Source organism: Ixodes scapularis, unplaced genomic scaffold (assembly GCF_016920785.2).
Source record: "Ixodes scapularis isolate PalLabHiFi unplaced genomic scaffold, ASM1692078v2 PGA_scaffold6__148_contigs__length_123643588, whole genome shotgun sequence".
Classification (NCBI taxonomy): Eukaryota; Metazoa; Arthropoda; class Arachnida; order Ixodida; family Ixodidae; genus Ixodes; species Ixodes scapularis.
The window spans coordinates 26213307-26285395 of NW_024609881.1; the positions used below are offsets into that span (position 1 = coordinate 26213307).

At 47.7% G+C, this 72089-nt stretch overlaps 1 protein-coding gene and 1 long non-coding RNA gene across 3 annotated transcripts in view; one reads left to right on the forward strand and one right to left on the reverse strand.

Moving 5' to 3' along the window:
- Positions 1-17118: 17118 nt before the first annotated feature.
- Positions 17119-45029, forward strand: LOC120838951. The gene is made up of 3 exons (XM_040209105.3): positions 17119-17185; positions 23624-25293; positions 44967-45029. Exons 1-3 carry the CDS (start codon positions 17119-17121, stop codon positions 45027-45029), a joined length of 1800 nt encoding a protein of 599 aa, XP_040065039.3.
- Positions 45030-70444: 25415 nt separating this feature from the next.
- Positions 70445-72089, reverse strand: part of LOC120838948 — a 9493-nt gene continuing 7848 nt past the window's right edge. For both annotated transcript variants that reach the window (XR_005798125.2, XR_005715205.3), the window contains one exon: positions 70445-71339. This is a non-coding gene — a long non-coding RNA (uncharacterized LOC120838948). The remainder of the gene's footprint in view (positions 71340-72089) is intronic.

Sequence of the window (72089 nt, forward strand, 5' to 3'; positions counted from 1 at the left end):
GGTGGTAAAAAAGGACCGTCGAGCTTGATCGTAGTGAGAACATTTTAAGAGGACGTGGTCAAGGTCCTCTGGGACATTGCATTTGGCACAGCTGGGTGTGCTAGACCTGGAGATCTTGTGAAGTGTCGTTAATGTGTAGGCGCAGTTTGCACGAAGGCGATGGAGTAGCGTGGAATCTGATCTGGTTAGTTTTGACTCGGGGAGCGATGGAGGAGGATTCCCGCTTCCTGCGCAGCAGGGTCTCCCAGGATTCTTTAGAAGCGATATTTAGCGCCCTCCCAGGAGAATTTGAACATTCCCAGATTATATGGTCGAGGGACCCTCTCAACCCGCAGTGTGTACACTCGTCTGATCTTATATCCGGGAACATATGGTTCACCAGGATTGGGTGTGGGTACGTGTATGTTTGGAGTCGTCGCCATGCGACTGCCTGCGTATTATTTAATGAAGGGTCTGGTGGGGGTACCAGCCTACGTTCCAATCTGTAATGTTGAGTGATTTCCCCATATTTTACCATGCGTTCACCGCTCCCTTGCCAGAAAGGGTCCTCACTAGCCCGGTGGTATAAACCTCGAGCTAGCTCGTGAGCCGCCTCGTTGCCGGGGACGGAGGCATGTGCCGGTGTCCAGATCAACGTAATTTTCCTCGCAATTTGTCGCTGATCGAGAATCTTCGCCGCCGCAGGCGAGATTCTGCCTGCACTAAAATTTTGGATGGCAGTTTTACTGTCGCTTATGATGAAATTTGCTTCCGTGCCGACGCAAGCCAATGCTACCGCAACTTCCCCCGCCACTGCAGCAGAGCGCGTCCTTAAGGAGACTGCCGTAACGGCATTTCGGCGGCCATCGACTACCGCGGCTACCGCTCGTCCGTCGTGGCCACAAGCGGCGTCCACATACGCTACCTGCTCCGAGGGCAGCTACCTATACCGGAGACTAATGGCCTCTGCTCTCTTCTCTCTTCTGATCTTATTATGCTCGGGATGCATATTCTTAGGTAAAGGGTGGATGGTTAGCCAGCTTCTGATTCCCTCCTTAATTTCTGCCTTCAGGATTGGGCCCCTGTGCGGATTGATTCCTACTTTAGCCAGGATAGTCCTGCCCGTTTTTGTGGCGCACAATTTCTCAATCTGAGATGTGCGCACCGCTTCCGCCAGTTCCACCCACGTGTTGTGCATCCCGAGCGCCAAAAGTCGCTCCGTGGATGTGCACGTGGGCAGGCCCAGCGCGCGCTTGACGGATCTACGTATTAATCCGTCAATTTTCATCTTTTCTGCCGACTTTAAGTCGGGATAAGGCGTAGAGTAGCTAACTCTGCTGAATATGAAAGCTTGTACCAGCCTCATTAAATTCTTTTCTTTTAATCCTCGCCCTTTGCTCGCAACCCGCCTGATGAGGCTCAGTGTCTGCATCACGTGACTCTCCAGTCGCTTTAGAATCTCTCCGTTGTGGCCGTGAGACTGGAGAACTAGGCCGAGAATTCGTATCTGTTCTACTTTTGGGACCTCTGCTCCCGCTACCTGAATTAGAATATCCGACGGTGCCTTACACCGCAGATGCCTAGGGTTGTAGACGAATAGTTCCGATTTTTGTGGCGAACAAGCCAATCCTCGCTCGGCCGCGTACCTCACGATTGTGTCGGTCGCCGCTTGGAGCCTTTGTTCAATTTCCAAGTCACTACCCTGGTTGACCCATAAGGTAATGTCATCTGCGTAGAGGCTGAATTGTAGCCCCTCGATGCGTTCCAACTGCCGGGGAGCGCGCACATGGCCACGTTAAAGTGGAGGGGGGACAACACCGAGCCCTGGGGCGTGCCCCTGCTGCCCAGGTCAAGAATGGAAGATTCGAAAGATTGGAATTTTACGCAGGCCGTCCTGCCGGAAAGGAAGTTTCGCACGTAATTGAAAGTTTTAGTGCCCACATTTAGATTGCTAAGTCCGGTAAGTATCGCCTCGTGCTTTACGTTGTCGAAGGCTTTCGTCAGGTTTAGCCCTAGGATCACCTTCGCATCCTTAGACCGCGAGTCGACAATGTCGTGTTTAATCTGAAGCGTGATATCCTGCGTGCACAGATGAGGGCGGAACCCGATCATTGTGTGCGGCAAGAGGTCCTGCTTTTCCAGGTATTCGATTAATCTCGTCTGGATGACGTGCTCCATTAGCTTTCCTATGCACGAGGTAAGCGATATGGGCCTGAGATTCCCGAGCTGCGGAGGCTTGCCCGGCTTGGGTATTAAGATGACGTTTGCCGATTTCCATTGCTGCGGCAGCTCGCCTTTGTCCCAGCATTCTTGCATGTACTCCGTTAGGTAACCTATCGAGGTATCATCTAAGTTCCTGAGCATTTTATTTGTAATCCCGTCAGGACCCGGGGCAGACTTTGTGCGGTGCCTAACTAATTCCGCTCTAACTTCCGCTTCAGTGATGGGGGCATCAAGCGCCTCGTTGTGCGCACCATCATAGTCTGGAAGGGGAGTTTGATGGGTCTCACCTACGTAGTTTTCTATTAGTTTCTGCATGAAATCGTCGTCGCCGCCATCAAAAGCCTGTCGAGCTTTGGCGAGTCTGATTCCCGATTAGGTTTTCGAATTTTCCGGCTCGAGCAAATGGCCAAGCATACCCCAAGTTCTAGCGAGGTTCATCTCGCCTTCCATCTGGTCGCATTTGTTGCCCCAATTTTGTTCACATAATTTAAAGGAGTAATCCTCAATTTCCTTGTTGTGTCGCGCTAACCTTCTCCGGAGGGTGCGGTTCCATTTTTGTGTCCTTAGACGTCTTTCCATGCTTTGCTTAGCCTCCCACATATGCCGGAGGCGGCTATCGGCAATCTCGGGGGCGTCTTCACCTTCTAAGGTTTTGGTAACCTCCCCGACGTTCGATTTTAGCTGTTCCGCCCATTCCCCGATGTCGCAAATGGGCTTCCCTTCCTGGTTGGATCTGATTGTTCTAAACTGGTCCCATTCGACGGTGGCTGGCGCGCGTGCCCTGCGCGTTTTAAGGCCTTTTTTGAGGAGGGATACCAGTATGTAGTGGTCGCTCCCAAAATTTAGCTCTGAATTGTGCCATTCGAGGCCGCGGACGTTCTTGGAGAGGGTGAGATCTGGAGACGTATCCACACTAACGCTGTTGCCCACTCGTGTGGGGCTATCAGGGTCAGTGTGTAACGAAAGCCCCTGGTCTTGCATGTCCTCCCACAATTGTCTACCTTTTGGGCACTGATGAGAGTACCCCCAGGCCTGATGATGCGCGTTGAAATCCCCCACAACCACTAGAGGCCGGTTTCCGCTAATCTTGAGAGTTTTGCGGAGCAGGGCTCTGAACCTAACCTTTCTTTGTTTAGGCGAGCTGTATATATTCAACAAAAAGAGGTTGGGTTCCGTTTTTTTGCCCGTTAAAATTTCGACGAAGACGTTCTCGATCTCCCGCAAATCGAGCTCGTGTTCTATCACCGCAATGTTTCGTTACACCAGTGTCGTGACCGTCGATTTCTCGCCCCGGTCGCTATGAAACGCCTGATATCCTGACATTTTCGCGGGTCCCCCCGTCTCCTGAAGCGCAATCGCGAGTGGCGTGATGGTCAGTAGCGGAAGATATCGCTGCAGAATCTGCCGCTTACGGCGGAAGCCACGACAGTCCCACTGCCGAATTTGGTTCTCAGCACGACTGGCTATTTTGCAATTTTGAAACAACGTGCTCGATATTTTGCTGCCAAATATTATTGGCAACCAACTCGGTACGCAATGTCTGAGACTCTTCAGCTTGTTTCTGAATAGCCTCTGCCAGCCTCTAGATAGCGCCCAGAATGGCCTGAACTTGGGTATTCATGTTAATAATGAACTCGTCTAATGTGTTTTCCAGTTTCATCATTCTACCTTCCAACGTCGGACCAGGGTCCGCGTCCTTAAATTTGCGCTTCAGCGGGGGTGGGAGGGTCGCCTCGGTAACCATTTTGTCCTCGCTTGACGGCGGCTCCGGGGCCACGGGCCGTGGCTGAGGCGGGGGAGGGGTCGGTGGCTGTAGTGATCTGTGATAAGTGATTTTGCCACCAGATGGCGCAACGTGTGTTCTGTTTAGTATGCTTTGATGGTGAGTTTATCGGGTTGTCTTATCTTGTTGTTATGTGTGTTTATGCATCTATGATGTCACGTGACATATGTTAATAAAAGAGCCGCCGTCCGTCAGCGACGTCAGAGAACTACGGGACACCCAGCAGGCAACATGTCTTTGTCTCATTCTTCGTAAGCCCCGAACGCGCGGGGCCGCGGCTTCCTACCCGGCCACATCATGTAAGTGCTGTTAGCGTCCTCTCCTTTCGTACCGCCGTGTAGAGGAGATTACTACAAATTTTGGCGACGAGGTGGTTAACCGTAGTTCTTTCCGCGTCTCGGTGCACTGGCCGTGAGAGCCGACGCGATTTTTTTTTTCTTCTTCGATCCATTTCGTTTCACTTGGAACACGTTCCATGGCTAGTCAGAATGGGCCCTGACAGCTGCTTCCCTTCAGCATGCGTCTCGTGACAACGTAAGATGTGAGTTTGCACTGTTTTTGCATCGTTTCCTACAACCTTCTACAACATATATATAATGGATAATGGAACACAGCCTCCTGTAGCTGCCGGCACGTCAGCGCTCGCGCCGGTTCCATCACCGCCCGACTTCTTGCCAGTTCCGGACAAGCCCGAGCGTGCATGGCCGGCGTGGAAACGTGCTTTCTTGATGTTCCTTGAGGCGTCCGGCTTGGACAGTGTTGCGCCTAGTCGAAAGAAGGCGATCTTGTTTTCCATGCTTGGGGCTGAGGGCCAGAGAATTGTTGACGCTTTTCAGCTCGATGAGACTCCCGCTTCCGAGGAAGGCGATGTTTTTGAAGTCTTTTTGAGTACTATCCAGAAGCACTTTGAGTTTTCTGGGTGTATCGCGCTGGAACGCCAAAAGCTTCGCGCTCGCGTCCAACGCCCGGGAGAAACCGTCTCGGAGTACTTGACCGCTCTGCGACGCCAAGGGTCTTTTTGTTCTTATGGACACGCTTTGGAAGAGAGGCTTGCTGAGGTCTTTTTGGAGGGGTTGGACTCCAAGCGGGTCCAAGACCGCTTGGACCCGCTTGGAGTCCGGGTTAAAGTGGGGGTACCCACTTTAACCCGTGTCGTTCAGCTCGCGCTGCAGTACGAGCAACTTGCGCGCACCACAGAAAGCTTCCACCTGCGAGCTCCCAGTGCTAGCGGTGCGGCGCCGGCAGCCGTTGAGCGCGTCTTTGCGCACGTGCCCATTGGAACGCCGGACGTCCAAGATGGAGGTCCATGGCCGGCTCCTTCCCGAAGTCGGTGGCAAGATGGCCGGTCCGGCGTCACTTCCAGTCACGTGCCCCGGACTTTACAACACCACCCACCCCAGCGTCTGCGCTACCCTCCTCCTTCAAGGCACGGAGATGAAGGAGTCGGTGTTCCCTGCAACTTCTGTGGTCGACGCGGCCACAACCGCAACGAGTGTCCAGCGTCTGGTGTGGCATGTTTTTTGTGTGGAAAGACGGGCCACTTTGCGGTGGTTTGTCGGAGTCGCCGCCCACCGTCGGCGGCCTTCGTCAGTGACCCGCGGCGAACGTCGTTTCCAAGCTGTGGCCAGGGCTCCGGCCGTTACTTCGCTGCCCGACCGTTTTCACGGAATGTGCCGTCAGGAGGTAACGATCCTGTGAACATTGTTGGGCCATCCCTGGTGCCGGAGATGCTGCCGAGCGTCCCCCTTGAGTCGGCCGAGCAAGCAGCAAGAGGTGTTTATCGTCGGGATGCCTTCATGGCCGACATCAAGGTAAATACAACCCCTCTTCGTCTCCTTGTCGACACTGGCTCTTTTGTGTCCATTCTGAATGAACGAGAGTTTAATGAAGTACAACGGAGTTCCGACATTCGACTATGTCCGCCCTCGAAAACTCTTGTTCACTACATGCAAGACACTATCCCTGTGCTTGGATGCTTCACCGCTCAAGTTGTTTTTAAGGATCGTTATGCACCGTTGGAGTTTTTTGTCACCCGGACTGGACGATCGCTACTTGGCGTCGACGCCGTCCGAGCGTTGCGCATGAGATTATCAGGAGATGAAAATGATTATGTTTGTTCGCATGTTGATGCAGCTCAGGGAGGAGGAGTTTCACGGCACTATGTGAAGTCGGCGGCCCCCCTGCAGCGACGGCCGTTCACCATCACGTCCTGCCAAAACCGCCAACCGGCCGGATCCAGAGATGCAAGGTCCCGGTCATCTTCTTTTGTACCTTCGGGTGCCAACGTGTCTACATCGTCATCGGTCTCGGAAGAGACCACTCCGAAAGTTCCCGCGGACTTTGACCACGATTCGTCGACAGCCGCGATTCCGCGACGCCATCCTGAGAGCCATGGGCTCCATCAACCACATATTCCTGAAAACACAAGTCCTGAGAATACAAGCCATGAAATCACAGCACAACTGCTACACCATGAAAATACAAAAGCATCTCAAGTTTCAAGTCCTTTTCTTCCAGATCAGTCCAAGTTTCCCAAAGGCTTCGAAGAATTTGAACATCTCTTTAGTCCAGGTTTGGGTTTGGTCAAGAATTCCACCCATACTATCAAGCAGCGTTGCAACGTGCCACCGGTACAGTCCAAGCTGCGCCGTCTTCCGATGACCCTGAGGGATGCTGTCTCGGAAGAGATTTTCAGACTGGAGAGAGAAGGTGTGATCGAGAGAGTGGATGCCTCCGAGTGGGTTTCACCTATCGTCGTCGTTCGGCGGACTGACGGACGTATCCGGATGTGTGTTGACCTCCGTGCGCCAAATCAAGCGGTAGTCATCGATTCTTTCCCGCTACCCCACATTGATGAACTACTGGGTTCCTTGCGTGGTGCCAGTTGCTTCTCCAAGCTGGACCTGGCGTCCGCTTACCACCAAGTTCGTCTCGACCCGGTGAGTCGTGATCTCACTGCTTTTATCACGCATGAGGGACTGTTCAGATTCAAGCGCGTTCGTTTCGGGTTGGCTTCGGCACCTGCAGCGTTTCAAAACATCATGTCAAAAATCCTGAAGGATTGCAAAGGAGTCCAGTTTTACCTTGATGATATAATAGTCTACGGTGCTACGCAGGCAGAACACGACGAGAATCTGCGTCAGGTCCTCTCTTGTATCTCCCGAGCCGGGATGAAGCTAAATCGTAAAGGTGTTTTTCGAGTTACAGAACTTTCGTTTCTGGGACACCATCTTTTTTCGGCGGAAGGACTAGCACCCCTTTGCGCTAAGGTAGATGCAGTCCTGAATTTTGAAACCCCTACCGAACCAGCAAAGCTGAAAGCATTTCTGGGACTTGTTGAATATTACAGTAAATTTATCCCTCATTGCTCAACTGTCGTAGAGCCCATGCGTCGTCTTCTCCGTAAAGGAGTTCGCTTTCACTGGTCCCCGGAAGCCGAGGCCAGTTTCCAAAATGTAAAGGCTTCCATAAAAAGTGCTCCGATTTTGTCGATGTTTGATCCAACACTTCCTATCGTTTTGGCTACGGATGCATCTAACTATGGTCTTGGGGCTGTGTTACAACAACGGTACGGAAGTCAACTGCGTCCTGTCGCTTTCGCTTCGCGCTCGTTGACTGATGCCGAGCGGAGGTATTTAACAGGTGAATAGGAGGCGCTGGCCTGTTTGTGGGCCTGTGAGAGGTGGCATGTGTATCTGTGGGGTCGGTCCTTTGTAGACCACCAAGCTCTAGTCGCCCTGCTTTCTAGCAAGGGGTCTGGGATCCGCCCTTTGAGGATCGCCCGGTGGACAACCAGACTGCTTAATTATAATTTCACTATTGAATACCAGAAGGGATCTGCGAACCTGGTTGCCGATGCTTTTTCACGGCTACCCGTTAACGACACGGAGAATGGTATGGAATTTACCGAGGAGGTCGTTTCTCTTATCACAGTCCCCATGTCCAAACTCGCATTTCAACAGGCTACGGCTAATGACACTATCCTTCCATCTGTAATCCGGTACACTACCACGTCCTGGCCGGAGGGTAATGACATCCACACCGACTTGCGACCGTTCTTTCAAGTGCGTGAGCAACTTTCACTGTATGAAGGTATCTTGTATCGTGGAGAAAGGCTCGTGCCGCCATCAACACTCCGTGACAACATCATCCATCTTGCACACGAGACACACCAAGGAATATCACGAACAACAAGCCTCATACGTGAACACTATTGGTGGCCCCGCATGAACCAGGAGATCAAAACAAAAGTGGAAATTTGTACGGTGTGTCATTCGACTGATAAACCTGTAAAGGCCGCACCCACTCCGTTGCAGCCCATAAAGTTCCCCGACCAGCCTTGGGAAAAACTTGCTGTCGATATCGTAGGCCCTATCGACAGGGCGCCACAGAGTCAACGGTTTTTCATTGTCTTGATAGATTATCATTCGAAGTGGCCTGAGGTGCAGTCTGCCGCAGCAGTAACGTCTTCAACTGTCATTTCCTTTTTGAGAAATGTTTTTGCTCATGAAGGACTTCCCTGTGAGCTCGTTACAGACAACGGGGTAAAGTTTATGTCCAAAGAATTTCAAGACTTCCTTCGTGAAAATGGCATAAAACATTTGAAAACGTCCTTGTATCATCCACAATGTAACGGTCAGGTGGAGAGATTTAACCGTGTTCTCAAGACATGCCTTCAGGCAGCTATAGTTCAAGGCCGTCCTCTTATAGACGCTGTTCGAGACCATCTCGAAGCGTACCGCCGCACGGTACATCCTGCGACGGGGTTTGCCCCTTCACTTTTATTGCATGGCTGGATCCACCGGTCTAAACTAAACCTCCAAGGGATGCCTACAAGGCAGGTTCCGGATTTCGTTTTACAACAACGTGCTCTTCTTCCCGAGAGGGTTCAAAGTTATCAACAAAACATGAAGTCATATTGGGATCACCGGAAGGCTGCCAAACGGCCACAGTTCTCCGCCGGTCAAGCCGTGCGCGTGTTCAAGCCCACACATCGTGGCAAACTTCAATCAAGGTATACACAGTCGAAAAGGGTTGAAGCCCAGCTGGGATCAGCCACGTACAGGCTCGATGATGGAAGGACCTGGAATGCCAGTAAATTGACGAAGGCGTCTGCACGGCCTCGTGAGGGAGATTCCGACATCTACTCGGACGAGGAAGATTTTCGTGAACTCTCCAATAGTATTCCTTCACTTCCACTTCCAAATGTCCTCGCACCATATATAGATCAAAATGATAGTATTCCACACAGTATACCTGAAAGTCATACAGTTCCTGATCCGGGGCCACTGCTCGTCCCCGGTGCTTTTGACCCTGGGCCTCCTCAATCTCCACTGGCTGGCGAGTCTGGGCCGACGCCTGGGCAACCTGGATGTTCCTGGTGGCCCGACACCGAGCCTCCGGCTGCGCTCGGAGATTCCGTGCAGCCTGCTTCCCTAGAGGAACCAAGTCCTGGCGAACCAAGTGGGGCTCCCCAGCAGGTGGAGGTACCCTGTGACCCAGTGGTTGTGCAGTGCGACCCTTCAAGCCGTGATTTTTTTTTTTCGTATCCCAGCCGTCAGTGACTTTGGCAACCCCATTGGCTTCTAGTACTCCCCTACGACCACAACGAAAGATACGTCTCCCAGCAAAGTTGAAAGACTATGTCATGTCTTTCATTTCTTCAGATGACTTAAATATGGAAAGTGAACAGAATTCATTTATCGACATTGTTTAACGCATAGTTGTTGTTTTGGAGACTTTGGAGTTCCCGTGTGGAGTGTAGTCTTCAGGTCCAAGAGCTAATTTTTGGAGATGTCTTTCCATGTGTTTCTTATATTCCTCCAAATGTCTTCAATGAGTCTTTGTTTTGCATCTTTACATAGCACTATGTCATAGCATGTAATAATGAAAATGCTTTAGGTATCCTTGGCCAAGGTAAAAAGATGTCCATGACAAACACCATGCAACTCTTGACAACACCTAACCACTAACAATTACTAACATACACTACACCTGTGTCGTGGACATCAAAACAGGAAAAAAAGGCAAACAAACTTCAGTCCAAATCTGTAGCAACTCGAAGTAGGCTATAGGGAATCGGAGACTGTGTTTGTATCTGATGTAGAAACTGTCTATGGTTTTTGTCATACTGTGGTGACATGGATGAAAAGAGCTACGGTACTGCTCAGCGTCGACCAGACGATCTGCCGTCTCATTGCCAGGAACGCCGCTGTGAGCCGATACCCGGTTCCATATGTTACAATTTTTTTAACAGACAAGGGGAGAGCGTTGTCTTTATTGTGGTGAAATTCGAATTGTGTTTTGTGCTTTGTTTCCCTCCGTTTCTTTTTAAAAATTTTAAGGAGGGAAGTGTGTAGTGATCTGTGATAAGTGATTTTGCCACCAGATGGCGCAACGTGTGTTCTGTTATGTATGCTTTGATGGTGAGTTTATGGGGTTGTCTTATCTTGTTGTTATGTGTGTTTATCAACGAGGTAGAGGGGCTTAGAGTGATAAACCGGAAGTTCCGAAGTGGCACCCCCTCGGTTGCCGCCATGTTTTACGCAAATGTGACCACTCGTCACGTGACCTCACAAGAGCCGTGACGTCAAAGGTAAGATGGCAGCGCCCATAGCTGGCGGATGCGAGTTTGTTCGGTGCGCGGTAGCCGTGATGTGCAGTTGCTTTCCGACGACTTCGGGCTTCTTCGTGCTGGCTGACGCAGGTATAATGTGAAAAATATGAAGGAATGAGACTTTATACCGTTTTTACGCAAGATCGCTCTGGATCATCTGGATATTAACGCCTGTGAGACAGCATCAGCTCTGCATCGCCGTACCGGTGCTCGGATTCCGGGATGTGTTCGAGGATCGATAGAACTTTTGAGTGTTTTTAACATGAAATTTTCGGATTCTCTTAGTTTTGTTTGAACGTTGAAATATCTGAGAATCTACGCGGAATGTATACGTCGCGTTAGGGCCTAGGAAGTTGTTTCAGCCCTCCGTCACCGAACAGCCATAGCAACTTTTAGGAAGGAGGCTCCTGCGATTTTTACCTTTTGTGCTAATCCACGATTTACACTCGATCGCTTTTCTTCTTTTTTTTTTTTTTTTGTGTGCGAGTGCGAAGTGCACTTATTTTCAGCTACGAGGATGACGTTTTATTGAGTTTGGGGAAGAATAAATCGTTGCAGGCACCTGCTTCAAAGCTATTCGACTTGCTGTAAGAACAACGGTTTTGGTGCATGCATAGATTAACTGCACACTTTTTCTCTTTCGTAGGATTTATTGCAGCAATACTCTTTTCCATCAAGAGTGCATTGTATTAGTCGGTCAATTATTTAATTGTTCTAATTACCTGGATAATATGATTCATTTTTGTGTTCACCCTTGCCTGGAGAGCAGTCTTGTTGAAAAATGTTAACTACCATTCCTTTCGGTCTCTTCAATAGACTCTTTTCAAAAGTGTGGGCTGCTTATTCTTCGTATCACCGTAACTTGGAAAAGGCCAACCGCCACAGCCCCCTCGAGCCAATCAGAGAGACGGAGCGAAGGCGTGTGACAAATCTGTGCAGACGAGCACTCTGATGACATGTTGTCATGTGCCTCTCTACAACGTGTCTATTGAGTCACCGAGACTGTTGCCTTTGCCATCTGCCAAATTCTTCTGAAACAAATTACAGTAGCTACTACTCTAATTACCCCAGGCTTTCATACTTTGGGCATTTGTTCGACAAGAATGTTATGTCCGCCATCCCTGTGAATTCGGCTCAGCACCTATGGACTCGAATGCTGCATTAGCGTTCGACGTCAACTGGGGCCAATTCGTGTGCTTTACGCCGAAAAAAATGGTGACAGTTGTGTTGCTTGATGGGGTTCTGCAAAGGGTCTATTGTGTCATACATATAGGAAGTGACATGCTATATACCAATGCATCAACACATACTACATACTATTAAACTATATGCTTAGAAGTGTGTTTCTTTTTCCAATTAACAAGTTACAGCAGTGTGCTTTAATGTTATTATCATGTGTGTAGTTTTAAGTATCCTCTCTGCATTGCCAGCGAAGGACCCTGGAGGGAATAAATTAATAAATAACATTTTCACATCACTGGAGTTGGTTTTCGGACGCACCATATGCTCAGGAAAGGTTGAACGAGTGCAACCCCATGCAATAAGTCTGCCAATCTGGTATGTCCCATTCATTAATATTGAAGGGTCAGAGATGCGAGTGTCCTCGTAAGGTCCAGAGCGTGCAGTGAACACAACTCTCGGTTTATAGACTCTCAAGGCGTCAAGGCAAGCGGAAATATGTTTATCTGGTTAGTGTATCAAATATGTTTATTTCCACTTGATTACATAATTATTAATTCTTAGTAAATGGTTCCATAACGAGTTCTTTCTGCGACAGTCTCGTGTCAGGCGTTCAGTCGTAGTACCTGTGGACCTTGTTGTCGGATGACGCTCCTGGCACATCAGTGTTCAGTTTGGTCAAGTGGCAACTTTGACCGACTGATGCTGCCTTGCAATCATACGTCATGTGCGGCCGCTGACGTCTGATGCACTGAAGCTGCAGGGCTGGCTTCTAATCCGAAAATTTTCCTGGTAGTTGTCTGCATCAATGCAGCAAGCTCGGGCATGTATTGCTTACGGGGCTGTGCCTTTTGCTGTACTGTTGACTTGATAGCTGGCAACAATGTTTGTTTGCTATCCAAGTCTGGTGATGCTTGCCGTTCACTTTTGAGAGCAACCAACCATTCTATTCCTTCAAGCCACACAGGGGCATTCTCCCTCAAAGTTAGAAATTGTGTGCTTCATGGAGTGGACACAGATAATTGGTGTCAGCAAATTTTTAGGTATTGTCCTTGGACGACAACGGACACCAAAAATCCACTGTCACTGCATTGCCGCTTACCTTCTTTGTCGTGCTTACATCTCGTTGAGGTCATGGACATCAGGAGCTTAGGGGTAATCAGGCATTCAGCATCTTCGATTCAGCACCTTCGGCATCAGGGACAAAGGTCGCCGAAGGTAATCCTTAATCTCCCGTGGTCGCTCCTTGAGACGTGATTGAGGGTCGTTGGGCACGAACCCTCGCAGACCAATCCATTGGTACGGGCTGCTTTGGTAGACATGGTCGGCTTCATGCAGTGGCAGCAAAGTGGTTTTCGGTCGGCCATTCGCATCACCTACGTTTTCCTCGGTGTACTTTGTTGAGCACAGACCTACACACGATGTCGGGAATGCTTCGGCGTTGGAGTGTCTCACTGAATTGCCACTGAATACTAAGGAACAGCCAGTGGCGGTCGTTGTGCCATTGTGGGGTAAGTTGCCCTTGGTTTGTCAGATGCCGCTTCGCTCGCAGAAGTCTCGGTTGAAATACCTGTCAAACTTGTTCCGAAACAATCTCGGCAATCAAAATAAAAGCCGGCCAACTGATGGCAGGAAATAGCTTCCTGGTCTCCTCCCAGACAACGTCGTGAATGATGTCATCGATGCCTGGGAGGCTGGCGTCGAAGTAGCAGCTGGACAACTCGAGTGTTGAGATGCCAAAAAGTTGTTCATAGTGACAGGCTCGGGCATGCAGTGCACATTCAATGTTGGAAGCCTCGGTGATATGAACACTTCGACTGTTGTTGGGGGGTTGCGGACAAGGCTGTCGAAGGTGTTGTCCCTCGCATAAGGGGCATGGGGTTCTTAGGTTCTTGTCTTCTGTAGCATCAAGGTCGGCGTGGGCGTCGGCACTCGATCAAGAACAGAACACCCTCCACGAGTGCGGTGGCGCTCTCGTTGGGGCAGTGTCCTGGACAGAATCAAGAATGCGGCTCTCTCTCTTTGATGTTGGCTGACAAATGTGCGCTTCAGCTCGATCTTGCAAACTTCCCATGACGTTAAGGAGGATCCATGGTTCTCAGACCAGCGCCGGCAGTTTCTTCCACGAGAAGTATAGGTTCTGCAGGAACTGGTTGTCTGTCCACCCAATGTGGCGGGCGACACTGTCATATTGTTCAATCCAGTCCTTGACGTCTTCATACACCTTGCGTGAAAAAGCGTCGGAGTGTGATTTGCAACGGTCATGCAAACAATGGTGGGAGGGGACGGGGTTTGCTGCTACAGGGTTGTCATTGTTGGCTTAGTCAGCTTCGAATTTTCTGGCAGGAGACCGATTTCCGGTTGTTTTTCCTGGTAGAAGCAACTGGCTCGGATTTCAGGTGCTTTGTGGTGTATTTCCGAGGTTACTCTTTGTGGTACTCGCTCGTCTTGCGGTTGTTCTGCCAGGCTCGGGTTAGGACTTTGCTTACGGCTCGCCGGGGGTATAAGACGGAGGATACTCAGCCACCCGTGTCTCATTATCGGGCAACTCGGCTGAGGAGCCGCCGGGTTCACACAGAGTGAAGGGCTATAGGTAAAGTACCCAGCACCTCCACCAGAACATACGATGACAGCTGAGCATGACCTGCAGTGTTCCAGAATAGTGAATATTGATATAAGATAGGACTGGAACAAGGATCCGTGACAATATAACAAAACTCGCAGAAGAGAGTCTATCCTGACCACTGAAGAAGCTGCATTGCTTTAGTGGCATTCTGTCCGAATAAATCCTCTCTTTGGGGTTTGGCGACTGCCGTGGACGAACTGAACTGACATGGATGTGGGACCACTTTTTTGGTAATGAGCCACTGCAGACTGTTGCCACACAGTGGCGTGAGCTGGGTAGGTAACACGCTCGATGAAATGTCCGTACAGCTTGCAATTTGCGTAACGAGTGTGGATGAAACGTTTGTGTTGACGAAACGTGCAACAAACCAGCGGGATCAATACCAACTGCAACACCTGTGCTCCGTGAAAGTGCACGTCTACGCCGGAACAATTTCGGAAGCAGCACAGCATCACCTAAAGCATGGCACAGGAACTACCAGCTTGAAGGCAGCTCTTCGGTGCGCCGCACACCTGTGCTCCGTGAAAGTGCACGTCTACGCCGGAACAATTTGGGAAGCAGCACAGCATCATTCAGCACGGCACGGGAACCACCAGCTTCAAGGCAGCCCTCCGGTGCGCCGCACAACCAAAGTGAGCCCTCGGTCATTTGACCGAAGCTGCACACGATTGCACACCGCCAAGCACGACTCACGCAATTTCCGTCGCTAAACTGTGTATCCAAATATATTGCACACGCTTCACTGCAAACCTCGAAGATTCCGATGGTCAACGAGAGCACAGAAACGTCACCTTAAATTTTATCCTAGCGGTATCCGAATCAATCCGAGGTCCGAGCAACGTAGGTCAGATTGTCTCTTCAGTGGCAATATCCCAGTCGATCACCAGCGAAATGAACACCGCTCCTCCGTATTTTCACGTTATACCTACGTCAAACACCACGCTGAACTCTGAACTCGCTTTCGACCGGCCTCATATGACGGCTTCCGCGTCTGAAATCAACTCGCCGAGACGAACGACAACCAACAAAGCATCCGACAAGCTCCGGCCCAGCTGGGGCCAGCCGCTGCATGGGCGCTGCCATCTTTCCTGTGACGTCTACGTATTTGGTTTGGTCATGTGACGAGTGGTCAACTTTGCGTACAATGGCAGCCGCCTTATGGGGGTCACTTTCGAGTGCAAACCGGAACCCCGGTTTATCACTCTAAGCCCCTCTACCTCGTTGGTGTTTATGCATCTATGACGTCACGTGACATATGTTAATAAAAGAGCCGCCGTCCGTCAGCGACGTCAGAGAACTACGGGACACCCAGCAGGCAACATGTCTTTGTCTCATTCTTCGTAAGCCCCGAACGCGCGGGGCCGCGGCTTCCTACCCGGCCACATCATGTGAGTGCTGTTAGCGTCCTCTCCTTTCGTACCGCCGTGTAGAGGAGATTACTACAGTGGCCCCTGGTTTTTTTTTTTTACATTTTGAATCTCTACCTTCTGAGATTCCACAATCCCGCTTAATTTTTCAACCATTTTCTTTAACTGATCAATCTCGTCAGCTCTTTTATCTTCCTTAGCCTGGGTGACCGCCTTTGCGAAGCTGACGCCCTTATGCTCCTGGCTCCAACCTCGTTTTCGTGGGTTGGCCAGGCCTCTGGAGCTGGAACGCCCCCTGGACTGGCTTCTTCCCCTGCAGTTGGCCCGGGAGCCGGATCGGCCTCTGGGTTCCACCGGATTCCTTGTATCCAATCTTGGGAAGGACTCGTCTCGGACCTTTTAGCCCTTCTCCGGCTTCGGCTCTCTCGGTCGGCTCTGGCGTTCCGATGAGTCGGTCTGACGTTGTTTTTGCTCCCACTGCTTCTTCTTGACGACGTAGGGTGTCCGGAAAATCTCCCGGCATTTCTTGTCGCCCAGTATATGCCCTTTGCCGCACAGTTGACACTTGGGCTCACAGCTGTGGTCCTTCGGTGGCCTTTCAAGACCGCACCCGCGGCACCTGACGTTCTTCAGGTCGGGGCAGACGTCGTCCCGATGGCCCAGGCGTCCGCAGGCGGTGCAGATCTCAAATTTCTTCTTATAAAGTTGGCATCTCAATGGGACGCCTCCAAAAAGGATCCATCTTGGTACCGTGTTCTCTTCGAACAGTAGCATCACGGCCTTCGACTCCTTGCCCAATCTTCTGACTCCCAGAATCTTAGGGTTGTCGCGGCGGTCGAGTCTGGTCTTGATGTCTTCTATCGTGTAGAAGAGTGGGATGTCGTATATCACCCCCTTGCCACAATCCTCCGGTGTGGCCACGTGGGCAGAAGTTTCGACACACTCCCGGTCGAGCATTATCTGCTTGATGCAGGCGTACTTAAGCTTTCGCTTCTCGCACGTGGTCCCGACGAGAATGGACTGTTGTTTCAAGTTCGGCGAGAATATATCGTCGCCCTCTTCCTTGGGATCGATCCCCGCTGCGGCTTTGATGACGTCGCCCAGGTGGGCCGTCCCATATTGGATCAGCTTCGTCAGGCCTCCGCGCGGCCTGAGCACGATCTTCGCCGCCTCCGTCGGTATGCGCATCTGCCTGCGCTCTATGGACTTCAGCGCCATCTTTCTACCCATTGCCTTCGTCGGGGCGCGGCTTTGGTCACTTTCCCGCGTAATACTTTCCAACGGGACAATCATCGATTTTCGGCTGGTAAACCATTGGTTTGGCACTTCCAGCTCCTCGGGTCGGATGAGCTCACCCTCAACAGTGACCTCCACGTTTAAATTCTTCGACGGCGAGCTCCGATTGACCCCGGGTAGGGCCGCCGCGGACTCAAGCCTGATTCACATGGTGCGATTTTCTCCTGCGAAATCGGTGAAGCGATGAACCGCACATCCGAAATTCCGCGTTTCCTTTCACATTGATTAAGAACATATGCGATTTTTCGCACTTGCGAAGCACATGGTTGGAACCCTTGAATTCGTTTGGCGATACTAATTTCGATATTTAACAAAATTATTAAATTTTCAGATTTATTTATTAGCTTCTGGTAAAAAGTACGCCGTATACTTATATTTAGGGCCGATTCAGACGTTTGAATCGACTGCATTCGCATCAACGAAAACGACGAAAACAACGAGTACGACGAACGCGACAAGGACACCGGGAGAGTCACAGCTCATAACTGCTTGAGCAAGCTAGTTGTTGCGTTGCTTGGCATGTCGCACAAGGCGAACAGTTGTCCCGGTGGCTTCGTCACGTGAACGATGTTCCATATTGAAAGATGGCAAGTAGCAGCGCGTCTTGACTTTCATAGAGCATAATGGCCGCTGATGACGACGAGTTCAGACTGCTCTGTAAAAAGGAATACCTACTTCTGCGGAAAAGAAACTCCTGCTCCTAGACGGCAGCCCGCGGTGATGGCGGGTCAGGCCGTGCTGGCAAAACAGAGCCAAAGAATCGGAGTTTTACTCATTGGTAAGTCGACTTGTGCTTTTCTGCGAGCAGGTTTCTGGAATACTTTTTCTCTGCAGACCCTTTTTATGCTGCACAGCGACCCGGAGCAGTTTCGAAGATATTACCGGATAATGCGGAACGCCTTTGAAAGACTCCACACTCGCCTGGAAACAAAGCTTACGAAGCAATATGTCGTCAGAGAGCCCATTCCGTCGCGGGTGCGGCTTGCTATCACTTTGAGGTAAAATGGTATTCTCTTTAAACTTCACTGTTTAGAGTAAATACGAGGTGCAATTAAACTGGTTTATATGGCGAACTCATTACTAGTTTCTCGGCTTCCAGACATTGCTGTACACAGCAATGTTTTGTTTTTATTCAGGTACCTGGCATCGGCAACGTCAATGCAGGATCTTGCACTGCAATTCAAGGTTGGAGTGTCAACAGGGGCATCCATCGTGCATGAGAGATGTCCGCATATATGGAAGGTTCTTCGCCCAAAACACATGAAGGTAAGCAAAGAAATCTGATTTCGTTTTTGGTAACTTGTGGAAAAGAGGACGGTTTCACATGGAGCGATTTTAGTTGCGATTTCGCAGTTGCGACGGCGCTGTTGCGGCAAACAGGCAGGTTCAATGCGATTATGAAATAATCGGAGCTGCGTCAATTGTCAAACATCTTTCGAGACGTCACCAGCGCCGCTGCGACGGTACGAAAAGACAGCCAATAAAAACGCGCCTCATCCAAAACCAACCGTATCCTTAGTGTCGCATGCATGCTGTGAAACAGTCGCTGGCGTCTCGTAATGAAAAAACACTTGAAAATGGAGGTGGTATTCCGGTCGTGTGGTATTCACTGGGGGCCATAGCTTGCGCCGGTTGCTGTTGAGAGCACGTGCTGTTAGTGAATTTGCACAACGCTTCTGCAACGTATATTTCACACCGTCAAGATTGCTTATCTTTGCCAGCCGTACGTAGCAGTTCTTTTTGAGCTCCAGCTGCGAACAATGCGCGCCAATACGGCGTCCACTAAATACCGCCTTTAAAGATGTAGATCATGACGAACAACAAGACTCACAGTGGTGGTCTTGGGAAATTGATGAATTCAAGTCCCCCCCCCCCCCCTGCCCCGGTGTACTCTGTCTACACACTACCAAACCACGTAATCATCCAGAATTCTAAATCAGGGGGTGTTGCAATTATTCGGGGGGGGGGGGGGGGGCTGTTGGGAGGGGGTGGCCTTAGGTCTAGATGCATTGGTCAAGAAATTCTGAGGGGTGTCGCCCCCAACCTGGAGATAAATAAGGGGGTGTTAGAAGGGGCTGGCTTTAGGTTTATATACATTGCTTAAGACATCCTCGGGGGGGGGGGGGGGGGGGGGGCGTCACACCCCACCTGGAGATAATTATGGGAGTCGGGTGTACAAATCACTGCAGCTAACTCGTCCTTTGCAGCTGCTCCTAACTATTCGCAGCCGAAATATCTAAATGAATCATGCTGAAAGCTGTACTGTCAAAAATGGTTTCTCAAAAAGTTTACACAACAGAGAGCCATTGATTTATGATTCTAGGGACGAACTTAGGAAGAGAGGCCTGCAGACCTGAGGATGTTGAGGGCCCCAATGCTATTACTGCGCCACCTTCGAAAGACGGGGTCACACATTACGCATCCTACGAATACAGTTTGCAGACAAATAGTAATTTGAGGCACCGCAGCATCCCTGCTTTTTTATGTCGCACGGCAACCAATGAAAGGAGCAGCCTGTCACGCGGCTTATGAAACACAGATGCGTCAGTGATTCGCGTTCGATCGATGTCTGCAGACTGTTTTTTGTCTTTTGTATAAGCAGTCTGACACCGGCCTGACTTGGGCATAATATGATAGCTTACAAAAGTTAGTGGTGTGTGCCTGGAGCTGGGCTAGTTGGCTAAACATGCTTCTGAAAGTTTCAGCTGAACGTAGAAAAAAAGGAGCGAGGGAGAAAAAAAGACAGACACACAGCTTTTCAGATCCAGTTACAAAATTATTCGCAATTGTTAAGCGTCAACAAGTATTTCTCATATTTGAGGATGCATTTATTACCAGTATTACTATAGGTAAAGATTACATGAACGGCTTTTAAATAACAACGTAAAACCATGTGTGAACTTTGTGCCGTACTTCTAGCTCCCATCAAGAATCACAGACCAAGGGAAATTGCCAAGGGCTTTGAGACAGGGCGGAATTTTCCTCATTGTGTGGGGAACGTTGACGGAAAACACGGACATATCGAAGCCCCTGCCGATTCTTGAAGCCTGTACTATATTTACAAGGTGCTGTATATGGGTCTACAAATTTACTTTAACATATATCACGTTTTGCATGAGCGCATGAAGTGACGTAACATTCGGCTTTTCAGTTTAACCTACTCTGTAGTGCTGATGGCCGTCGTGGACAGCAAGTCGAGGTTTATGGCCACAGACGCTGGAGCGTGTGGCCACCAAAGTGATGGTGGCGTCTTCAAGGCATCAAGGATAGGACAGTGCCTCAGTCAAGCTGCCTTGAATTGTCCACCACCAAATCTGCTGCCATCTTCCCATGTTATCGCCGCGTCCGTCTCCGTTGGAGACGAGGCATTTCAACTGAGGTCGGACTTTCTGAGGCCCTGTCCTGGCTGATACCTCAGCGATTATCTAAAAATATTCAACTATCGACTGTGTAGAGCGAGGTAACCTTTAGAATTGTTGCACTTGCATTATAATAACAAAAATCACAGTGTTGTCTTTGTCCCATTTCCAGAAGGTGCATCCAGAACGCATTCGAAATTTTGGCTACTAGATTTTGCATCTTCCGCAGGCCAATCGACCTCCTCCCAGACCACGCCACTGGAGTCGTCCACGCAGCTTGTGTACTGCACAACTACCTACAAGACGACAAGTTGCACATGCTAAATGCCAATGCTGATTGAAGTCGACCACTTCGGCAACATCGTTGATGGCCAGTGGCGCAAGGAGGTCTCTCAACAGACAAACGCGTTGCTCCACCTACCGAGGCTGAGATCGCGGCACGTCGACCAATCTGTCCGAAAATGCAACATAGTGGCCACCGCAGTGAGAGACCTGTACCGCAGGTACTTGGTAAAGGAAGCTGCAGTGTCATGGCAAAGGAACCGCGCTGGACTGAAATCCTAAGTAGTGTCAGCGGTATGGTGACAAATCACGAAGTTTTCAAGTTTTTGTGTGTGAGGATCTTCTGACCTATTTCCGGTGGAACTGAGGCCACCATTACAACAATATTCTGCCGCTGCGAGTTCGCAACTTTTGAACGGGCGCTCTGGTGAGAGACGGCTTCCGTGTGAGGCCCACTAGGACTTTGAACAGAGAAAGTGAAACATTTGTATTGTACCAAGACCGGTGCTACTGGAGGGGGATGAAATTAGGGACTCTACCTGTTCATGTACGCTATTAATGTGCTTAACTAGGGGTGGACGTAATTTATACTCTGCCGCCCGTGGAGGAGTGACACAGTCCTCTGAGATCCTTGGTTGGATAAGTGGGACGAGTATTTTCAGTGCACGTTCTGCAAGATCCTGAGCTGAGGCGCAGTCCTTAAAGGGAAGCCGGAACACTTCTTAAAAAAAAAATGAGATAGAGCTTGATTCTAGCGTAATTTTATACCGTGGATATGAATATCGCGTTCGTTTTCCCCGAAGATGTAACTTAACGCGAGAAAACACGAAAAACACCCGACCCGTCGTGGCGTCATAAGAGGGCCTTTCGGCCGCAAAGCTCGTGTCACTCGAGGGCCGCGCACGCAATCTCTAGCTTGTCGGGTGTATTCCCCCGTACTGGCACAAGTGTTGACATCTTTTTATGCCCTTCTTAAAAAAAAAAAAATAGCAAGAGTACGCGTGCATAGCTGTGGTGGACGCTGCTGGAAGGAAGATTCCGAGAACTCGTTTTATGGCGACACGCTCCTGGAAGGAGGGCCTTCGGTGGTACTCTGAAAATGATTTTCTGCAGCCTCCATGCCCCAAATTATAAAAGAAATAATTTCGATATTCGAGATCCTGGAGGTGAAATGAAGCCGACTTAAGTGTGTTTCCTCAAATACAAAACCGCTTCAGCTTCCTTTTAACTTGGTGTGTGAGAGTTATTTGAGTAGTCTCCGGAAGTATGTGCATTTAGGTGGTTCAGGTAAACCTGCAACGTGCTGGAGGTAGTGTAGTGTTGAGAGGGAGTGTGTTTGTACACGCCGAAGAAGCATAGCATCTGCCCTCTGTGCAGTGTGGGGTGGGCTGTAGAGGGTTATGTGGTTACGACGAAACTATAACAGAAGGCACGGCGAGTTTCCTTCTCGTCGTGCCTTGCGTTGTAGCTTCCGGGTCACGTAGGGGTCGATTTCGTCTGCCCATTGACAAGGGGTACTCGGATCGTCGGTGGCGTGCGTAGATGAGTGGGCGGCCTTTCAACACCGGCGCACAATGCAAATATTTGCCTTTTGGCGCCGGTGCACCCCATGACTCCAGCAACGTGTTATGTTCCTCTTTATTCATATTTGATGTCTGCCAAAAAGGTGAGCCTGTACTTGATTTTTTTTTCTTTTGTAATTGCATCTTTTTTGTCTTTTGTTAGTTGTTATCTTTCAACATTTAAAGCCAGCAATAAAAAATTGATTTCTGAATCACCCCTGCATCATGTCATCTCTCTAGTTCATTTCCACCCCGGACCTGTTGCCTGCAAATCAGTCAATTTTTTTGTAGAAAATTGGTTGTGGTCTTTGCCCCTTTTACGGACAAACTGGCGGACACTTTTTGTGGCAGGTATAGCCCAAAGTAGATCGACAGAGTACTGGCTGATTCCCCACAGGGTAAGGTGCCATTTTACTGTTTTCGTTGGACCTACGCTGCCCAATCGGGTCTTTACCAAACACAAAATTCGTTTTATCGGCCGACTTTTATGAAATGAACGACACGCTGGACGTGCAAAACACATTCTGTACTTCCTCAGTGTAGGTCAGCATGAACAAGCTAACGTAAATATTAAGCTTTTTTTTTAATTCAAAACAATATTAGCGATTGCGAACATGACAAAAACACTGACGATAAAGGAAACGACATAAATAAAAAAAACCACAGGTTTTCAGATGCAAAAAAAGGCCAAAACAATCATGTTGGTGAAATAATCGCAAACTATGCACAAAACCAAATTGTCACAAGATTTCTATGACAAATGTCACGCGTGGCACGTGTGACATTTGTGTAGGGGATTCATTGAATAGTAGAAAGACCCTTTCTTGAAATCTGTTTGGGGATCTGACACGAAGGTCTGTCCAGAAACAGAGAATCGCTGATCGGCACTGTTGTGTTCTGCTATTTCTCTTTACTTCTTCTTCTATGTATTGCCCTACCTATCTCACTTTAAGAATCCTATCCTCTTTCTCTTCTTCTTTTCTATGATATAAAAGCAGTTCATCACGAGGCACCGGACGAGATGGTCGTTCCTTCATAGCGGTACGCTTGCTGCTGAATTCTACATTATGGCGACGAGGATCTACGTGAGTTCTGCGCTGGACTGGGCTTCAGTGAGGACATGCGGGGAATGCTGATCGCCGAATGGGCAATTTCTTGCGTGTCCCGGCAAAACCTTCCCCAGAACTGATCCAGCAACAAGATGGCGACTACATCGAACGGCATCACCGAGTGCTGAGAAGTCATCTTGGAGCAGTCATGGCCTCGGGCGGCAAGCTACCCCCAGAGTTCTTAGTCAAGCTGGGACCTCCGCCCATTCCATGGGAGCGATGGATCAAGATGTTTGAGCGTTATTTGCTGGCAACTGGCGCTCAAGAGTTTGGTGCAGAACGCCGTCGGGCAATGCTGCTCAACTGTCTCGGAGAGGCCGGCCAGCAGATTTACGACGCTCTACCAACGCCTGAGCCTGCTGTTGAGGAAGCGCTAGCACCGCTGGCAGCAGCAGGTGGCGAACAAGTTGTGGGAGCTCCCCTTGATGTCTACGAGGAAACAGTTAAGTTACTGGAGGCTGAATTTACACAGCCAGTCAATGTGACGCTCCAGGAGCTCCAGTTTCATCTACGAAGACAGAAAGAAGGCGAATCCCTTCGCGATTTTCTGTCGGCTCTACGGACGTTAGCCGCCAACGCTAATTTTGGAAGCCGTACTCAAGACCGTATCCGGAAACAGTTAATGATTGGAGTGGCTTCAACTGAAATTCAGGAACGGATGGTCCTCGATGCAGCTCTCCCGTTCGACGTTGTTATGCATACCGTCATGAACCTGGAAAGATCACGTCGAGAGGTTCGAGAGTGGGCTGGCGTCACTGCTCCGAGCGAGCAGACCTGTCAAGTGACGCACTCATCAGACTCGTCAGCCTCGAGACAACCCAGGGAGAGACAGTCCGGGCGACGTGAAGGGCATGCTTCCAGAACGTCATTCAAGCAGCCTGCCCGTCAGCATAGTTCTTCACAACGGATATGCTATGAGACATCGCCGCCACCTCCACGGAGGTCATCATCCCAGAGGGTTGCGAGACAACGTCCTGCCTCGAGAGACGCGTGTGCGACCTGCGGGGGAAGCGGCCGAGATCCGTTCTCCAGCCATCAGCAACCACGACCTGGACAGTCGTCGGACCGCCGACAGGACCCCGCGGCACAGTCAATTCGCTCAAGGCCAGGCTGGCAAGGGCGGCAGCATTCAAGGCGACATGACAATTTTCGCCACACACGTACTTGTGCCAACTGCGGACATGGTCCTCATCGATGCCAGAGCTACGACACCTGCCCCGCAAGAAACCTTTATTGCTACAACTGTGGTCGCAGGGGTCACCTTGGCCGCGTATGCAGAAGCATACGTCGGGACTACCAGCGCTCGCGATACAAGCAAGTGGAGCAGGTGCTCTCAGATTATGATGACTACGACGACGACGATGATTCTGAGATCGTATGCCACATAACAGAATCATCAACTAAAAAAGTCTTGATTACCGCCAAAGTCTTTGGAACGCCGATACAGTTCCTGCTCGACACCGGGTCATCCGTCTCAATAATGGACAAAGCCACGTTCATGCAATGGTTTGCGCGAGATGCACTCGTCATACCACCACCGGTGACGCTACTGAATTATTCGCGCCAGCCCATTAATATCATGGGAGCCTTCAAGGCAATGGTGGTATTCAAGCAGCGTCGCTCGCAAGTACTATTCTACATTGCAGACCAAGGCACATCATTGTTAGGCATGGACGCCGTCGTGGCACTCGACATCAAAATGAGCGGAGCAACGCGGACTTGTTTCTATACTGCGACCAGTGACACCGGTGGGGCTTCTACAAGTGCGGCAGAACAACCGTCAACGTCGTCACAATTGCCTACATTGTCAGCCAAGTCGACGGTAGCAAATTCAGCCGCGACCTCTCAGCTGCACGATTCGTCAGCTGCACTGGAGGAACAGTGGACTGAACGTCTTCGGCCACCAGCAAAGGCAAGTCGGACTCTACCAACTGCCTTAGCGAAGCCTGTGTCTCCCATTCCTAGACTTCCATCATCTCTGACACACTTCGATCATCTTTTCACTCCAGGACTAGGCCGAGTCAAGGGAGTCACCTGTAAGATAAAGGTCCGTTCCTCTGTCACTCCTGTTAAACATCGTATGAGACGTATTCCTCAAGCTGCTCGACAACAAGTTTCTGACGAGATTAAACGTCTTGAGGAAGCTGGAGTAATCGAACGCATTAATGCCTCGGAATGGGTGTCACCGATAGTAGTCGTCCAGAAGAAGGACGGCAGTATCCGCATGTGTGTTGACCTTCGTGAAGCGAACAAAGCGGTCGTAATCGACAGCTACCCGCTTCCACACATTGAAGAGTTTCTCAACGCCCTACATGGAGCGCAGCGTTTTTCCAAATTAGATCTCGCTGCCGCATACCATCAAGTCCCGTTACACCCGGATAGTCGGGATTTGACAGCGTTTATTACGCATGAAGGACTGTTTCGCTTTAAGCGAGTGTGTTTTGGATTAGCCTCAGCGCCAGCCACATTTCAGCAGATGATGGCGAAGATATTACAGGGCTGCAAAGGAGTGCTTTTCTACCTCGATGATGTGGTTGTCTACGGTAAGAACCAGCAGGAGCACCTGGAACGCCTGAAAGAAGTGCTCGTGCGCATATCTGAGGCTGGTATGAAACTCAACAACAAATGCGTGTTTGACGTAGGAGAAATTTCGTTCTTGGGGCACAAAGTTAGTGCTGCGGGGATTTCACCCCTTCAAAACAAAGTCGACGCTATTCGTGCGGCACCCATTCCCACGGGCCTAAAGCAGTTGCGGTCATTCCTAGGAATGGTTGAATATTATTCACGCTTTATACCGCGCCTGGCTTCTGAAGTGGAACCGCTTCGAACGTACTTGAGGAAGGACACCCCGTTCATCTGGGACCAGGCAGCAGATCGAAGTTTCAATCGGGTGAAAACGCTGCTGTCCTCTGCAAGAACGTTAAAGATGTTTGACCCAGAGCTGCCTATCATCGTAGCTACGGATGCTTCAGCTTATGGAATTGGAGCAGTGTTGCAGCAGCTTCACGGACAAGACATTCACCCAATTGCTTTCGCATCACGAACGCTGACTGCCACAGAAAGGAAGTACTCTTCGGGTGAACGAGAGGCCCTTGCGTGTCTGTGGGCCTGTGAAAAATGGCACACATATCTCTGGGGTCGCCAATTCACTCTGCGCACAGACCATCAAGCTCTCGTCGCTCTTTTGGCCACAAGAGGGACCGGACATCGCCCACTCCGGATCACTCGGTGGTCGACCCGGTTGCTGAACTATAACTTTCAAGTACAGTACCAGCGTGGCGCAGAGAATCAAGTAGCTGACGCTCTCTCCAGACTTCCGGTACCGGAAGATGAGGGAGGGACAGCATTTGACGAGCAGATTGTGTCTTTCACCGCTCTGAACGACGAATGCATATCAAAAGCTCAACTCCAACAGGAAACGGCGGATGACCCCCAGCTGACTGTAGTGATGTCTTATGTCATGTCGGAATGGCCACCATTTAGGGCGTTGTCTTCCGACGAAGCCATCTTCCACGCCACTAAAGAGACACTCTCTGTACACGACGGTCTCCTGCTGCGCGGGGAACAGTTCGTCGTTCCTACCAGTATGAGAAATGCTCTCATCGGCCGAGCACACGAGGGCCACCCTGGCATCGTCAGGACGCAGACTCGCCTTCGCGAACTATATTGGTGGCCCCGCATGAATGCGGAGGTGAAAATGGCAGTCCAAGCCTGCGGTGTTTGTAGCTCGGCTGACAAGAGTGCAAAGACATCGCCAACACCTTTGCAACCCGTGCCCTTGCCAGAGCGACCATGGTCAAAGCTCGGCAGCGACATCGTTGGCCCATTTGAAGCTTCGCCACCAGCGTATCGGTACTGCATCACGCTCGTGGATTATTTTTCAAAGTGGCCTGAAGTCCATTTTTGCTCCAACGTCACGACAAGCACGGTGACCGGTTTCCTGAAGCTCGTCTTTTCTCGGGAAGGATACCCCGACACCATTGTGTCTGAAAATGGACCTCAATTTTCTTCTGCAGAATTCGAGAGCTTCCTGGCTAAGCGAGGTATTAACCATCACCTGGTCTCTGTGTATTATCCACAAGCGAACGGGCAAGTAGAACGATTTAATCGTACCTTCAAGTCGTTCTTACAGTGTGCTGCACTAGAGAAGCGTCCAATCCACTCTGCCGTTCTGGATTACTTGTGCGTGTATCGTTGTACGCCGCACGCAACGACAGAACTGTCTCCTGCGGTTCTGCTACATGGACGCAAGCCACGCAACCGGCTTCACATCATTGGCCTTTCTCCATCGCAGTTCTTGAAGAACCCATTTGAGGAGCTGCAGCGTCTGCGGTGCCGAGTGCAGCGGGGACAAGAGCACAGCAAGCGCTACACAGACAGACGGCGAGCTGCCAAAGTTCCGACATTCCAGGTCGGCGGATGGGTGCGCGTCAGGAAGCCAGGAAAGGTGAAGAAGGGAGACCAAGCTTTTGGTCCGGCAATGAAAATTGTGGAGCGTGTCGGTCGATGGACCTTCAAGCTTCAGGACGGTCGGATCTGGAACGCCTCCAAGCTTACAGCGGCAACGGCTCCACCTGGCCCAGATAACGTTGAGAAGTCGTCGCAAGCAACGACACAGTCTTTTGAGCGCCTTCGTACACAGGGAATTCTCAGAAAGACCTCTAGAAGCCAGCGTCCTCATCATGAGTGGCGGCCAAACAGATTAAAGCAGGCTACTCAGTGGCAGCAGCAGCAGCTAAGGCCACATACGCCTCCGCCTTTTCCACCTCCACGGGGACAAGATGAGGATGGAGACGAAGCGTGCCCAGGTAGTCCAACCGGTCTTTTTGACTCTCGACAGGGTACCGTGACGGTGCCACCAAGTACACACCAAAGAGTGAGGTTGCCACCGGAAATTCCCGTTCCCTCAGTGGATGCTACAATTCCCCCAGTGCCAGTTTCCGTTCCCCCAGTGGAGGAGCTTCGGCGATCGACCCGAACTCGCCGACCACCGGTTCGGTTTAGAGATCTGAGTCTCTGACCCGCGGTGACAGACGTGACAGTTGACTATATTTGTCTTGGGGCGAAGAGAAGTTTACATATTTCTTTAACGCTTATTATCCGAAGTGCAATTTATTGCTGGAATTCTGTAAATAACTTGCCGTAGTTTTGTAAATAAGTTGCTGGAATTCTGTAAATAACTTGCCGTAGTTTCGTAAATAACTTGCTGGAATTCTGTAAAAAGAAACTTTCTGACAGTGTTATTTGAGATATTGTGTACAAGAGTATGAGTGTTGAGTGCGAATGCTTTAAAAATAGCCTAGGCTAAGAGTCTGATAATGAATGCTTAACTTGAATTTCTTTTGAATTATGATTTGTGCATCTTTGCTTTGTATGTATAATATCTATGACTGGTTTTGTTATGTGCATTTTGTATAGTCGTTTTTTCTCCAAAAGGGGAGGGGGGAAAATGCTGTGTTCTGCTATTTCTCTTTCACTTCTTCTTCTATGTATTGCCCTACCTATCTCACTTTAAGAATCCTATCCTCTTTCTCTTCTTCTTTTCTAAGATATAAAAGCAGTTCATCACGAGGCACCGGACGAGATGGTCGTTCTTTCATAGCGGTACGCTTGCTGCTGAATTCTACAGGCACTTTGTAATTAAAGCCATTTTACACGCGTGTCGCTCGCGTAGCACGCGTCCAGCGCGTTTACATATCAATTAGCCATTTTCACTATACGTAAAAATGTGAAGCTCGATTTTTATCAAATGGCTTTAATAACAAGGTTCTGTTCAGCGTTTCTCAGTTTCTAGACAGACCTTCGCGTCATCTGCAAACAGATTTGAAGAAGGGATCTTTCTTCTATGCCACGAGTCCCTTACGCAAAGTGATCGAACAGAAGCGTCAATTGTTATCGCGTGCAATTTTACAAAGGAAGCAACCACAACCCTCTCGTGGTACGCAAACGCCAGTTCGTTTTAATGCCGTACTGAAGCTTACATCCCGCGGCGAAAAATATTCACTTGGAAGAAGCACATCCGCCGCCCCACCCCCGCAGCGAATTTTGAAGACGACGACGTAGGTGACGTATTCTTCGTATTTTTGATTCCCACGTTGCTATGACCACCGTGACGTCTTTCACGAGCCGCGTTTGATTGGCTGTCCGTCCCTTTCGCAAGAGCGGCCGTTCGCAAGGAAAGTTTGGCAAAATACGGAGTTGCGAATTAGTCGAATTCGCACCGCAACTGCGTTGTGCCGCAAGAACGGCATCGCAATTGCGAAATCGCAGGCAAATTCGCACCATGTGAATCAGGCATCAGTCGACTCAGTAGGCTTAGCGCGGTGAGGCGCCCGTTAGGCTTAGATGCTCCACATGCGTTGCGGATCTCGAAAAGCTGAAAAATGGCGAAGAAGTGGCCCACTTGCCCAATATTTTGTGCCTCCGTGGTCCTTGCGTACTCCACCGCTCGATTCACCGAAAATCTGGGGTGAAAACTTCGAAAAGCTACGGAAATCGACTAAAAATCGCAGAGCCCGTGTGAAATGCATCCACTCACTCGTACTTCGTCGTCGTCTCCAACAGTCTTGCAAGGATTAAGGTTGTGAAGCGCATCTAATGCCGCTGCTAGTGCAGCCAGCTCCGCTGTCGTTGACGTGGTTCCGAAGTTGAGGCGGTGTGATGCTTCGATTCCGGCATCGGGAATGACAAATGCCGCTGTAGATGTTGCAGTTGTGGGATTCGTTGACCCGTCAGTAAACAAGCGACCTTCCGACAGTGGCTGAGATAGAATTCTTCTTCGGGAAATAAGGAAGGCGTTTCTTCTACAATGTACGGCGGTTGGGCTATGAAAGGTGCCGGAGGAAAGTAATGGCTATTAGGAGGGCCAATTTGTAAATTAAATTCTTGTACACATCGACCTATCTGCGAATCAAAACGCTCTTCAATGTTAGACAGCAGTGATGTCGCAGATCGTGCTATATACATACGAGTGATATGATTCATTGCTCTTATTCTTATGTGCATAGCTACTGTTTGATCCTTGGCCTCTACGAGTGTCGCCGTATTGCCCGCGAAGCGTGGCAGTCCAAGGCACTGACGGAGGGCAACACGGTGAAAACGTTCGAGTGTGGTCATTTGATGAGCCCTGATTGTGATGAGAGGTAGGCTGTATAACATTCTTGAAAGGATAAGGCCACGATAGAGAATCAGAAGTCCCTGAGGAGGCAGTCCAGATTTCTGGCGATGGAAGTGATGGAGCAGAGTTAATAATTTAGTGCACTGCGTTAAAAGTCGTTTTATCCCGGGTCTCCATGTAACGTGGTCTATTTCCATCCCCAAGTATCGGTACGTTGAGACTCTCTGGATCGGTATTCCTTTGATGGCTGGCGTATTTGCAACTTTGCGGTTTGGATGTCGACCAGGGCGGTAACAGAGGAAGGCTGTTTTGCTTGTAGATAAAGTAAGTCTTAGTTCTTCTAGAGTAGAAGTCGTGCTGTCAAGAACTTTCTGAAGCCTTTTGCCGATGGTCCTTGACAGTCTGGATGGACCGACACACCAAATTGCCACATCATCGGCGTATATCGTCATGTGAACTGTTGTACTGGATGTTTCTGTGAAGTTTATGCATAGCGGAAGTTCTGCCATGGTAAGGTTAAACAGAAACGGGCTCAGTACACTTTCTTGGGGAACGCCTTGGGTCACCGACCGACGAGTGCTAAGACATTCGGCAGCTCTTACTGTTAGGGTGCGGCCAGTGAGGAACGCGGCGATATAGTCATATGTTCTTCCACCAATTCCGTACCGTGTAAGTTGACGCAGAATAGTATGGTGTGGCAGGGGATCGAAAGCTTTGCATATGTCCAAAAATATGCAGTAGACTGTTTGGTGAGTTGAACGTGCATTTTTAAGGCTCGAAACGAGATCAGCAATGGCGTCAAAGGTGTGCCTCCTTCGTCGGAATCCGCAGAGTTGATCTGGCAGTGCTCCTTTGTATTCAAGCAGCCACGTAAGTCTTGAAAGTACTAGTCTTTCCATTAGTTTCCCGACACAACTGGTCAGAGAAATTGGCCGGTAGGATTCAATCCGATCACCGGGTTTTCCTTGCTTTCTGATAGGAACCACTACAGAGGTGAGTCATGCTGCAGGGATTTTCGCCGTTCTCCATATGTTGTTGATAGACTCCAGTAAGGTCTCTCTATGTGGGAAAGGAAGATTTCTCATTGCTTGAAACGTTACGCCGTCCGGTCCCGGAGCGGTTCGACGGCGCGAGCGTCAGAGGGCAACATCACGTTCAGTGATGGTGAAGTCAGCGTCCATTTCTGAGCAAGGATTTGTTTTCAATGGAACTTGAGGCTTGTCCCTGTATCCCTGAGGTGGCGGAATCGGGGTGGCGGAATTGGGGCACCAGCTCTCGAGCGGCCTAGGGCTAGCGCTAATCCTGCAACGGGATGCTCGGGTTGCTTTTTATCTTTCAAGACTCTGACGATCCTCCATGCTTTCGAAATACCCGATGAGGAACCAAACGACTCACATAGTTGGTTCCACTGTAGGCGTTGGAGGCGCTTAGTATATCGGCGAAATTTGGCACCGATCTTGCGATGTTCATTTTAATCATCCAGATCATCTGTTTTTCGAGCTTGTCGCTGCGTGCGGCGTCGTGCAGCCCTTAGGTTTAGGTACATGAGGTCGGGAACAGGCCGGGTGTATGGTACTCTAATGGTCTTTGTTGACAGCTGAATGGCTCGTGCAATCATGGCTGTTGTATCTTCTGTCGTGCTGCCAGCTAGAGCAAAGTTCATGTGAGATCGGAATACATCCCAGTTGGTACCTCGAACCTCTCTGTAAGTTTTGTTTGTCTTTTTGGAAAACTTGCTGGTAATCATGATCGGTATATGATCACTGCCCAGGAATCGGCTAGCACATTCCAATTTGCCAATATATCCGGGGACAGGAACGTCAGGTCTAATACACTGTGGCCAACTCCAGGTCTGATGAACGTTTGCGCACCGTCATTAAGGGCCTCTAAATGAAATGAAGATGTTATACTGTCAAGATCAAATCCTCTTCTTGTATTTTTGCGCTCACTCCATATCTTGTTGTGGGCGTTGAAATCTCCACAGAGTATAAGATGGCCCCTGCTTCTCTGCTTTACATCGGAAAGCTCTCCGACATCCCATTTGCAATTTGGAGGGACATACACTGAAACGACTGTCAATTCCACGTTTTTGTATCTAACAGATACAGCAGCATATTCGGCACTACTCTTCGAAACTGAAGATAGGTCTACTGGCGATTGAGGAAGGCCGGCGCGAACAAAGACTGCAGAGCGTGGCTTGCAGTCCTTCCTTTTTGTAGAACTGTAATAGGCTACGTAGGGCGACAGGCGGCAGTTGGATGGATCGTTGTTAGGTTACTGAATCGCCAGTATGTCTATCCTAGTGGAGAGTAGATACCTCTGAAGATCTGAAAGGCGGGGATTTAGGCTGCAAGCGTTCCACTGTAGTATTCTTGGAATTTCGGGTTTATCGTTTGTGCGTCTCTTGAAGTTGTGACTTTGAGGAGAGGCCATCCGCTCCTAGCGGTGGAAGGGTCCTACGACGGTAGGATGCAGATGGGCGAGAGAACCCAGTGTCCCTGCTAAAACCCCTTGATAAAGGCGTCGTTTACTAGCACCGCCAACCATTGTTGTGGAAACGCGCAAAACACGTGCCACGAGCGGGTGCTCCGCCGCCATTCGCTTCCAAGGACCAGTCATTTTATCGCTGCGCCGCCATTTGCCACCAAGGGCCGCTCAAGACACGGGCCTCGTGCACTGGCGCATTTGACGTCCCTAAAGATTCTGCAGCGGGAACTCTATGGTTTGAACTAGTGCCACTAAATAAGCTACGCTTCAGAGTAGCGACACTTGGCCATTTTGTGTCTTAAAATCATGGTTGCCCTTTATCTGAAGCTTCATCTGAAACCACAGGAAACGCTTTTCCGCCCTCCACAAATGTTTAAACAGTTCGCGACAGAGCATATCAATATTACTTGACCTTCCTAACACCGGATCTAATGTTGAGGACGTCGCACTTTTGAATCATGACGATCGGCAGTTGCGTCTGCTCTGCATACGAGCCAAAATGGCGGCGCCCACAACAATGCCAGGGAACCTAGTGCCGATACTCTAAGCGCAGCTTATTTAGTGGCTCTAGTTTGAACGGACCTCGCACTCGCGCATTTCTTCACGTGCTCTGATCTGCGGTGCCACAACACACTCGGCCTACGATCCCCCTCCGCACTTGGTTAAGCCTGTGAGCTAAACCAAATGAGCTACGCTTAGAACATCGGCACTCTTCTCCCTAGGGTGACCACCCGTCCCGCGACTCGCGGGACTGTCCCGCATTGAGGGCTCGTGTCCTACGTCCCGCGAGAAATTCCGAAATCTTCAAAATGTCCCGCATTTCACACTCGTAAAATCCACTCCGCAACTCCTGGTGCTGCCGAGCAACGGGGCATGGGGAAGCGCGGAGGTCATTCGTTTGAATCAAAATGGTACGCCATCCTGTATCCAAGCATTGCAGGAAGCGACCGTCGTTCATGCAGGAGAACCGACGCGCATGCGCCATTGTGCCTCTCCCGTTAGTGGCAAAATATTGTTAAAAAAATTTTTTTCGTCAAAAGTTTAAATATTGTAATTATTTTCAAATTGCTGTGTCAATGCGAAAGGGTTGCTGTGGATTTTTTTTAGTCAAGACAGCCACACTCGCGGCGGTCAAAAAAGAAGATATAATGTTAAAAATTTGAGTAGGACCATGTTGATTAAAGTAAGCGTTGACAGGAAACCATAACCCGAAAATGATTTACTGTTGCTTATTTCCTTTTGACTTGAAGGTAAACGTTCGGCAGCCCTCTGCCTGGTTAGGAGTAGACATGAAGCGAAAAATAGGGACTCTAACCAAACATTTAATAAACATTTACCCGACGTTTCGGGACCAGTTCGGTCCCTTGCTCACGGGTGAGTGACGAAAAGAAAAGAACATGTGCCGTCTAAGTGCACATACGGATGTAGGGGGCTTTGCTCACGTCGACGTGAGCAAAGCCCCCTACATCCGTATGTGCATTTAGACGACACATGTTCTTTTCTTTTCGTCACTCACCCGTGAGCAAGGGACCGAACTGGTCCCGAAACGTCGGGTAAATGTTTATTAAATTTTTGGTTAGAGTCCCTATTTTTCGCTTCACTTCTTATTTCCTTTTGATGCATTGAGTTCTGATGCAGTGGATTTTTATGTTTTCAATTTTGACACATAAAATAACATGTTTGGAATTTAAAAAAGAAAAAATACTGGGAGTGGAAATTATTTCAGCTTAATTGCTGCGATTCAATTTGCAGGTGTATAAACAGTACAGGATAATAAATGTGTTAACAGAGCTTCGGTTCGTTGTTTGCGTGTTAATAAATTTCCACTACCCCTGCCCCGCGTGTCCCGCATTTCGCTAGCAGGAAGGTGGTCACCCTACTTCTCCCCGGTATTGTTGTGGGCGCCGCCACCTTGGTGATTAGTACAAATCAAACGCAACTGCCGATCGTCGTGATTCAAACGTGCGACTTCCTCAGCATTAGTTTCGGTGTTAGGAAGCTCATGTAATATTGCTTTGCTTTGTCGCGAACTGCTTAAACATTTGTGGAGGGCAGAAAAGTGTTTCCTGTGATTTCAGCTAAAGCTTCAGATAATAGACAATCATCATTTTAAGCGCCATGGTGTGTACGAAGCGTAGGTTATTTAGTGGCACTAGTTTAGCCCGACCGCACAGGCACAGAAAGAGAACGAACTGCTTTACCTCGCGCTCTTGGTGTCTTGGCGCTGCAAGGCCCGTTCACACATGCAGCGGAGCGCTACAAGCATAGCGCTAACCTCGCGCTAAGCACGTGCTGACGGCAGCGTTCACCAGCTTTGTATCGCACCGTCAAAACTGTTGCTCATGGTATACGATAAGTAGCTGATGGCACGTGAGGAGCGCTACATCAGCGCTTCGCTGCATGTGAGAACCGGCCTTAAGGCTGCGCTCCGAACTAAGGTAAAGCAAAGCAAATATTCATATCTTAGGGTTTCACAAGCCAAACCAACAAAAAACACTTAATCGCCACAATAAAAAAATACGAGTTTATTTTGACTAACTGGAGATCTTTTGACGTGCAACCGAAATCTGAGATTGGCCTCAGTCACATTGCGGGCCGATATTTAAACCCGACAAATATGGATTCATGGGCCAGCGCGTTGGCTCAGAGACACTGAGACATTTTAATGTATTGCGGTTTGTTTTAATATCATTGCCACTTAAGAGTCACCGAGCTGTCACCGAGCTGTTTTTTCGAACCATTCTGACAAGCATAGTTTGAATGCGAAAATGATTTTTGCAAGTGATAAAAAATTTCAAATGTTTTCGCATACGTGGCGGTATCCCAAATGGCGGAATCCCTTGCATGGTGTTCATTTCATTTGGATCGCGTCAGGCATGTGTACCGACGCACAGTAGAACTCCCGCAAATACAGCTGTGCTTCACCCACAGCCTCGCGCTTGTTGTTCTGACATCTCTGACTCGCTCACTGCGGGCATCCCGGCATCTGACACCCTGACGTCTTGAGCTTTTTCTGTCTTTCATGTGGCGTTCCAAGCGGCACACGATGGAAAATGCCCATCAAGATATTCTTTAACACGTGTCGCCATCTGTATTTTATATTAAGAAACTGCAGTTTGCCGTAACTGAATGGGAAACCTTTGAGGCCTAATAACATTCTTAACGTGTATTATATCCATATGGAAGTTCTCGACATGTAACATCGAAGGATGCTTCGTAATTTAATGTCTCGTAATTTTGATTACTTGACGTGATTCCGTTTTTATAGCGCCATAAAATATTATTAGTTTTAACTTTCTTTTTTAAACTGTACATTATCTGTGCAATTCCTTGCTTACTTTTTAATGTATTGTATCCAACCAAACGCTCACGTAAAATATCGTGGACGATGAGACGTTATAAGTCGAGAAATATTTTTTTCAATATTACAGACTATGATCTAATAAAGGCTGAATAAGTAAATAAAAACTAAAATGAATCGTAATATTGAGACATTGAAGTATTGATAAAAAACAGCTCTTTAATCTGACATTAACTTTTTAATTGTAGCGTACATAGAAACAAAGTTAAGGCCCGTTCACACGATGCATTTTTCTCGCGCATCTAGTGTCGCGACACGTGGTTTCGCGAAATGGTTGCGCCGTCGGAACAAATCCGAAAAGGACGCGCGCATCTAAAAAAAAGTTGCGCGCACACCTCGCTTCTAGAGCGAGCTTTTGCTGAAACTTTGCCGAGTCCTGTCAATCACTCTTAGGGCGCCGCCAATGGCCGCTCAGAAACGCTCTCACGTGGCCTTTGAGGGGGGAGCGAGCTGTTTGAGAAGACCACCTCACTGCCGGTGTTGTAGCCGAGCCGAATCCGAAAAAAACCGAAACCACGAATGATGGATACTGCCGGCACTTCCGCAAGCACGTCAAGCACCACTGAAGGAAAAGTGAGTAGCATATCGGAAAAAAATCGAGCGATGGACGAAGACGTCATTGGTGATGGTGATAATTCGCGTCTATTTTTAGTCGTAATTAAGAAATAAAACCTTGAGACAAGGAAACAAAAAGTGACGTACACAGTACCGTCTCAAAACCAGCACAGCGTACAGCTCTCATTTACTTCCACAAGTCTTCTTCTTTGTCAACCTCCATCCAAATTATACATATTCAACAGTAAATAAAGTAAGTGGCAGTAAATGACAATTCAACAACTAGTACATGACAATTTAAGAGTAAATTAAGTAAAACAGCTGTATGCTGTGCTGGTTTTAAGACGGTGGTATGTATGATACTTTTTGTTTCCTTGTCTTAAGGTTTTATTTCTTAATTATGATTGTTCACCAGCTCGCCTGCGTTTTGACTCTTAGAATGTGGCGCGAGATGGAGAACACGGCGCTGAATGGCTAATGGTGATGACGATGATGTTGGCTTTCAACTGAAGCGCCACTTTATGGTCAACACCCAAACTATTTTCACCAGTCTAAACGTCATCGTTGTTGCACGTGAAGCAGTACGTGTGAACGAGCACATTTCGCGAAACTTGAGTGTCGCGAAACTGTTGCGCGCCTAAAAGATGCACCGTGTGAACAGACCTTTATAAACGGTCAAAAAGCGCCAAAACGTTATGCACGGTGGGGTTGCGCCTTACCCCCCATTCACACTGGAAGCGGATCCGCGTTCGCGAAAGCGGTTGTATAAAGATCCAGTGCAATTGCACGCGCATTTGATGTCATCGTGTGCGCGTGCAATTGTACTGAATCCTTATACAACCGCGTTCGCAACCGCTTTGCGAACGCGGATCCGCTTCCAGTGTGAATGAGCCCTTAGCGCTGGATGTGTAACCGCTATAGACCTTGCCATAGACGAACGTGTGGCCGGTGCCATTTTCAGTGTTTGTGCATATGGCGCGTGCTTCGCTCACTTTCCGAAGCGACGAACATGCACGTGCTGGGCAGTGTTGCCAATTTAGCGGTTTTCCCGCTAAACTTAGCAGTTTTTGGTTCTGTTTAGCGGGATAAATTGTTGTTTTGCGGGCGGCGGGATTTTTAGCGGGTTTTATATAATCTTGGCGGTTTTTTAGAGATATAGCAGTTTTATATCGATTTGCTGTCGACTATCGTCTTCGCTGACTCTCAGTAATGTTCTGGTTTGTGAAAGTAACGCCTGTGACGTCATCAAAACATTAAGACGTCGAATATCGGAACAAGCCTCCCCGTTTTGTGCGCGCACGTTTGAACAGCATGAATGTTCTAATTTTCCTTTGACGTTTTTCTCACTGTTTCGTGAAATGGTCGCAGTGAAGTACGCTCACAAGTTTAGAAAAGACTGGCTATAAGACCCCAAACTTAAAGACTGGCTACTGGAGGTTTCTGGTGATAGCAGACGAGCCAGGTGCCGCTATTTCAAAACGGAACTGCCTGCGAAGAATGTGGATTTGGTCATGCACGCTGCAACGAAGAAGCATGTTTCGGCCGCTGCACCTTTCTCCTCTGGTAGCAGACGACTCTAGAAGTTGAACGGGTCTGACTAGTCACACACTGCTGAAGAGTCCTTTGCCATGCTCGTATGCGCTCACTCTGCAATTTGGGCTTCAGATCACCTGGGTGAACTGTGGCCGTGGCGTGACCAATTTCTAGTCAAAACAAAAGGAAGGCTTCCTTTCAGATGACATTGATATGATCTATACTGTTATTATACCTTTGTCAAGAATTAAAGCAAAAAAAAAATTAAAAAGTCGTTTTGCGCTGTGTTTTGGATTTAGCGGTTTTTTAGCGGTTTTCGGGAATCCGACTGCGGGTTTTCAATTTTTGAGTTGGCAACACTGGTGCTGGGCTGTAAAGATCGCACGCTGGACTGAGAATTTGTAAACATTGGAAAGGTCTATTGGCGACATGAGGGATCGAAATCGTCGCTGTGGTCGGCCTGCCACGATTGGCCGAATGCTGACAATGACGTCAGCAAGGGATTTTTCATCAACAAAAGTAGGAAAAATGTAAGAACTTTAATTTTGACGGTGTTGGCAGTGTTGCATTGAGACCGTTATGATTTCAGGCTTCCGCCATGCCCATTACAAACACAATCGATCTTGTTGTTCACAAGGTAATGACATCACGAAAGGTAACCGAACGAGGGCGCCACCGAAACATCTCGCCGCTAATACTGGGGAATAACTTTCTGCAGCTATGCATGGAGTGAAACGTGGAGGCCAGAGCCGTATATGTAGAGAGTTTGGCCATTCGTTGGGAAGTATAGGAGACAAATGAAGCGGCGCCATTGGCCGAAAGCGGGCTAGGCGTGTTCCAGGGCGTCTTCAGAAATTCGAATGTGACCAACCAGAAGCCGGAAATAATACCCTGGCGGTGGTCGCGAGAAACAAACCTGATAACTGCATTAAAGTAACTCTCGATGGCTGAAAATATGGTACACGTGATGTTTCAATCACACTCATCTGAAATGATGGTGGAAGAGTGCGACTAGCGGAAAGATCCGACATAATCCTTACGCCAAACACCGAGCGCCGGGATTCTGCCGTCAGAGCGGTCACACTCTGTCCGCGCAAAACAGAGTTGAGCGGCGCATTCGTTTCTTACGTCTTTCTGCATGATCATGATGAAACAACACGTACACCTTATTTTCAACCACAAAGAGTTACTACACTTCACTCTTACGCACTTATTAAAACCATATACGAACATAAACCTTCGATGATCGATCGGCTCAGAATTGTTTCTCGCTACCACCGCTAGGGGATTCTTTTCGGCTTCTGGTTGGTCAAGAGAGCATGCCAAGCCCTCTTTCCGAGTCTGCCGCACGCCCTGGCTCTGCCCGCGCCTCCCATTGACCAAACTCTCTACATATACGGCTCTGGTGGAGGCGCCCGCGCGTTAGCTCTGATCAAAGCTGTGCACGCGTGCTCTCTTCCCGCTTTGGAAATGCCACTGAAAGTTGTCCACGAGTATAGGGAGTATTCACTGGCGGACATATCGGTGTGCGCTGCTGCTGAGCGCGTGCTGACGGCGAGCTTCCGCAGTCCTTTCGGAGCGTGCATTTAGCACCATCAAGGTTGCCGGTCTTAGCAGGCTATTAATGTGAGCTCGTTCTGAGCATGCGCTCTGAACATCGCCCTAAAATATGGCGTCTGATGAATACCTCCTATAGAAGTTTCCAGCGGCAGTCTCGAACGGAGCGATTTACAGCGCGCGTCCCTGGTTTTGAGAGGGTACGTCATGTTGCCCGACTGCGCTGAGCTGTGGAGTTTCTCGTCAGTGGGCTATGGCAGCCTACGTAGGCGCACTTTCGGACGCTGGTGGAGGCCAAATTGCCGCGTTCTATTTTTTTCTTTTGTGCTCTATGGCGAATAGAATTTCTCGGGGTTTTTAAGAATGCATTGTACTATTTTTGGGAACAAAAACAAAGAAATGAAAGTGGTTTTGGTGAGTCCGTGCGCGACAAAACAAATGCAACCTGAATGTTTGTTTAATATTATGTTGATCTTTTTACGGCACCATACACTCAGCCGTGTCAATCGACAAAGGTCTTAACCGTCAAAAATATTTCACCACACAGGATAGCCGAAATGCATGGATATTCCCCGCCCACAACATGATATTCAACGAGTCTCATCAATCAACTACATATATTGTACGTACCCCACGGTGCACGTTATCCGAACAGGATTTGAGAAAGGTCCCAAATAACACAGCATGTCCAATATACAGTGTCGACGGTAGTCACTTCACGACGATCGGACGGAATTCGGCGTTCTTTGGGGCACATGTCGAAGGGAGCTGCTTTTTTGCACGGCTTCAAAGCAAATGAACGAATGTGTCTATTCCGTCCCCACACCCCGGACCCGACCCTATCAGCTATTTTTCGCGAAGACCCGGAACACAAGCCGGGAAGGCTTTTGGGAGATTACCTCAACGGAAAGAATCCTCCAAGAACGAACGCTTGACGTTCGCTCTCTTCGTTCGTTTACTGCGAAGGTCGATCAGGCTACGAGCCCTGGTATTCCTTGATTCTCATAGTGCGAGATAACACACAAAGGGTGAGCATCCTAAACAGGAAAATAAAGTAAAAACTTCCACAAAAAAAACGGCGAACTCCGAATGCACAATGCAGCTGGAAAGTCACGCTGACCGAGTTTTTACGGTTTCCGCAGCTCAGGCAGGTGGCAGAAATTTCTAGCAATTAGGGGTCGCTCGGTTCGCAAAATGGCGGCGGCCAGAGAGTACTTTTTGCAAAAGTGTATAGATTCTGGTCAAAGCCCAATGGAAAAGCCATCAAAGAAGAAGCGGACGCGTAAACCGTCTGGAAACTATCGCGGAGGCTGCTATGCTCTCTTCCTTAGGTTGCGATGGAAATGCGGCATGCGCGTATGGGGTCACTAGATCCTGGGTGACTGGCGGGTAAACCTGAGTATGAGTTCTGAGAATCACTAGAAAATGCATAATTCCAGCGCTGGTCGAAGACCTGAATGTTTACTCTTCGAGGTAATACCACGGCACAAAAATCGCAGAATATGAGCATTCTCTCGTTTATTCATTTGATTACCATCAAAGCAATAGTCGGCTACATGCTTCACTAAGCGAACAGAGAACCTTAAGCACACACCGTAGAGGGGAACTTGTAAACAGCAAGGTTCTTTCTTGTTATCTTCTTTTTCACGTGGTGCTTGGAGATTCGTCGCTAGGTAGCTGGTGGAAAGACACGCCAGAAATCTTCACCGATGTTGACGTGCAGTTCGGGTCACGACAATACAGTGTCGGGCCACGAGAAACAGACCCCTTTTAGCAGCAGGGTTAGCAGGGTGAATAGCGAGAATAGTTAAAAGTAGTAGGGTGCCAGCCCTTCTTCCTCCCCCCCCCCCCCCCCCCCCCCCCAACCACCGTTACCACCACACGCAGGAAGATGCACATGCTTTCTCTTTTGGCGGAAAAGAGAAAAAGAATCGCTTGAATCCGGTCGTGAAAAGGATACTCTAGTTGCGAGCATTGCCGCTGGGTGAAATTGCCACGTGACAATCTCGCCTAGTAGTAATATCCGAGGACTGTATGCCCTATGGCCTAACATAGCTTGTCCTTACCGTAACATAATTTCTGGTATGCTTTAATCCATCGTTTTGATATCACCACCCCCGCTGGAAATATCAAAGGTACCATATCTCGCATATTCCAGGCCTAAATGTTTTATTATTTTTGTTCCCGCATATCCGATTCGAAATCCACGTGACTAAGAACGAAAGGAAATTAAAGACATCTATAAATTTTCGCTGTACTTACGTGAGTGGCACTGGGGCGGGAGGCATTGAACGTCATAACTACGTCGGCTTCTTAACTACCATGTTGTGTTGAAAAATTGTTTAATTCGTTTTAAAGTCAGTTTTCGGGCGTTTACGAGCGGAAAGCTGGTGTTTCTAAAGGTGTATTCAAACGGCGGACAAATTTCGGGAACGATGTCCGCGGACCTATAAAATATGCGTATCACGTGGCTTCGACGTCAAAACGGACAAGTCCGCGGACTTGTGCAAGTCCAAGGACCTACGAATTAATACTGCATGGTTGCCATGAATCAAGGTGAGAACTGCGAGTCCGAGCTCGTATAGACGCTTTACACACGCGCCAAATTACAGCCGCCATGGCTGACCTTCTCTTGTCTTACCGAGATGCCGAGCAACTGAAACGGTGGTTGACGATCCTTTATAAAGGCCGATGCTTTAGAAAAGGACACAGTTGAATCTAATGTGGCAATAACCTGGCCTGCCATGGTAATGATGAAGTGAAATAAACGGAATAAGAGGAAACAAAAACTGAAGGTCACTTATGGCGGCGTCCATGCACAGCTGCTGCAAAGTGTCTATACCTTTCTCGCTGCCTTCGTTGCACGAGCTATCTGTTCAGGATTGGTATTTACCAACGCTCTCACCTCGCGCCGAGAGCCTTGGTTGCGTTTCGCTGCGTTCCAAGCTACAAGAGAACGGCCATGCAACGCACGTGACGGTCGATTCTAATCCCGCCAGCGTCTGATGAACCTGGCATTGAAGACGACAACGATGAAGGATATCAGCGATGAAGCACCGCTGTGTTTAATTGCACTCGTAGAAGAGTTTCCACAGCTTTGGTGCCTTCAAAACGACCAGTACCGCAACAACGGCATAAAATCAGAGCTCTGGAAACCAATTGCCAATGAAATGGAACGACGCTACTCCCAGTATGGGCCTTACACGGAAAGTGAGTTCATTGAAGGCAGACTAATTAGTGTCGATTTCGTGTTGTACTCGACCGCTTATTGTTGTCTGATATTTTAGGCGGAGTGAGGAGATTTTTTAAAAATAAGCGACGCATCTTCAGACGGGAGAAGGAAAAGATAATGAAAACGAAGAGCGGCCAAGCTGCGGAGTACACGTACAACGGTAGATGGAGGTTCTACCGCAGTCTTCTGTTCTTGGATCGGAGCAAACCTGTCCTTTCCCAGGAGTACAACGAATCTTACTAACATAAGGATCCCAGTGGAGTGAGTAACGTTTGGCGGGTTGACCGATTTGTTTAACTTGATTCTTTAGACCTATCGAATGAAACGTTGGCGAGCGTTCGTTGATGGAGGTCACTGAATAAATCCTATTAGCTTGGCTGACATTCGGGTTCTGGCTTTGCTCTACACGCTTCAGCATTTTGTTTCGTTCACATTCAGATTTTTGTTTTGTTCACTCGTGTTAGTCACGGTCTCTTAAAGTGCTGGTAGTATCTGGGTAAAGCTGTGAGACACTATTGTAGGGTTTGACGACCGCAGCCCGCGGGTCGGGTCCTGGCCGCAATCCAGTTTCATTCAGATTTGAGGGCCACGCAGCAGTTTTGACCTTAAATGCAGTGTACAGGGTCTTTCATTGAGTAAACCTTTTTTTTTATCATTAAATTTTGCAAGTCAGACGGCCAACCACCGGTGAGCCTTCGATGGGTCCGACCTGCGGCGTCTCTTTAAAAACGACTCTCGCTTCTCCCACAATACTACGGTGGTGACATCTACTCTTGGTCACGCAACCAATCGCCCTCCTCCCTTCACTACTAAAACTCAGCCTCCCTCTCTTTCTTTCTTTCTCTCTCCCTCAATACTCTGAACAGTAAATGGCCGACACTTGCGATATTCTGCCGTGCAAGCGGTGCTTTACATATAGTTCCTCTACAGTAACGCATTCTTATTTCTTTTACTTTTCCAGAAGACAGAATTGGCGTCTGTTATGACCGAGATGAGAAAACCCGTCGTTGGCACGACTTCCACACACACACCGCGCGGAACAACGAGTCCCGGTGTGGAAGTGTTTGGCACTCCTGTGAAGCGCACAAAGTGCGATGACGGAAAAAAGAAAGCAGATGACTGCTCCAACTCTGGGTGGAAAGAGCGCACGGTTGCTTTCACTAAAATTGACGAAAGGTTTGCAACTGAAAAAAGTGGCGACGACGCTGATAATTTCGGAAGACTAGTGGCGGGTCACTTGAGAAACCTGAACGGAACCAATTTTATTGGGTGTCAGATAGAGGTATTGGAACTAGTCAAGCGTTACCTAGACCGACAGTAAGAATAAATGTAATTCAACATACCCTATTTGAACTAAAAAATTGTTAAACTAAAATTAGCATTTCGCACTCGTAAGTAAAAGGAATACTTGAAAACAAACATACTTATTACATTCGGAACTGATGGCTGTTTTTGTTGGAGTGTGCCAGTGCATTAGATTGTGACCAATATCATTGCATGACGAAATAAAAAAGACAACATTGAAGATTTTTTGAAGTGTATTTACATAAAGTTGAACAATTAGAGCATAACACCAAAACGTTTTGGTGAACACCAATAAAGCTTTGGTGGTCAAAGTGCCAGCAGATGCATAAACGATCGTTAAGTAAAGAAAGTAGCAATATAGAAACCATGAAATGGTATTTTTGCTTCTGCACTTGTCTGCACATGCAGATAAGGTTAAATTTTGTTATTTATCCACAGATTAAGGCCCGCCTGTTCCCTCTGCCACGCGACGGCGCCTTCGTCATTAAAGTATCCCCGTAGACCCTCACGCACATCTAGAGCTCTTGTCCGGGAGCGGCCTTTGCAACTTCGTTGCCCGAAGTAGATAGTCCTTTTTCGCTGCTGGTCCTCCCTCGACGCTTAAGAAAGCACAGGTGCAGCTCGTAAATAGTTGTGCAGCACACATGCTGCCTTGACGAATGAGGTGACCCTTCCTGGTTCGGCATCCATAGTCGTGTGCAAAAACCTAAAACGGTTTGGTAGAATGCCAAACGCATTTTCTGCTACCCGTCTGGCTCGGCTTAATCTGAAATAAAAAAAAATTAATAGAACGATAAGGAAAACGATGTTTAAAAATGACACGATGTAGGCAACACACCTGTAGTTAAATGTAACCTTTTCTTCATCCAAATTTGTACCGGTGTACGGCTTCATTAAGTTTATAGAGAAGGGAAAGGCGTCGTCTCCCACGATGACGGGTGGGACGCCGACCGGTCCAGGTCCTGAGATATGCAGCCCGGCTGTTCCGCTCTCGATGGAACTGAGCAGTGGTGTCGTCCTCCAAATTCCACCATCTCCATCAGGACCCGAGTGCGCCGACATCAATGTACAAAAACCTGCTGTCTGCGTCCACAAGAGCAAAAAGCACGACTCTGAAGGTCTTCCTGTAATTAAAATACACAGATGTAGAATTTCGAGGTTCGATGATTGTGACATGTTTTCCGTCCGGAGCTCCAATACATTGCGGAAACTGCCATCTTTCGTAGAAGTTCTTTATTACTGCAAGCCACTCGTCTTTTGTCCGCGGGGACACCAGATATTTTGGTCCCAGCATTTAGTAAATGGCGCCACAAGTTTCAACGAGGAAGCCGTTGACGGCGCTGTGGCTAATGCGGAACTGCCTGCTTAAGGAATGTTGACGTCCCCTGAAAATTCGCAAGAAAACAAGAAACACGGCTAAGCCGAGCGTAGTTCTCAAATATGCTAAAACTAGGACAAAAGTAAGAATAACCACCACACACCTGAGGCAAGAAACCGCAGCGTCAGTTGAAGTTTGTCTTTGGCTGGGGTGGCTGCACGCATTTCAGTGTCGAGTTTTTGGATGCATGGTGCAATTAACGAGAGAATGTCAGCAAACTGGTTGGAGTCAACGCGCAGCAAGCGGCGGTACTCCACGGGGTCGCTCTCCAGAAGTTCTTCATAGAGTAGAATCTGTATACCGAGTTTCTTCTTGGACATCCAGGTTTTAATCCATTGTGTTTTTTCGTCGGTATTAGGTGCTTCTGTGACTTCCTCATCCGCCATCATGAGAGCATAAGCCACAACAACTCGTGAAGCCTTGTTGGCCTCCATGTTAGAATCGAAAACAATTTCCAGTCGTTTTCTTTCTTTTTCTTTTCGGCTCCCCTTTTCACTATGCTACAGTGTTACTATGCGCAGAAACCCTCGAGCATCTTCCACAGCTGTAGCTCGTGCGTACTAATCGCACTGGAAAATGAGCAAAGGCCCATCCGTGTACGAGAACCGTAAGAGGCATATAAAAAAAGAGAAAACCGCTCGTGCAATGAAGTGTACCACGAGCACTTTCACGCGATCGGTTCCCGGGCTTGTCCGTGGACCACAGCGGACTCGAAAAAAGGCAGAATTGGATCGCGTTCAAAACCCCTATAATGATGGCACGGCAGGTCCGCAGATATATTCTGTGACGTTCGCCCACGTAATACGCTATATACATCAGGCCCGAGGACACGTTCTTCAGGTCCGTGGACATGTCCCTTGGTTTTGCCTGCTGTTTTCGCCAGAAAAATGGCCGATTTTATACCCCAGAAGAGGTGACGTCACGCCTCTCGTAGGAACTTGTCCGCGGACAAAGTCCTTCGTGTGAATACGCCTTAAGGGGCTGACACAGCGTAGTTTCTGGCTAAACAAAGAAAGAAGGGCTAAATGTTCGTTACCGTACCCCTTTAAAACAAACTTTAAGCACTTATCTTTATGAAATTCAGCACACAAAACTATGCCCATCAATAACTGTTACAAGTTTCAAGCGTAAACATCGAACAGTTGTCGCGGAAATAGATTGTGCATTTCCTCGCATGAAGCCTATTTTGTGAGAAATATAGCTCTCAATCTCAAATAAAAATGTGAAAAAGGGCCTCGATATGCAAAACAAACACTCTTTATCTATACACCTTAGAAATTTGTAACAAATCGGTTTAAGCCTAAATTTTTCCCATTTTGTACAACCAAACTATGTACGGCTGAAAAAGCCACATTTGACATGCTTCAATCGAGCTGAATTTCTTCTTTTTTTATATTTAATTTATAACAAAATTTTGACTATTTCTTATGTACAGTCATATATATTCACATATATGCGAGTCAAACTCCGGCTTATATCGTCATCTTCCATGGCCGCCGTGGGGCGTCAGCCTCCTTGAGCCGGGAGTATAGCGCTGGATGAATTTTTTTAAACTAATATCGCCAAGATGGAGCATGCTGAACGCAGTTGAGCCAAAATTGGCTGAGCGTCGCCACCAGCCAAGTTTGGCGCGGCGGCGTGGCGGCGGCATTTACAGTAGACCAATAGGAACGTGCTCGCGAACGGCGGCGCGTCACCGGCAGCCACAGCCGACCAATAGGAGCGTGGGCGTCTAGATGTAGAATGCGCCATGAGCCAAAAGGGTCGACGCGTCGCCCGCGGCACGATCAAACGATGGCAGCACTTGGATAAGTCAGGGTATCCAGCGCTTTAGCCGGGAGGGTCAAACTGCACCTTGGACTCAGTCTGGTGTGGTAGCCAGACCACCAGACAGGTATGGCACGCGCCGCGCCCCTACTCCTCGCTAAGCTTGGCCAGGCCTTTACACGGCCGTGAGGGGCCCGTGTTTCAGCGCGGCGGCTCTCACGAATATGAAGGGGTACAATGCAAGCGAGCGTTGACTTTATTTTAATGCAGGGCTGACCTGAGATGCACTACTGTGTCAGCGATGCAATTGAAACCAAAGCCATGCCACTCGTCTCGTGGCCAAACTGATCCCGTAATTCAAGCACGCTACGTTCTCTGCTGGGAGTTTTGGAAGTAGTATATTGCATGACCTACTGTAATCCTGACCTGCCCACAGAATGGCTCCCTATGAAAGACGTTTTGCGTCGCCGATGAAGCTTTGCCATTGGGGGCGCTCGGTAAAAGTCTTTCTGCGACCCAAACGTGGTTCTTTACTTCTTATACCCCTATCAGACGGGCGCGTTAAGGCGGCGGTCCCACGGCCCCCACCATAATACCGGTGGCTGGCAGCTGTGCTAACGCTCCTGTTTGCGGTGCAAATGTCGCGTCTGTGCGCGTGCCACGTACGTATTCCGTTCTTTTTTCAAATAAATTGCCAATTCATCATCCCCCTTTTAGTGTAGAAGGCGATATGCATACTTCAAAACTTAATCTACAATAAGAAAGCAAAAAGTGCAAGTTTTGATATTTTCAGAAACATACCTCTTAGCATTCCAAGTTTCTAGACTTGTAATGAATTCAAGACGCGTTCTTTTTTTTTTTTTTTATTGAATAGAGGAAAGTCTCGTCTAGCTCCGTGAATACGTTTTTTTCCTAATTAGCGCACTCACTTTTTTTTATATATTTATTCAAATAGAACCTTTTTAAGCTATTTTGAACTGTCGTAACTCAATTTTACGTCATAAGGCAGCCCCGACATTTGAGGGAATGTTCTTGGCAAACATAGGAACTCAGCATAAAAAATATTAGAAGCGCAACCCCAACAGTTTTTTTTTTTGTAAACATTATTTGATTGTGATAAAATTTCAACGAATTCCTTTCGCGCGTCCTTGGTTTTCTCAGACAGCGTTCTGGCATCTGATACAATTTTTTTTTATTATATGCTAGAGGAACTGAGCTGGTTCAATGTAAGCGTGATTTTTTTTTGTAATCAAATTCAAATTTGTTTAGAAACAATTTAAATCGTGGGATTATTTCAAGCTCGACTCTAAGCAAGAAACCGGTTTCAGAGAAGACGAGAGCTATTTAAGCAACGATTCTTGAATTAGTGCTTTTCTCTTTCTAATTAAAATCAATTTTTATTATTGTAATTAAAAAAAATACTAATTATCTTAAATATTAGAAAGGACTTGTGTTGTAGCAGACGGCGCACACTTGCGCCATCTTTTGAAAGGTGGCTGAAATTCGGGGTTGAGAAGTTCAAGCAAAGTGGTGCTGATTCTTGTATAGACGCTTTGCAGTAGGAGGACGACGAAGTTAGCCAAGCTAGAGACGCCAAATCTCTACCTCTTAAAAAATTTGGGTTGGAAACGTTTTTTACTGGTCCTTTGGACCAGATATCCTTGGTGGATATCTGCATTTAGGGCATCCGCAGGCCGCGGCACGCCGCCGAGCTTAAGGTATGTCCACATCAGAGATAAGCAGCACCATACCAGCTGGACAACGTTCAGCAGGCAGTTCAGAACAGGAACCAGCCCTGGACTGCAAAGATACTGCATGTTCGCAGTCTTCATCGACGCCCTCCGTCGCGGAGATTGTTGACATGGACAGTGAAGGCTCCACTGGGGAATGGAATCTCGTCACCAGAAAAAGGACAAAAAGGACGTGTTCGTGGTCAAGCACGGAAACGGTACTTCCATCAAAGCGACAAACTGATGACTTTACCATAATCTTCGTGCCAGTTAATCAAGAAACAAGATTAACATCTCTCAGTAGCCTGAAGCTTACAAAAGCACTGAAAGGCATATGTCAGGAATCTGCCTGTCAGGTCCGGTACAACGACCGTCTCAGCCTGATCGCCGTCGAAGTTCTGAACGAACAAGCTGCAGAGGCGCTTCTGAAAACCACGGACTTGTGTGGTGTACCGGTTCGACCTTACTTACCTTTGTCTGGGCCGACGACAGTTGGCGTCATGCGGGACGTTGACATGGACGCTACAGAAGAACAGCTAGAGCATAATCTCCGCTCAGAGAGCAAGATCGCCGACATCAGACGTCTTGGAAAGTCACGCGTCGTGAAACTCACATTTCAAGGCAGTCAGCGGCCAAACTATGTTCTGCTGGGGTATGTTCGTCACCCTGTGTTGCCTTATAAGGAGAAACCGCTCTAATGCCACAACTGCGGCGGATTTGGTCACAAGAAGGTCTCCTGCACGCGCGCTATGGCTTTCAAACGATGCGGAGAACACCACGAAGCAACCGATGCCATGTGTCAGTCACCGACACTGAGATGTGTCAACTGCAAGGGAGATCACGAGGCTACATCACATGCCTGCCCGAAGTGGATCAAAGAGCGGACGATACTCACTTACTCCAAGACCAATTCGATTAGATTCCGTGCGGCCAGGTCAGCCTTGGAGGGCCAGAAGACACCTCGGTCTGGCGAAGAGGATGCCCAGTCAGAGATACTGAGTAAACAGGCAAAACACCTTTCGAAGTCAAGAGCTGTTACCTACGTGTCTGTAACTGGAGGCACCCATTCCTTGCCTCCTAATACAGAAGCAGCCCACGGAAGTGCTGGGAATGGTGCGCACGCAGCTGCTACATCGGAACCTCCGAAGCAAACACCCAAGCAACCGGCAGAAACACGACTGCGCTCTTCCACACAGGAGGGAGACGCTGAGGACAAAGGCGCATCTACTGGCGAAGCCCCTGGATGGACGTCCATAATCAGAGCAGCTGCGAACATAGCCTTTGCTATATTGAGAAATATCAAGGCATCATGGGCCCGCACAGTCACGACGATTCTGCAAACAATGACTCCTCTTCTTGGGGTATGTTAGCAAGACTCTCGAATGACCAACGCTGCCAACAAACAAGTAACCCCGGAAACAGTGCACAAAGAATACACCAGAAAACTCCACATAGAGAAAGACGTAGCCCATTGTTTCCTTCTATCCTTCAGTGGAATGTAAATGGTTTACGCACACATTTGACCGTTCTCCGCCAAACTCTTGCAACTGAACGAAGAGATGTACTGGCTCTACAAGAAACGTACGTGATCCCAGGAGAGGTCCGTCTGTCTCCTTATGTCTTTCATCACAGTGCAACTCTAAGTACCGATGGAAGATCGCGAGTTGCAATATTGGTCCGTGATGATGTATACCATGCCCCCCTTTATCTTTCGGACTTGTCTTCAGAAACTGTAGAATACGCCGGGGTGATAATCGCAATTGGCCGGCACGTCACAACAGTTATTTCTGCATATATTTCCCCGCATGGCATATGGGACGCAAAGGTGCTAAAAGAAATTCGCAAACGTAGCCGAGGACAGCTTATTATATCTGGAGATTTCAACGCACACAATGAATCCTGGGGCGGTACCCGAACGGACGCCAGGGGACGACAGCTCGAAGACACTGCGGCAGCCCTAAAACTGCGAGCTCTTAAAGACGGGTCGAAGACAATTTGTAGACGTGGAACTAACGCTAGCACAATAGACATAACGTGGGTATTATCACAAGTTGTCGCCTTGTGGACAGCCCAACCGGACACTGGAGGGAGCGATCATGTTCCCATCAGATTAACACACCCCAGAGCACCTCCAAGGAACCTTAAGGTCTGCAAACTTACTAACTGGGACCTATTCCGCCAGTACCTCTCTTCTGCCATTGTAGGCAGCAACTATGATGACCTTACTACATGCATTGCGGAGTGCCTGCGGCTTTCATCACGATCTGTCACAGTTCCAGTTACAAGCCCCTCTCCTGACCTTGAGTGGCTTAACCTACGAGCAGCCCGACGGCAGGCACAAGGAAGGGCGCTTCACACCAACGCCTCATGGGACTGGAGTCGCTACAACCGAATTGACGTTAAAATTAAGGCGACACACGAATGCACTTCAGCGGTGGCAATGGAGAAAGGACTGCGCATCGCTTGGTGGTCCAGGTGGAGGCAAGCGCTCTTGGAAGATCGCTCGAGCCCTCTCCGGCGCGAAGGTTTCACGACACCCTATTGCGGGGTTTGCAATCAAATCTGGTTTGTCCATGAAGGAAGTGGCAGAGCTATTAGCGGATGAATTTTCCCGCTCTTTTACTCCACCACACCAATACCAAGAAAGATTGACAAATCCTCCGCAAAGCCAGGTTAGTCAGCCTCAAGACAAAGATACATCGTTGGCAACTTACTCAGACTTCACCCTAAAGGAGCTCACTCAAGCACTCCATCACTGTAAAAAAAAATGCGCTCCGGGCCCCGATGGCATAACCTACCAGTCGCTCAGGAACGTGGATCCTATACACCACCAAGGCATACTTGAAAAGCTCAACGACATATGGAGGACAGGAGCCTTTCCGGGTGCATGGAAAGAATCGATAGTAACTCCCATTCCCAAACAAAGGAAGCCGATAGAAAAATCCTCATCCTACAGGCCGGTTTCCTTAACAAGTTGATTGGGAAAAGTTTTTGAGCGAATGGTTCTTCAACGTCCAACCTGGCTTCTGGATAGAGTGGGTGCCTTCTCGCACGAACTTGCTGGCTTTAGAACCAGGGGATGCACTGCGGATGCAATAGGAGACCTTGCCTCAACCCTAGAAGAAGCCAAGGCTACGGGGCAAATGGTACACTGCGTGTTCCTCGACATCAGTCGTGCATTCGATACATTGCCACATTCAACCATCATCCACCGACTAAAGCATTTTGGGATTTGTGGCAGACTCTTATCTTTTATTGAAGCTTTTCTTTCTGAACGGTCCATGCGCGTGAAATTGCCAGATACTACTAGCATATTTAGACATATTGCTCAAGGGGTACCCCAAGGAAGTGTATTGAGCCCTCTTCTTTTCAATCTTGCCATGAGCGTCCTCCCTCGATGTCTTCCAGCAAAGAATCGAGCTCTTCGTATAGGCATAGCAATCTACGTGGATGATGTTGCGTTGTGGTGTGTCGGGCCCTTAAGGAACGCTATAGGGATCCGTAATCAACTCCAGGTGGCACTGGACTCTACTGCACTCTAAAGCCCCTTGATAAAGGCGTTTTTTACAAGTACCGCCAACCATTGTTGGTAAAGCGCGCGAGACACGTGCCACGAGCGGGTGCTCCGCCGCCATTCGCTTCCTAGGGCCGCTCATTTCAGTGCTGCGCCGCCATTCGCTTCCAAGGGCCGCTCGAGACGTGGGTCTCGTGTACTCGCGCATTTGACGCTACTTGCAGGACAGACACAAACACATCGAGGGGCTTTACTGCACTCGCCATAGCGCAACTAGCCCTTACTCTATCTGCGGGAAAGACTGCCTCACTCCTCTACCGACCCACAGGCCGAGCACCGCAGAATGCCCTACGACTAAAACTCGCTGGAACGCCAGTTAGAAGGGTGAAAATCCACACGTATCCCGGCGTTATTATCGACGATCGGGTGACATGGAGACCTGAAGTACGTAAGAGACTTCAACGTTGCCGTGAACTGCTACGTGTCGTTAAACAGCTGGGAGGCTCCTCCTGGGGTGCATCCCAACGTGCACTACTCCAAATGTACAAAGGGCTCATCATGTCCAGGCTTCTCTATTCACTACGACTACTGGCTGTTGCAAGGGCACAAATTCGAGACATCGATACTTTTCACTGGTCCGCACTACGAAGCTGCTTGGGACTGCCTCCTTCAGCAGAGAACCTGGCTACAATTGTTGCAGCGGAAGAGTGGCCGCTGTCTTTGAGACTAGAAGAGAGAGCGCTGCGCAACATCGCTCGGGTGAGCAGTCTCCCCCCTGCGGACACAATCCGTAAACATCTCTTTACCCCGCCAAACTCTCACCTCGGGTGCCAAGCAAGACAACTTGACTTTGAGGTTGGAGCTCCCAGCGAATTTATCCTTCCTCAACCACCACATTCCACGCGTCTTCCCCTGGAGATAGATGCGACGCTCCCAATCCCACAGCGCAAGGCGAATGTCCCAGGGTTTGTTGCTCGCTCAATCGCTCTTGATCGCATAGCCGAAGTGTATGAAGGTTGGATTTATGTTTATACAGACGCCTCAATTAACCTCACCAAACGGACTGCCACGGTAGGGATTACCATTCCAGAAATGGGCTATGATATATCGGGCAGGCTAAATTTTGTATCGTGTCAACCATGGCAGCACTCGTTGCCATCTGGGCTGCTCTTGAGTCTATTAAGAACACCTCGTCACCAACAAAAGCTGTCGTACTCACAGACTGAAGAGGTGCTCTTCAGCAGCTTCAGAGACTTCATAATGCAACCCCACTGCTGGCGAGAGTCGCGTCTGAGGCAGCGACAGTTGAAGACATGGGATGGTGCCTTGCTTTGCAATGGATCCCGTCTCACGTCGGGATTCCTGGCAACGAACGGGCTGACCAGCTGGCTGCAAAGGCACATGACGATCCAGTTGAAACCTTCTTACTGGATCGCTTCAACGAGGCTCATCGATTTATCCGTGAGATCCTCACAGAACGGCATCCACATCCTGGGGTCACAACGGGGAGGCCACCCCCCGTGGTTCCCCGCAAGCTCCCTAAAGCTGAGGCAAGCCTTCTCCACAGGCTACGGGCTGGTTGCCCATACACTGCTATGCGGCTCCACGTGATGCGTCGCAAAGCGGATCCTAACTGCCCCACCTGCAGCGACCCAGAGGACACAGAACATGCCCTTCTGGTTTGTTCCACACATCAAGAGGCCAGAAGAACTCTTTTCCATCACTACACACTATCTGGCCTACCATATGGAACTACTACAGAAATTTTGAACCTCAGAGGAACCAGAGGAACAGCGGAGAAAGCCTTCCGCGCTCTTCTGCGCTTTCTTCGTGACACTGGGCTGGCGGATAGATTGTAATTTGCTTCCACTTCGCTCCCTAACCAAAGGCTCTGAACTATGTTGATATCTAACTGGGTGGAAATTTATAACTAGATTAGTTGTAAAAAATTGACCTTTTAACTCATCTTTTTTGTATATAATATTCATCTTCCCTCTTTCTATCCTTTTTCCCCAACAACCAGGTAGCGACTCGCCCATTAATTGAGGCCCACACATTTCCTGGTTTCCCCCTTTTCCGACACCCCATAATAAACAAACAAACAAACAACAACGCTGATTCTGTCCTTCACGCAGAGGGTGCACTCCAGCAGAGGATTCTCGTCTCAAATATTTCCTCGTGCTACTTCCTCGTTCTTGCAGTGAGTCACAGTAGTCTTGCGAGGAAAAAAACAAGAAGCGCGTCAAAAGGGTCACAACCAAGTTCTCGAAAACATCTAGTGCCTATAAATTAGCTATTCAATGCTGTCCGCCATGTTCCGACACCACGAAAGGTGCAAATATTGAGCTATATAGACGCTTTGCAGCAGCTGTGCATGGACGCCGCCATAACTGACCTTCAGTTTTTGTTTAATCTTATTTCGTTTATTTCACTTCACCATTACCATAGCAGGCCAGGTTATTGCCATATTAGATTCAACTGTGTCCTTTTCTAAAGCATCGGCCTTTGTAGAGGATCGTCAACTACCGTTTCAGTTGCTCGGCATCTGGGTAAGACAAAAGAAGGTCACCAATGGCGGCTATAATTTGGCGCGTGCGTAAAGCGTCTATATGATAGCGACGACGTAGGGGAATTATTTTTTCCTTTACTTTAAAGGGATACTACAACGAAAATTCGGCGCTCATTGTTTGGTCTATATGTGTTCAAAGGAGCAGCATCACTACGAACATACCAATATCTTGTTAAAAAAGTCTCGAAAAGGAATTTTATAACGAATTAAACGATTAGCAAAGAGCACCTGGTGGATGTCGCTAACGCCTCGCTTGTAATGCCCGTCTACGAACCTTGACAGCTAGTGACAGTGAGTGTCTCGCCTCCGGCCACGACGAGAGAAGAGGGCAAGGAGGTACTCCCCTAGCTCTTCCCGAGAATGCCTTTTATGTGTCGCAGAAGTCACTATTGTCCCCCTACAAGATTATAGAAGACTAACCCTTCACTCAAGATTCCTACAAAAGCAGCCGCTTCGGTGGCTGGAACCACTAGGCCATCCTCTCGACGTCAGCCTCGCCGTAGCCTTGCCCGTCCCGAGATGACTTACGTCACGATTGCGTTGGATGTCACGTGGTCTCCGCTGAGCCTTCTCCGAGCGCTTGTCAGAGTGGGCCGTTTATAGCGAAACATACAGCTACCAGGCTCAAAATACAAACGTTCGATTGTCATTTACGGATATTGTGGATCATATGCAACCTATTTTTGAATACGACTGGAATATTTTAAATTTTGTTGAAGTATTCTTTTAAGGTAAACAAACATACATATTTCAAGGTTCCAGCTTTCCAACCGCACGGGTTCTGTTTTGTTTACCATCGTGCAGGACTTTGAGATTTTCAGTTTTTACGTTACTCTACTCGTAGACAACTTGCGGAGAGTGTAAAGGCTGATTCACACTGCTCCATTTTCCTACGTTATGTTACGTTACGAATATTACGTTGAAGTCACTGGGACCTCTGTGCTTCATATTAAGCGAGGCTACCAGTTCAAGGAGAAAGCATGACACGCGGCAATCGAGACACGAATGCTTCTGTGACTTACACGTGACGTAACTTAACGTAAAAAATTGGGTTGTGTGTGTGTTTATACAGCCTAGAACTTGGTCTGCCTCACAGGGGCGACGAGTCTCCCAGCTGTAGATGAGCAATTTAGCCAGTGCGGCACAACCGCTAGCCTGGGGTCTTTAACGTGCATCACGCAGTAGTGATACACGACCGCACGCCGGTACGATGCTCATCCAGATAGAAACGGGCAGGGGTGGGGCTCGAGAGCCCCACCCCTGCCCGTTTCTCGGAGACGTCGTCGGAGACGTGGAGCGAACCCAGGATCCCTGGGTTCCGCTCCACGTGCTCCGAGCTGGTGTGCGCTAGACCACTCGGCCACCGATCCCCCCTTAACGTAAGAAAATGGGGCAGTGTGTATGAACCTTTATGTTCAAACCACAGTGACTGGGCCTCACGGTAAGGCAACCGACAGCTGGTGATCGAGGCTCAAATCTGAGGCTCAGGAAAAGGGTCTAATAAACCCCTTTCCCATGAAGTGCGCTATCAATGGGCGAAACCCTCTCTAGAGGTCCTCTTTTTTGGATTACTTTTTATTTCATTTACTGAAATGAGAATAATGTCAGACGATCAACTTTCACGGTGTTGGTTTAATAATGCAACGACTCCCAAGCTTCCACTTTGCGCTTTACACCAACCATGACTCTTGCCCTTTGCAACTAATGATAAGCAGCCAGGGCTGACTTGCTAGAAACACCGCGTCTCAGCTGAGACTGGGGAAAGAAAGCACTGCCAAAGTCAGCCTACGAGCTGAGCGGGACTCAAGTAGCGTGTCAAGACACTCGCGCGCCCCACCCTTTCCAGTGCTTTCTTTCACTTAGTGTCGGCTGAGACTCTGTTGTTTAGCAAGCCGGCCTATGACCACAGCTCGTGAAGTTTCCTCGCGCTTCCCTTTCATTTTTGGGACTCCCCGCAATCAGTGTTGTGAAATAAAATAAAGCGAGATGTTGAGTGCTGCCCTGCCATGTTTTTCGATCGCCGGGTTAGAACGCGGTTTTCCCTATGTCCTTCACTCTCGCCTGGGAGCCATGGGACTTCTTTACCCGCGTGGGGGTGCGACCGTATACCATGTCCTAGGGTTCCTGTATAGACTCCCTACGGGAGCCAGAGTTGCGCGTCTGTTTTCCACGCGCCGCCGCGGCGCTATTCGCCAAGATCCGATCACGTGAGGAGCGAGATCAAGTGCCGTGCAGGAAAGTAGACGTTGCACGCGCCCCGGCGTACGTTCCCCTTTTTTGAGCGCGCCGCGCGCCTCGAACGCGCGGCGCCGATATTTGCCGAATTCAGTCACGTGACGAGCGGGATCAACATGCCGTGCAGGAGAGACAGCGCTACGGAGATGAACGCGCCAGTCTGGCTCCCGCAGGGAGCCTATACAGGAGCTCTACCATGCCCTAAAGCTCTACCATGCCCTATTCTGGGAAAAGTGGCGCCATTCATTGTTGTGGAAATGCTCGAGACACGTGCCGCGCGCCACTTATGGGAAAAACATGGTGTCTGAAATCTAGGTCAGTGCTGCGCTGTACCGCCATGAACTTTCCAAGGGTTGCACGTTGCACATGCCTCGTGCATCGGCGCACGTTCAACTACTTTTGAAACATGAAGAGGCTTTACTATGCCCAACACCGCCTGAGCGATCCTGAACAACTGTTCCCCGACCGCGCGATTGAATGTGTGCAATTATACTTGCTTAAAATAACTGTAGTGAGCCGATTGAAATAAATTTTGGCTTACGATAATTAAGTGCTTGTCAATACAAACTCGTTTTCTGAGGAGACAAAGAAAAAAAGAGGTGTTCTGCATAAGTTCCTGCAGGCAGACGGCCTCATAACCTGTGGGTCCTAATTACTCTAGACACTTCTCCAAATCAACCTCGGAGCAAAGAGAACAACACGGCGAGGAGGAGGTGCCTCTCACAAGGAATTAAAGCGTTGTGGGTGCGGTGGAGTTTCAGCAACCCCTTCCAGTTCCCGTCGCAGGGAGTAACTACTCCCCGAGCAAAGGCCATAAGGGGTCGCGCCTGTTCCCTCTAGCCTAGAGTTTTTGTATAGGCTCCTTACGGAGCCAGAGTTGCGCGTGTGTTTTCCACGTGCCGCCGCGCCGCTATTCGCCGAAATCCGATCACGTGAGAATCCGGATCAAATGCCGTGCAGGAAAGTAGACGTTGCACGCGCCCCGACAATACGTTCCCCTGCTTTTTAGCGCGCCGCGCGCCTTGAACGCGTGGCGCTGCTATTCGCCGAATTTAGTCACGTGAGGAGCGGGATCAACATGCCGTGCAGGAAATACGGCGCTACGGGGATGAACGCACAACTGTGGCTCCCATAGGGAGCCTATAGGGAAACTCTACTCTAGCTCGGCCATTGCTCGTCCAACTGCAGAACGAGGCAAGCGCATGTTATTAGCACATTCGGCTTCAAATCTAAACACGTCAGAAGAATAATGCGGAGTGAAAACTTGCGTTGCAGAACCCAGGAATCATCGACTCAAACCACGCCGCCACCCACTTCAATCTGGATGAGCATCGTGCCGGCGTGCTAAATTTCTCCACCACGTTGGAGAAACTGGGCGCCTCTTAGAATAGTTTAACTTTCCACTGCCTAAAAATCTAACAAAAAATTACTTACGGTGTATTTGCACAAACGTTTTCTTAACAGGAACAAGCAGACGGCATCGCGCTTTGGATTCACGTTCGCCAGATCACGAATGCTAGCAAATCCTCATACTACGCCACTTCGCCGAGAGCTGATGATTGTAACACCGTTTCGGCGAGAAAATAATATTACGTCGAACGAAAATTCGATGTGTATAAACAAACGGTGGAAGTTTGAAGTCGTCGCCATCTTGCACCAACAGCGACAGCGTTGGCAGTCTGATGTTAAGATTAATTTTTTCCTTCATTGACATGAATAGGAGTGCCATGGGACTGTCAACTTCGACGTTGTTTATTGAGAATGCAGTGACTTCAAGCATCCTCTCATGTTTTTCGCAAATATCAACAAACTAATCGACCGCATTGTTCGATGCCATCTTCCTTTACATGCCGCCTGCATGTTTCGGAACATGCTGACGCCATGTTCCGAAACCACGGATGGTGCAAACCTTGAACTACATGTGATAGCAACGACAAAGTGGAATTTATTTCCCTTCACTCCAAGATAAATAAACAGGCCTTTTTTTTAAGGTTGTAGCTTCCCAACCGCGGCGCTTTTTTTCTGTCTGCCATCGTGCATTGATTCGTCAACTTTCAAACTTACCCTACTCGTAGACAACTCGCGGAGAGTGTTATGCCTAAAACTCAGTGACTGCGCATAACGGTGAGACAAAAAAGCCAGTCATTGTGGCTCATATTGGGCACTCAGAAAAAGGGTAGAATAAACCGCTTTCTCCCGACGTGCGCTAAAGATAGGCCGAACGCTCAATGTTCCGTTCTCGTGCTGATTAATTTTTGTTTCTTTGGATTTAAATAACTACAGTATCGCTTTTATAACCGCAATTTCTTCACGGCAACTTGATCCTCTAGGGGCCGGTTGCACCAACGTCGCTTATCTTAACCCAAAGCGGCGCTTTCCTAAGCCGGCTTAGCGCACTAAACCGAGCTTAGGTAAGCACGGGTTTAAATTCCGGTTGCACCAACGTTAAGCCGGCTTTACAGACGCGCCCCTAGCTAAACGCTGGATTTGCCTAGGGAATGTAGGGACAAACAGAGCAAACTAGGGAACGCTCAGATGGACGAATATGATTGGCGGAGAGGAATCACGTAATGTAAACAAAAAAACTGCTGCTGTAGGCGTCGTAGGCGTCTGCTTTTCGCCGTATTTCTTTGGTGAGTAACGAATTTAAGGTCTCAAAATTTAATAATTTTCTCGCTTAACTTTTAAAAACAGGAGTCAGAGCTTTGAATAAACATGTATGCTCTTTACATCTGTGATTGTGTGTTTAACATCGGTTGATAACAGAATATCTTGACAGTAACAGTAGTTTTCGTGCTTACATTTTTATCGGGAGCCCCAAATCTCACTGAACGTGAGAAGGACGTTCCACTCGCTACATCGCTGAAGACAAAACATCGTCAAGAATAAGTTGGCAGGTAAGATGACTACTAAAATCAAGTCATGCCTGAGACCGATGAAGTTCAAAACAGGGACGAACTCGCCACGGCAGCTGCGAAAATGCCTAGAAATCGTCGAATAGAAGTCGTCAAGAGATCGCCGCGAGGTCCTTGCAACGACCGTACTCGTTTCTATCAGAAAGGTGACAGAACGGCACTGTACCGTCGTTGAACATCCGCTGCAGCCTCAAACAGACTTCAGTTTCACTGTCGAGTTCACAAAAAAACAAGAAGTGAATTTTTTACTCGATGTGTCCCGCCGCAGGCACAGATTACTTGTCAACTTTATAAATGCCCCAGTACACCAATATCCTGAAAACGGCAACCACGGTGACCGGTTTGAGCAGCCTTGGGATCCTTAAACCAATAACTCAAACCCTAGTCGTTTGGTTAGGGTATAATCGAAGAATACACTAGACAAATTACACAAGACTTTCCCTGCAACTTCTTTGTGACCTTGACTGCATTTATTGCAAATTGCAAAAGGTTGAGAGGCGGTAGCTAGGCTGTTGGCGTACACGAAACAAGCTAATACATTCACAATCGGGAAAATTTTGAGCTTTCTCGGTCACTGAAGCTCTTATATTATGAACTTGAAACTCTCCAATGTATGCCATCTCAAAAGGTGGCTTGAACTAGTCGGAATTAAGTTCTTGTTGTTGCTTATTCTTATGGCTTTATACATAAAGAATCGCCCTTTATTGAAAGCTTCATGATGTGTTTTTTTTTTTCAAATTTGTCTTTCTCACTGTTGTCTTTATTTGTGAATTACCAACTAACTCAAGTTACCATTTCATAAAAAAAACATTTCTTGAACTATGCAAATATGTACATGTCTAGTGTATATGTAATTAAATAGATTTGATTGTCCATAAAAGTTACACACACTTATATAAACAATTATGTAAGCTTCCTTTGATGGTTTGTCTTATTGCACACTCTTGAAGTGAGTTTTACGAACTACACAATTGAAATTCTACTTATCAGGCTATTTTCTAGATAACACTGAAGGTCTCGCTTACAACATATTGCTTGGTCAGTCATAGTCACCCGATAGATTGAAATATAAGCTAACAACCCCCCAACACTTTCTTCAACACAGTTTTTGTTTAACAGCTATCGTTGAATAGTTTCACGAGTTCATTTTTCCACGGCCCAGGTTAGCGGTCTCTAAGCTTTGTTCACTTGATTTTTACCGTGATGTAGCAAGTCTTGAACAGAATGCAGTTCGTACAAATTCAGTATAGTTTCATTACGGGAAAGGGAAATTCAGGCTAAACCACCAAATCTCAGAAACACCTAAGCACAGTGAGATATTACCCAGGGAAACTTAATGTGCTTAATGTCAGTGTTGCATCCGTAATATGAATTGAAGTAACCTCTGTCTTTTCAGTAAATTTTACATGATCTAGTTCCGTAAGCATCTATATGTTTGCACCATGTTAGGATTACATTTTCGTATGTAAAAAATTTTGAATAATTTTAAGTTATCACACTTTTTATTTCAAAAGTGAATCTACAATCTGTGGTCGATGACCATTTCATAATGGTTCTCAGCACTTCAGTGTAGTCTGGAGGCAAGTTGGGTCACCAGATAGAAAACTTTGTTGTAAAAGTACCGTCTAACACCAATGACTGACTACAATCTGAGGATGACGACCATCCCGTGGTAGTTCTCAGCACTTCAGTGCCATCTGGAGGCAAGTTGGGTCACCAGATAGAAAACTTTGTAGTAAAAGTACCATCTAAGACCAATGATTGACGACAACCTGAGGATAACGACCATCCCGTGGTAGTTTTTATCACTTCAGTGCTGTCTGGAGGGACGTTGGGTCACCAGATAGAAATCTTTGTCGCAACAGCATTGTCAAAGACCAATGATTGACTATGATTTGGGGACGACGACGATCACGTGATAGTCCTCAGCATTTCAGTGCCCTCTGGAGGTCCCCCAATGCCCTGCGGATGTGTCTCAGCACCTTGCAAAATGGGGCTACAAGAATGGTTCAAGCATGTCCAGCCTCTAGAGGCACTTAACACGACTATACTGATCTTTTCTTTCACTGTGGCAGTTGCAACTATCTATAGGGAAGAGGTTACAGGTTCCGAAAATCACTGGCCTAAAACAAAAACCTGGCTCATTGAAAGAGAACACCATTCAGAAATGGCAAAGCACAATCTAGCATCCATGCTCTCTGGTGGGAGCAGTAAATCTGTCAATAATAAACTGAAGAAAAAAAGAGGAAAAATCTTAAATACAAGGGTGATTAAGAATGATTCATGCCTGTAGATTTTATTTAGATAAAAATGTTTCAAAACCGAAGCCTGCCATGAATTATGACATGCGAAAAGCCTTGGCTGATTCGCAAATTATTTATCATCTTTTACTGCCACTCGTCTATCCGGCAGAATGAGCTCACAAGCACGCTCACTGTCGTCATCAGTCGTTGACATGCACGGGCATAAGCTCCGTTATGGCTGACACTTGTGGATCCTTCATATAACTTCTGTACCCATTCAAACGCACTTCTTTTCAACAAAACATTTCCATGATATAGTGTGCACAAAGTTTTTGATATATATTGGCACCAGACACCTCTTCAGACCACGGAAACAATGACTCCTCCACTTGTAGATAGACACATAGATATTTATTTCGGCTCAGGAGAGCCGTGTACAAATTACAGACGGGGCAGCCATTCTTTCTTGAACTACTGCCACAACTACCACACAGTCACAACTGCCTGCACAGCAGTGACCATAGAGACAGCAACCTTGTACGAAAAGGGCTGACAAGACAGAGTGACCAACTCTAGGTTCAAGATAACAGAAGTGCTAATAATTTTTTAATCACTGTCGTTTAACATGAATCTTTTTTAGCGCCTATATTCTGGCTCTGACCATACATATTTCTCAATTTCTTTATTTCATGAGCCAATTTTGGTAACTGAATACATATAGAATTTATACCAAGGCATCCTTGTATGATCATATCCACTACATATGCAATTTATATCTTTCTATAGATTCAAACTTATCTACTTTGACTTTATTATGATCATAAACGTCAAAATCAAATGGGATGTTTAATCTTCAGAGAGTGTTAAGTCACTCAGCGATGAAATTCGATGGTTTCTGTCACCACTGCAGAGGGAAAACCTTCCATATGCAGCACGACTGCTAACTTGGGGTTTTTACATGCAACTTTCAAACGTGACCTTCCGATCTTCTGTGTACTAGATGAGTGATTGTTGTTCTGCTAGCCCGTGGGCCACAGGTTGCCGACCCCTTACCTAGTAAATTATTTTCCCAAATATGTAATTAAGATGCCCAAATCAGCCTTCATGAACATTTTATGTTTTTGCTAATTATGCAAATCACTTCCGTAAGCAATTTGACGATCAAAAGCTTGAATAAGCAAAGCATGACTCTTGGGCTAGTGCCGAGCTATTAGCCAAGAGTAATTTAAGCACAAATATCTATTGAAATGCGAACTGCAGCCAAAATACTAAAATACAGTACTCTGTCTGTCTGAAAACTTTTATTACAGGTATATGAGGGAGGTAGTTTGAGGTGGCCCGGGGCGGGCCACCTCTCACAAACACTAGGTCGGCTCCTTAGGTTAGGTAATCATGTCCTTCAATATATTCCATTCCATTATAAATATTAAATCGAATTTTTATCTCTGGGGCATGCTTTGTTGCAATGCGCAAGTGTTGTGTGGTGAAGTAGGTATCATGAAAACACCCTAAACTTGGCGACAACTTTTCTTGGCAATGCAGTGAAGAGGAGGAGAGCCCGCGCACAGCTTTATTCAGTGCTCAAAATGGGAGAGGGAACGCGTGCCTGTACCCTCCACTGCATAGCCAAAAAACAGTTGTGGGCCAGTGTAGGGTGTTTCCATCATGCCTACTTCACCACACAACACTTGTGCATTGCAACAAAGCACATTCCATCGGTGAAAATTATATTTAATTTTAATAATGAAATGGAATATATTGAAGGACCTGATTACCTAACGATTGTTAGCTTCTACGATACTGAACAGCGTGTGGTAACATGTGTACCGAGAGGGCCATGGCATATATGCTGTGGCACAGTACACTAACCGCAGGGTGAATATGATCCTGGTACGGTGGGGTTCTAGGTACACATATGAATGCTGAATTCATTATTGTACCATTCAAGATGGTATCCTACATTAGCATATTCCCCACACTCGTCACTTTTACTAGAGGCTTGTAGGTATGAGTAAAATACTGTGACTACAGGTTTGGCTTGTGCCACATTGAACTTTGTATATGCAGTTTGGCGCTCATGCCATCACCTATTGATAACAATATGTCTCATGTGCTTCTAAGCTCAGTATGAACCCAATTTTCACTTTCCCAGCTTTCACATATTTCCTAGTTCCAATAAGCTAATGGATTCTCCTAACAGTTACTGACTACTCTGTTGAAAATACAAAGAAAACACCTGTGGTATTTCTAACATTATTTTTACTATATGGTTAGGGAATTATTAACAGCTACAGGAAGAGGCCGAGACAAACAACTGATAGCTTAGAGACAAGTAAAACACCAGCAATAGGTGAAACACCAAGAAAAACCGAAGTAAGCACTTACAATGTTGACAATCTAGTGCTCCATCCCAGTTGCTTCCTGTTTTTCTTTAAAGTTCCTATCTCCAGTGAAAAACTTATCAATATGCAAAGTAAGTAGTTGTTTATGGCTGCAGTTTAGGTAGAAGCGGGTAGGTGCCAGGTTTTGAAAAGTGGCTCTAGGCAAGTATGTGATTCAGATTTACGAAACTCCATGTAATCAAAGGAACACGGATCCAGAAGAAAAACCCAGAGAATGGAGGAGACACTGACCAATGATTACTAGAAGATATTGATAGGAGTAGACGCCTTCATAAAGAGAATTGTCGACTTCATCCAGACTGATATGTTTTGTGCTGCTCTGCTTGTCTGTGGGGTACTGCACCAACAAACAATTTTCATCGTGCTTGAAATGCATCAAAAATTACTTTACTACAACCAAGTTCAAACTTTTGCGCATCTCATCGTTAGACGGCATCGTAGACCATAGTAACTTCAACCTCATACAGGTTGTTACAGAGGGGCCGTTGGTAACCACCATCAAGAATACCCTAAAACTGAGGTGAAACCATCTGTCCGCATGTATGTTTATGCGAGTGTAGGGGGAGGTGGCACTTTTAGACTGCCTAGGGTGGCAAAGTGTTAAGTCCACCACTTCCTTTTTGCAAATATGAGACTAGCCCAACTTGGACTTCTGGTCTATCAATTACAAAATGAGATTAGGGACAGTAACACCAGTGCAAATGATGTACCAGACCACTCGCACAAATGAATTGTAGGAGAATACAACTGCAGAAGCTGCCCCAGTATACATGAGTACAGTAAAATGTAATACTTATAAAAAAGCTAGTTGTGAAATTAATAAAAACTAAAGGTAAAAATGATTCTCTACAATACAGAGCATCCACTTGTAGACCAGAAAACTTCTCAAAGGATGGTGTTGCTCATGATGCCCATCCAGCATTTTGAAGACATGCCTATTAGCACTTAGGCGTGTTGTAAACACACAGTTGACGAGAATGGTCTTAGTGTTGCTCTTATCAGAGCCTGCAAGGCGACTGTTCGGTTGGCATAGCTAGGAAAACACACCAATGCCTTACAGCTTCAGATCCACAGGAAGTACTGCTTCGATCAGTTCAAGCACCATGTTATGCAGAATTGCTGTTGCCACAATGCCGGAAAGTGCAGTGTCCAGTTGTCAGGCTGAACTTGAAATCAGGGAAACAGCCATTTCTGTACATCCTACTGCCCTTCCATAAGGTGGATATGTCTATGTATGCATACACACAGCCTCTGGTGTAGCAGGAATTATATTCGGGGGGGGGGGGGGGGGCTTTCTTTCATATTTGCGTATAGTAGTTAATGTACTCTACGACTGACGGATACAGGCACAGCCGTCCCAAACCTTCGGGTGGTAGTCCTTCAATATTTGTCTTGCTTTACTAACAAAAAAAAAAGAAAAAGTGATGATTTCAGGGAGGGGGTTTGGGGGGGGGGGGGGGGCAGGTTTGACTTTTCAAACTACCCCCCTGCTTGTGCCACTGCACACAGCATTTTAAGCATACAAAATGGGAGCACATAGTTGAAGGGATGTTGAACAAAACTTTAAGGCATGTGATAGTCACAGCATGCAGCTGAGATGCATGCTGTGAGATGCAAACATGAGCCCTGTCTTTCCTCCCTAAAGCAATCGTCTCTGGTGCTGCAACTAGTGTCATGATGTCGTGTAAGCAAGTGAAGCCTTCATCTTATAGGAAAAGACCAAACCTGATCTCTTTCAACATCTGCCTTAAAAGCCCATTTGTTAAAAACCATGCTCCTATCCAGTGATTTGGATACTGTACCAGAATGCTTCCGATCAACAGCTGGTGGACCAACTTTTTCTCCACAGTGCGCCTACCGCAACTGAGATCGACATGTTCTACCGTTGGTGACTGCATAGAAAGGGGTGTGCAGTCACCACCGAAATGACACCTTTAAATGGCTTGATTGTGTCAAACCCTTTGGTAATGGAACTACGTATATTTTGTTTTAGTGAAGGGGAAAGAATGTATAACTACCAACTCACCAAAACGATACTACTGGTAAATCCCTTGATGATCGTACAAACTGTCAATTTTTGAACACGCAAATGTCACCCAGAACCGGTTTTTTTTCTTTGACTTTCTGCTGATAGAGAACCAGAAGCTCGTTCGCGAGTGAAAACAGGCAGATCTGGAGTTCATACCAATAGATGGCCGCAGACTTCAAAGTACGGAAACTCCCACAAGTACATCACATCATGCCGATGAGAACGGTCGTCTCTTCGCATCACCGGCCCCAGCCTGCCCCAATACAGCGCTGAACGAATCTCGCATTGTAGTCGTTACGGTTTGTCGTCGCCAAAATATTCCTAAAAAGCGCGATCACCAGAAAAGTTACGGTTATGGAACGATACAGTTTTTAGAAGGCAAGATTCTACTCGCGAGACAAGGAAAATTCACTAAAGGCTGTCTCAAAATTTAGAAAACGAAAAAAATTGAATTTTTGCTATTTTATTATTTAAAACCGCCGCAATCTCATGCAACCGGCGGAGGTGTCGACAATCAGCTGATCGCCGAGATCATGTACTGCCACTATTCAACGCGCTGATCGGATTGAAGGATATGCGTTGCAAGCAGAAATAAACAAAGTGGTAAATAACAATACGTTACAGTTATGCGAAAATCAGAAAGTACATACGAATAAGCTCGTTGACAGAATCAATAGAGTTGGTCGTGGACAGAATAACCAACGCGAAGACAGACGTGAGCCCCACAGCTCCGTACGTATCTCGGTTAGGGCTAACACGCACTGAAAGTGGGGAGCCAACTTGAAAACAGGGGTCGATAAACACTTCACGCGACGATATTTTACATCCTCGTCACAATCGAAGGTCATTCTGTCGAAACTCTCACGCTGTTGTAGCCTAAAACACTTTGTACAACCAATTTCGTCCACCGCGTCGACCACGACAAACCAGCCGCCATGTTTTAAATCCAGGATTAAGAAACAACCAAAAACTAAGCGCCCAATGTTGAGCGCTTAAGTTAAGCGTAGTTTAGTGCTAGGTTTAGCGATAAGCGAGTTTGGTGCAACCGAACGAAACCAAAACTTAGCTTAAGTTCCCGGCTAAGCTCCGCTTTGCGCTAAGCGGCGTTGGTGCAACCGGCCCTAGGTCTTGCAAACGCTGCTTGGTGCTCTCGAAAATTCAATTAAAAAGAAATCTTTCGCTGTATACCTGGGTGACTAGGTCAATAAACGTTTTCTGAAACAACCTCGCAGGCATTCCGGTTTAGTTGCTCTAGTAAAACAATATTTCTTTGGTTTAGAAACCTCACCTGAAGTAAAAAAGTAATGGATTACTAGTAATTTATTACTCAAAAAAGTGTTTGAATTACAGAATCGTTACAGCTCAAGAAATGTAATGGAGGCGTTACAAAATGTCTACAATATGTAATTCACTACAACTAACTTGTAACGCGTTGTGAACAAGTCTGCCCGCCATCCGCACTGCGCGATCTACGAAAGGGCCCTAATAGAGCCTTCTCGTAGATTTTAAACTGGGAAATGGGGCCCTAGCGAACGCGTGCTCAATCTGCACTCAATGTTATGGCACGAGCTCCGATTGGTTCCCGCTAGCATCGCATAGCTTTTATGAATGGCCTAAAGATTCTTGGTGGTGATTCTGCTCGCTATTTCCAGCTGCGAAGTCTCTCGTGCTGCAAAATAATTGTAGGCGGAAACTGCGGTGCTCGACGACGAAACTGATCATTTCAAGTAGAATCGAAATATGTAAATTAGACATAACAAGTCAGCGTTTTCTCCCGGTTACAATGTTGAGCAATTGTATCTCCTGCTTACACTGAGTCAATTGAGCCTGAAGACCCATTCAGTTTATAAGTCTTTAGAGGCTTATTATTATTTTATATGCAATTATTGTGAAGACAGCGTGCATATACCTTCATGTGGTCTACGGTTCGTTGTCGTTTGAAAGGAGAGGACGGTCTAAAGTGTTTTGCCATTGGAACGTGAACGTGCAGACGGTGATACCCGTACGAAAATGTCAGATTCAGGCCGGAATGAAAAATGCCGGTTCCGCCTAGACCCAAAATTGGGGCACCAGCTTGTATCCAGCCTGGAACCGCGTAGTTCCAGTCCCATTTTTAAATCCAGGACCGTTGCACCGCCGGAATTCCCGCTGCGCTCACCACTGGACTCTGCAAAAGAATTTCGTGTTATGCCCTTAGCCGTTACAACCGAGAGATCGTCGTGATTTTAGACCCAGGCGGAGTGGGTCTGAAATCGCGACGATCTCTCGCTTGTAACGGCTAAGGGCATCGCACGGAAGGCTTCTGTAGAGTCCAGTGGTGAGCGCAGCGGTAATTATGGCGGCGCACACGGTCGTCCAGGCGTCGTCGCGTCGTCATTAAACAGTGCACGGAACACACACACACAGCACGCACAAGCACAGTATCCAGTGTTGAGTGCGTCGGAAAGTTCCGGCGGGCAAGCGGTATCCGACCCAAGTAGCACTAAACGTAGCCACAATGTTACTGGAATGTTGTCAGGCAACGTTGCCGAACGTTGCTAACGACCGCGGATTCTACCGTCCAGTAACGTTACACCACAATGTTACAGTAACGTAACTGCATACGTTACCTGGACATTACCCAAATAATGTTACTGGAACGTTGTTAGATAACGTTGCCAAACGTTGCTAATGGCCACCAGTTCTACCTCCCAGTAACGTCGCATCAAAATGTTGCAGTAACGTAGCTCTCTATGTTACCTGGACGTTAGATCAGTGATGTTCAGCTAACGTCAGCTAACGTTGCCAATTGTTGTTAATGGCCACGAATTCTACCATCCAGTAATGTTACACCAAAATGTTGCTCTGACATTACGGCTTACTTAAAAGTGAAGGAATAAAAACGCGAAGAACATGCACAAACGAGCACTTTTTCATTTCGCAACAACGTTTATTTTTTCAGGAGCAAAGAGTCGCACACAGGTCGAGATCAACTAGATACCGAAGGCGGGAGTGAAGAGGGGGATAGGGAGATAAGGGCCAGAACTGGAAAAATCTGGGAACCTTGACTGAAACACATGGAGTGTCACTGACTCAACCCTTATCTTCCTGAAGTTCCCTCGATCAAGCATTCCATTTGCAGTTAATCTTGACCTGTGTGCGAGTCTTTGCTTCCAAAAAACAAGCGTCACAACTAAATGAAAGAGCGGTCATCTGTGTTTGTCCTCAGTGCTTTTATTCTGTCAACTTTCAGTAAACATTTTAACAAAATGCTGGCACTGGCCAGATATTACTGCATGTGTTACTTGGACATTATTGAACAATGTTACCCGAAAATTACTAACATTGACAAGCTTTGCCAAGAAACTGCATATATGGTTGTCATGAAGTCATTTTTTGAGCTGGTGCCTGATATGAGTAAATGGATGAGCATTACAGGCCATTAATGAATCAGCATTTTGAAGTCCTAGAAGCAAGACTCCGGAAGAAAACAAGAGGTTATTGGAATAAATTTATTTCAAAAACGAAACAAACGTTACAAGTACCAGTGTATGCTTCTGTTTCTTACAAGCTATTAGATCTACAAAATTGTAAAGAACACGCTAAATTACAAGGCTGATCTGCATGGAAATAAAAATGCAAAATATTAAAATTCCCAGCAACATAAAGCAAGCAGCAAGCAGCAGAAAAAAAAGCTTTTAAATGAGTTAGGTAACATGAATTTTTTTTTTCAATTCCATGCATTTAAGACGGTTAACCAATTCCATGCTTCCAACAGGGATCAAAGTAACCAACTACAGACATTTAAAACTATAACAGAAAAATCAAGGCACAAACATGCTGAAAAACAGTGCAAAATGCACGGATAAGAGAACACACAGGACAAGGTGCTGTGTGTTCTTTTCTCTTTGTCTGGTTTTTGCACCGTTTTTCAACATCAATTCTTACCAACTAGCCCAGCCCAACTGTCCATTCTTGTAATCAGAAACATGCTTGCCTTCTCCCCTTGTGGCAGCCCCTCAGTCACTCCTGGGAAGAGGCACGCTGCTCCTGCAAAAAAATAAAACAAAAAAGTTGGTTGCGTTCAGATAATGGGTGCCTATTTCAGTGCAGAGAGTGTCATCAAGATAAAAAAAAATGCCTACCTCTGTCCTAACACAGTTTCGCCTCAGTTTCTTTGCATGCACAAGCCATTCTTTTCATCCAGTTTAGACCTTTTCCGCAAAGTGTGACCTACCCACAAGGAGTGATGCGCCTGCTCAAGCATGTTTTGATGGCTGAGCACTGGCAACACGTTTGGCCAACAACCTGATATGGCAGTCCCACAGAAAACCATGCCATGTGTCTGATTCTCACTCTCCTTCTAGGCCTCTTTCAACTTCTTTACACTGAAGCATAAAAAGGTACCTGCTAGCAAAACAAACTCTCTAGCTAGCTGAAGCCTAATGTGGACCTAATGAAAACATGCTAGAAAGATTTTTAGGCAGTAATTGGGGCCCTGTCCAGCACTCATTTCTTTATAATCACAACAAACTAGTGTAGCAACTGGTCCACAGGGCACCTTTACACAGCCTTCTCAGGGTGTTCATATGACTATGACTGGAATGGCACCATGAGAGCCAGAAACATGGCACTTGCAGCTGATCAGCAGTCTTATCAACTAGTCATATCAATTCTCCCGAAAACGATTCCCTCCGTCCTCATTAACAACGTGGGGCAATGGGGTACAGGCAGGGTATTGAACCTAACCCGAACCGTGAACCGAAAAAAAACGTTATTTTTGCAAGAACCGGAGTTGAC

What these genes read in the sequence shown, in the direction of transcription:
- LOC120838951 (XM_040209105.3), top strand. Translation starts at nt 17,119, where the DNA reads ATGAGCTCACCCTCAACAGTGACCTCCACGTTTAAATTCTTCGACGGC. An exon ending in CGAGCTCCGATTGACCCCGG is followed by an intron (nt 17,186 to 23,623) that starts GTAGGGCCGCCG and finishes TGTTTGAGCGTT; the next exon opens with ATTTGCTGGCAACTGGCGCT. An exon ending in GTCTTCGGCCACCAGCAAAG is followed by an intron (nt 25,294 to 44,966) that starts GCAAGTCGGACT and finishes ATTTATCCACAG; the next exon opens with ATTAAGGCCCGCCTGTTCCC.